At 46.8% G+C, this 70,089-nt stretch overlaps 3 protein-coding genes, 1 long non-coding RNA gene and 2 other non-coding genes across 12 annotated transcripts in view; 3 read left to right on the top strand and 3 right to left on the bottom strand.

Annotated features, from left to right (window-relative positions):
- The window catches only part of LOC118377585 (pleckstrin homology-like domain family B member 2), a 73,213-nt gene extending 71,907 nt beyond the window's left edge, over positions 1-1,306 (top strand). The window contains 1 exon segment of the mRNA XM_052498247.1: positions 1-1,306. This exon segment is cut by the window's left edge and continues 1,012 nt beyond it. The gene's annotated coding sequence lies outside the window, so the exon portion shown is untranslated.
- A 20,308-nt stretch (positions 1,307-21,614) lies between these two features.
- LOC118381361 (T-complex protein 1 subunit epsilon-like) lies at positions 21,615-27,600 on the bottom strand. The gene is made up of 11 exons (XM_035768310.1): positions 27,351-27,600; positions 26,663-26,723; positions 26,338-26,502; positions 25,674-25,872; positions 25,258-25,450; positions 24,656-24,805; positions 24,333-24,452; positions 24,047-24,232; positions 23,706-23,843; positions 22,387-22,567; positions 21,615-22,038 (listed from the first exon to the last, which is right to left on the bottom strand). The coding sequence occupies exons 1-11, from the start codon at positions 27,453-27,455 to the stop codon at positions 21,911-21,913; spliced, it is 1,626 nt and encodes a 541-aa protein (XP_035624203.1). The 5' UTR covers positions 27,456-27,600; the 3' UTR covers positions 21,615-21,910.
- LOC118381364 (small nucleolar RNA SNORA49) lies at positions 25,024-25,154 on the bottom strand. Its single transcript, XR_004825072.1, has one exon. It is a non-coding gene; the product is annotated as a small nucleolar RNA SNORA49 (small nucleolar RNA).
- LOC118381363 (small nucleolar RNA SNORA49) lies at positions 25,974-26,106 on the bottom strand. The gene has a single exon (XR_004825071.1). It is a non-coding gene; the product is annotated as a small nucleolar RNA SNORA49 (small nucleolar RNA).
- Positions 27,601-27,774: 174 nt separating the features above from the next.
- Positions 27,775-59,934, top strand: LOC118381360 (methionine synthase reductase-like). Of its 5 annotated transcripts, XM_052500444.1 has the most exons (15): positions 27,776-28,451; positions 28,694-28,841; positions 29,057-29,210; positions 29,334-29,451; positions 30,180-30,699; positions 30,772-30,885; positions 30,995-31,148; positions 31,289-31,377; positions 31,960-32,140; positions 36,061-36,103; positions 38,737-38,917; positions 40,346-40,464; positions 55,014-55,106; positions 58,538-58,729; positions 58,846-59,934. In XM_052500444.1, exons 2-15 carry the CDS (start codon positions 28,698-28,700, stop codon positions 58,988-58,990), a joined length of 2,247 nt encoding a protein of 748 aa, XP_052356404.1. In that variant the 5' UTR covers positions 27,776-28,451; positions 28,694-28,697; the 3' UTR covers positions 58,991-59,934. The 5 variants fall into 5 exon arrangements, with proteins under 5 accessions (XP_052356402.1, XP_052356400.1, XP_052356392.1 ...); XM_052500442.1 differs by having other exon boundaries at positions 27,775-28,447; positions 28,697-28,841; positions 30,180-30,885; XM_052500440.1 differs by having other exon boundaries at positions 27,775-28,447; positions 30,180-30,885.
- On the top strand, positions 45,078-48,865 carry LOC127916990 (uncharacterized). 3 transcript variants are annotated; one of them, XR_008096890.1, is made up of 3 exons: positions 45,078-46,999; positions 47,249-47,836; positions 48,347-48,865. It is a non-coding gene; the product is annotated as an uncharacterized LOC127916990 (long non-coding RNA). The 3 variants fall into 3 exon arrangements; XR_008096883.1 differs by lacking the exon at positions 48,347-48,865 and having other exon boundaries at positions 45,078-46,859; positions 46,944-46,999; positions 47,249-48,149; XR_008096897.1 differs by lacking the exon at positions 48,347-48,865 and having other exon boundaries at positions 47,249-47,416; positions 47,809-48,149.
- Positions 59,935-70,089: the final 10,155 nt, after the last annotated feature.

The raw sequence follows: 70,089 nt of genomic DNA, 5'->3' as shown, positions 1-70,089 counted from the left end.
TGCCTTACCTTTGACGAGCTTCTTCTGTTGGCACTCCAATATGTCCCATAAACATCACAAATGGGCCTTTTGTTCAATTAATTCCGTCGATATATATCCAAAATGTCAATTTATTTGGCGCGTTTGATCCAGAAAAACACTGGTTCCAACTTGCACAACGTCACTACAAAATATCTCAAAAGTTACTTGTAAACTTTGCCAAAACATTTCAAACTACTTTTTTAATACAACTATAGGTATTTTTTTAAAGTAAATAATTTATAAAATTGAAGACGGGATGATCTGTGTTCAATACAGGAAGAAAACAAACTGTAGCTTTCTGGTCACGCACCTCTATCTAACAGTACACTTCAAGTTACCCTCGTTCAAGATGGCCGTACTTCTTCATTACACAAAGGAATAACCTCAACCAATTTCTAAAGACTGTTGACATCCAATGGAAGCGATAGGAACTGCAAGAAGGACCCTTAGAAATCTGGATTCCCAATGAAAACCCATTGAAAATAGTGACCTAAAAAAAAAAAAAATGTAAAAAAAAATGTTTTGTCCTCTGGGTTTTGCCTACTAAATAAGTTCTGTTATACTCAGACATGATTCAAACAGTTTTAGAAACTTCAGAGTGTTTTCTACCCAATGATACTAATAATATGCATATCTTATCTTCTGGGGATGAGTAGCAGGCAGTTGAATTTGGGCATGCATTTCATCCGGAAGTGAAAATACTGCCCCCTGTCACCAAGAAGTTACTGTGCTTTTTAACCATTCAAAAAAAAAAAAAAAAGAAGAAAAAAAACATTTGAATGATATCATTGGCTGATTTTATCATGCATCATTATTTCTGCATACAGAAAAAAAAAGCAAGAACATATTGTGCCTTAAAGTGTTTGGTCCTTTTTCTTGAAAAGAGAATTATCATATGGTATTGATTTGTTTTGATTTGATTTACCTTCAACAGAGGAGCCATGTGCTCAGAACCAGCAGTATCACATGAGAACCACTAGAGGGTGATCTTGTCCTGGATTCAGACTGAATCCTGGTCCTTTTCTCCAGACACGGTGTAATATATGCCATTTAAAGGCACATTGTGTGTGACAGTGTTCACACAGTTACTTCGGGAATTAGAGACCTTCAACTAAAGTGGTCTGAGAGAGCCTCAGATATAAGACACCTGCTATGAGAATATCAAATATAAGACACCTGCTATGACATCTTTGGCACTGTTTGCTGTTTTAGTTGGCATTAGCAAGTTCTTGATGATTTTGTTTTTTCATGTGCGTAACACACATTAAAGTATCATGCAATGATGGCTCACAATTCTTACTGTATATGAAGAAGGGAATGTGCCACATGGAATCTCTTCAGAAATGATGTCTATTTCAGAATGAGGGGTGCTGTAACTCTGCTAGTGTTTGTTCTGTCTGGGGCAGGGGCTCAGGGAGAGCGTGTGTGTGTGTGTGTGTGTGTGTGTGTGTGTGTGCGGTGGAGGTCAGAGAATCAGTGGTGGAAATAGTATTGAATTGTCAGACTTGAGTAAAAGTAAAGATACCTTAATAGACAATGACTCAAGTGAAAGTCACCCAGTAAAATACTAGAGTAAAAGTCTCTGTTTAGTGAGTCCTCCAGATCAGAGGCAGTAGGGATGACCAGGGATGTTCTCTGTTTAGTGAGTCCTCCAGATCAGAGGCAGTAGGGATGACCAGGGATGTTCTCTGTTTAGTGAGTCTCCAGACCAGAGGCAGTAGGGATGACCAGGGATGTTCTCTGTTGTTCTCTGTTTAGTGAGTCTGCCAGATCAGAGGCAGTAGGGATGACCAGGGATGTTCTCTGTTTAGTGAGTCCTCCAGATCAGAGGCAGTAGGGATGACCAGGGATGTTCTCTGTTTAGTGAGTCCTCCAGATCAGAGGGATGTTCTCTGTTTAGTGAGTCCTCCAGACCAGAGGGATGACCAGGGATGTTCTCTGTTTAGTGAGTCTGCCAGATCAGAGGCAGTAGGGATGACCAGGGATGTTCTCTGTTTAGTGAGTCTGCCAGATCAGAGGCAGTAGGGATGACCAGGGATGTTCTCTGTTTAGTGAGTCTGCCAGACCAGAGGCAGTAGGGATGACCAGGGATGTTCTCTGTTTAGTGAGTCTGCCAGACCAGAGGCAGTAGGGATGACCAGGGATGTTCTCTGTTTAGTGAGTCTGCCAGACCAGAGGCAGTAGGGATGACCAGGGATGTTCTCTGTTTAGTGAGTCTGCCAGACCAGAGGCAGTAGGGATGACCAGGGATGTTCTCTGTTTAGTGAGTCTGCCAGACCAGAGGCAGTAGGGATGACCAGGGATGTTCTCTGTTTAGTGAGTCTGCCAGACCAGAGGCAGTAGGGATGACCAGGGATGTTCTCTGTTTAGTGAGTCTGCCAGACCAGAGGCAGTAGGGATGACCAGGGATGTTCTCTGTTTAGTGAGTCCTCCAGACCAGAGGCAGTAGGGATGACCAGGGATGTTCTCTGTTTAGTGAGTCTGCCAGACCAGAGGCAGTAGGGATGACCAGGGATGTTCTCTGTTTAGTGAGTCCTCCAGATCAGAGGCAGTAGGGATGACCAGGGATGTTCTCTGTTTAGTGAGTCCTCCAGATCAGAGGCAGTAGGGATGACCAGGGATGTTCTCTGTTTAGTGAGTCTGCCAGACCAGAGGCAGTAGGGATGACCAGGGATGTTCTCTGTTTAGTGAGTCTGCCAGACCAGAGGCAGTAGGGATGACCAGGGATGTTCTCTGTTTAGTGAGTCCTCCAGATCAGAGGCAGTAGGGATGACCAGGGATGTTCTCTGTTTAGTGAGTCTGCCAGACCAGAGGCAGTAGGGATGACCAGGGATGTTCTCTGTTTAGTGAGTCCTCCAGATCAGAGGCAGTAGGGATGACCAGGGATGTTCTCTGTTTAGTGAGTCTGCCAGACCAGAGGCAGTAGGGATGACCAGGGATGTTCTCTGTTTAGTGAGTCTGCCAGATCAGAGGCAGTAGGGATGACCAGGGATGTTCTCTGTTTAGTGAGTCCTCCAGACCAGAGGCAGTAGGGATGACCAGGGATGTTCTCTGTTTAGTGAGTCTGTTTAGGGATGACCAGGGATGTTCTCTGTTTAGTGCCAGACCAGAGGCAGTAGGGATGACCAGGGATGTTCTCTGTTTAGTGAGTCTCCAGACCAGAGGCAGTAGGGATGACCAGGGATGTTCTCTGTTTAGTGAGTCCTCCAGACCAGAGGCAGTAGGGATGACCAGGGATGTTCTCTGTTTAGTGAGTCCTCCAGACCAGAGGCAGTAGGGATGACCAGGGATGTTCTCTGTTTAGTGAGTCTGCCAGACCAGAGGCAGTAGGGATGACCAGGGATGTTCTCTGTTTAGTGAGTCCTCCAGACCAGAGGCAGTAGGGATGACCAGGGATGTTCTCTGTTTAGTGAGTCTGCCAGACCAGAGGCAGTAGGGATGACCAGGGATGTTCTCTGTTTAGTGAGTCCTCCAGATCAGAGGCAGTAGGGATGACCAGGGATGTTCTCTGTTTAGTGAGTCCTCCAGATCAGAGGCAGTAGGGATGACCAGGGATGTTCTCTGTTTAGTGAGTCTGCCAGACCAGAGGCAGTAGGGATGACCAGGGATGTTCTCTGTTTAGTGAGTCTGCCAGACCAGAGGCAGTAGGGATGACCAGGGATGTTCTCTGTTTAGTGAGTCTGCCAGACCAGAGGCAGTAGGGATGACCAGGGATGTTCTCTGTTTAGTGAGTCTGCCAGACCAGAGGCAGTAGGGATGACCAGGGATGTTCTCTGTTTAGTGAGTCCTCCAGATCAGAGGCAGTAGGGATGACCAGGGATGTTCTCTGTTTAGTGAGTCTGCCAGATCAGAGGCAGTAGGGATGACCAGGGATGTTCTCTGTTTAGTGAGTCTGCCAGACCAGAGGCAGTAGGGATGACCAGGGATGTTCTCTGTTTAGTGAGTCTGCCAGACCAGAGGCAGTAGGGATGACCAGGGATGTTCTCTGTTTAGTGAGTCCTCCAGACCAGAGGCAGTAGGGATGACCAGGGATGTTCTCTGTTTAGTGAGTCCTCCAGACCAGAGGCAGTAGGGATGACCAGGGATGTTCTCTGTTTAGTGAGTCTGCCAGACCAGAGGCAGTAGGGATGACCAGGGATGTTCTCTGTTTAGTGAGTCCTCCAGATCAGAGGCAGTAGGGATGACCAGGGATGTTCTCTGTTTAGTGAGTCCTCCAGACCAGAGGCAGTAGGGATGACCAGGGATGTTCTCTGTTTAGTGAGTCCTCCAGACCAGAGGCAGTAGGGATGACCAGGGATGTTCTCTGTTTAGTGAGTCTGCCAGACCAGAGGCAGTAGGGATGACCAGGGATGTTCTCTGTTTAGTGAGTCCTCCAGATCAGAGGCAGTAGGGATGACCAGGGATGTTCTCTGTTTAGTGAGTCTGCCAGACCAGAGGCAGTAGGGATGACCAGGGATGTTCTCTGTTTAGTGAGTCTGCCAGACCAGAGGCAGTAGGGATGACCAGTGATGTTCTCTGTTTAGTGAGTCTGCCAGACCAGAGGCAGTAGGGATGACCAGGGATGTTCTCTGTTTAGTGAGTCCTCCAGACCAGAGGCAGTAGGGATGACCAGGGATGTTCTCTGTTTAGTGAGTCCTCCAGACCAGAGGCAGTAGGGATGACCAGGGATGTTCTCTGTTTAGTGAGTCTGCCAGACCAGAGGCAGTAGGGATGACCAGGGATGTTCTCTGTTTAGTGAGTCTGCCAGACCAGAGGCAGTAGGGATGACCAGGGATGTTCTCTGTTTAGTGAGTCTGCCAGACCAGAGGCAGTAGGGATGACCAGGGATGTTCTCTGTTTAGTGAGTCTGCCAGATCAGAGGCAGTAGGGATGACCAGGGATGTTCTCTGTTTAGTGAGTCTGCCAGACCAGAGGCAGTAGGGATGACCAGGGATGTTCTCTGTTTAGTGAGTCTGCCAGACCAGAGGCAGTAGGGATGACCAGGGATGTTCTCTGTTTAGTGAGTCCTCCAGATCAGAGGCAGTAGGGATGACCAGGGATGTTCTCTGTTTAGTGAGTCTGCCAGACCAGAGGCAGTAGGGATGACCAGGGATGTTCTCTGTTTAGTGAGTCTGCCAGATCAGAGGCAGTAGGGATGACCAGGGATGTTCTCTGTTTAGTGAGTCTCCAGACCAGAGGCAGTAGGGATGACCAGGGATGTTCTCTGTTTAGTGAGTCTGCCAGACCAGAGGCAGTAGGGATGACCAGGGATGTTCTCTGTTTAGTGAGTCTGCCAGACCAGAGGCAGTAGGGATGACCAGGGATGTTCTCTGTTTAGTGAGTCTGCCAGACCAGAGGCAGTAGGGATGACCAGGGATGTTCTCTGTTTAGTGAGTCTGCCAGACCAGAGGCAGTAGGGATGACCAGGGATGTTCTCTGTTTAGTGAGTCCTCCAGATCAGAGGCAGTAGGGATGACCAGGGATGTTCTCTGTTTAGTGAGTCTGCCAGACCAGAGGCAGTAGGGATGACCAGGGATGTTCTCTGTTTAGTGAGTCCTCCAGATCAGAGGCAGTAGGGATGACCAGGGATGTTCTCTGTTTAGTGAGTCCTCCAGATCAGAGGCAGTAGGGATGACCAGGGATGTTCTCTGTTTAGTGAGTCTGCCAGACCAGAGGCAGTAGGGATGACCAGGGATGTTCTCTGTTTAGTGAGTCTGCCAGACCAGAGGCAGTAGGGATGACCAGGGATGTTCTCTGTTTAGTGAGTCCTCCAGATCAGAGGCAGTAGGGATGACCAGGGATGGATGTTCAGGGATGTTCTCTGTTTAGTGAGTCTGCCAGACCAGAGGCAGTAGGGATGACCAGGGATGTTCTCTGTTTAGTGAGTCTGCCAGACCAGAGGCAGTAGGGATGACCAGGGATGTTCTCTGTTTAGTGAGTCCTCCAGACCAGAGGCAGTAGGGATGACCAGGGATGTTCTCTGTTTAGTGAGTCCTCCAGATCAGAGGCAGTAGGGATGACCAGGGATGTTCTCTGTTTAGTGAGTCTGCCAGACCAGAGGCAGTAGGGATGACCAGGGATGTTCTCTGTTTAGTGAGTCTCCAGACCAGAGGCAGTAGGGATGACCAGGGATGTTCTCTGTTTAGTGAGTCCTCCAGACCAGAGGCAGTAGGGATGACCAGGGATGTTCTCTGTTTAGTGAGTCTGCCAGACCAGAGGCAGTAGGGATGACCAGGGATGTTCTCTGTTTAGTGAGTCTGCCAGATCAGAGGCAGTAGGGATGACCAGGGATGTTCTCTGTTTAGTGAGTCCTGCCAGATCAGAGGCAGTAGGGATGACCAGGGATGTTCTCTGTTTAGTGAGTCTGCCAGATCAGAGGCAGTAGGGATGACCAGGGATGTTCTCTGTTTAGTGAGTCCTCCAGATCAGAGGCAGTAGGGATGACCAGGGATGTTCTCTGTTTAGTGAGTCTGCCAGACCAGAGGCAGTAGGGATGACCAGGGATGTTCTCTGTTTAGTGAGTCCTCCAGACCAGAGGCAGTAGGGATGACCAGGGATGTTCTCTGTTTAGTGAGTCCTCCAGATCAGAGGCAGTAGGGATGACCAGGGATGTTCTCTGTTTAGTGAGTCTCCAGATCAGAGGCAGTAGGGATGACCAGGGATGTTCTCTGTTTAGTGAGTCTGCCAGACCAGAGGCAGTAGGGATGACCAGGGATGTTCTCTGTTTAGTGAGTCCTCCAGACCAGAGGCAGTAGGGATGACCAGGGATGTTCTCTGTTTAGTGAGTCCTCCAGACCAGAGGCAGTAGGGATGACCAGGGATGTTCTCTGTTTAGTGAGTCCTCCAGACCAGAGGCAGTAGGGATGACCAGGGATGTTCTCTGTTTAGTGAGTCCTCCAGACCAGAGGCAGTAGGGATGACCAGGGATGTTCTCTGTTTAGTGAGTCCTCCAGACCAGAGGCAGTAGGGATGACCAGGGATGTTCTCTGTTTAGTGAGTCTGCCAGACCAGAGGCAGTAGGGATGACCAGGGATGTTCTCTGTTTAGTGAGTCCTCCAGACCAGAGGCAGTAGGGATGACCAGGGATGTTCTCTGTTTAGTGAGTCCTCCAGACCAGAGGCAGTAGGGATGACCAGGGATGTTCTCTGTTTAGTGAGTCTGCCAGACCAGAGGCAGTAGGGATGACCAGGGATGTTCTCTGTTTAGTGAGTCCTCCAGATCAGAGGCAGTAGGGATGACCAGGGATGTTCTCTGTTTAGTGAGTCTGCCAGACCAGAGGCAGTAGGGATGACCAGGGATGTTCTCTGTTTAGTGAGTCCTCCAGATCAGAGGCAGTAGGGATGACCAGGGATGTTCTCTGTTTAGTGAGTCTGCCAGACCAGAGGCAGTAGGGATGACCAGGGATGTTCTCTGTTTAGTGAGTCCTCCAGATCAGAGGCAGTAGGGATGACCAGGGATGTTCTCTGTTTAGTGAGTCCTCCAGACCAGAGGCAGTAGGGATGACCAGGGATGTTCTCTGTTTAGTGAGTCCTCCAGACCAGAGGCAGTAGGGATGACCAGGGATGTTCTCTGTTTAGTGAGTCCTCCAGATCAGAGGCAGTAGGGATGACCAGGGATGTTCTCTGTTTAGTGAGTCCTCCAGACCAGAGGCAGTAGGGATGACCAGGGATGTTCTCTGTTTAGTGAGTCCTCCAGATCAGAGGCAGTAGGGATGACCAGGGATGTTCTCTGTTTAGTGAGTCCTCCAGATCAGAGGCAGTAGGGATGACCAGGGATGTTCTCTGTTTAGTGAGTCCTCCAGATCAGAGGCAGTAGGGATGACCAGAGATGTTCTCTGTTTAGTGAGTCCTCCAGATCAGAGGCAGTAGGGATGACCAGAGATGTTCTCTGTTTAGTGAGTCCTCCAGATCAGAGGCAGTAGGGATGACCAGGGATGTTCTCTGTTTAGTGAGTCTGCCAGATCAGAGGCAGTAGGGATGACCAGGGATGTTCTCTGTTTAGTGAGTCCTCCAGACCAGAGGCAGTAGGGGTGACCAGGGATGTTCTCTGTTTAGTGAGTCTGCCAGACCAGATGCAGTAGGGATGACCAGGGATGTTCTCTGTTTAGTGAGTCTGCCAGACCAGATGCAGTAGGGGTGACCAGGGATGTTCTCTGTTTAGTGAGTCTGCCAGACCAGATGCAGTAGGGGTGACCAGGGATGTTCTCTGTTTAGTGAGTCCTCCAGATCAGAGGCAGTAGGGATGACCAGGGATGTTCTCTGTTTAGTGAGTCCTCCAGATCAGAGGCAGTAGGGATGACCAGGGATGTTCTCTGTTTAGTGAGTCTGCCAGACCAGATGCAGTAGGGGTGACCAGGGATGTTCTCTGTTTAGTGAGTCCTCCAGATCAGAGGCAGTAGGGATGACCAGGGATGTTCTCTGTTTAGTGAGTCCTCCAGATCAGATGCAGTAGGGATGACCAGGGATGTTCTCTGTTTAGTGAGTCTGCCAGACCAGATGCAGTAGGGGTGACCAGGGATGTTCTCTGTTTAGTGAGTCCTCCAGATCAGAGGCAGTAGGGATGACCAGGGATGTTCTCTGTTTAGTGAGTCCTCCAGATCAGAGGCAGTAGGGATGACCAGGGATGTTCTCTGTTTAGTGAGTCTGCCAGACCAGAGGCAGTAGGGGTGACCAGGGATGTTCTCTGTTTAGTGAGTCCTCCAGATCAGAGGCAGTAGGGATGACCAGGGATGTTCTCTGTTTAGTGAGTCTGCCAGATCAGAGGCAGTAGGGATGACCAGGGATGTTCTCTGTTTAGTGAGTCCTCCAGATCAGAGGCAGTAGGGGTGACCAGGGATGTTCTCTGTTTAGTGAGTCCTCCAGATCAGAGGCAGTAGGGATGACCAGGGATGTTCTCTGTTTAGTGAGTCCTCCAGATCAGAGGCAGTAGGGATGACCAGGGATGTTCTCTGTTTAGTGAGTCTGCCAGACCAGAGGCAGTAGGGATGACCAGGGATGTTCTCTGTTTAGTGAGTGACCAGGATGTTCCTCCAGACCAGAGGCAGTAGGGATGACCAGGGATGTTCTCTGTTTAGTGAGTCCTCCAGACCAGAGGCAGTAGGGATGACCAGGGATGTTCTCTGTTTAGTGAGTCTGCCAGACCAGAGGCAGTAGGGATGACCAGGGATGTTCTCTGTTTGTGAGTCTGCCAGATCAGAGGCAGTAGGGATGACCAGGGATGTTCTCTGTTTAGTGAGTCCTCCAGACCAGAGGCAGTAGGGATGACCAGGGATGTTCTCTGTTTAGTGAGTCTGCCAGACCAGAGGCAGTAGGGATGACCAGGGATGTTCTCTGTTTAGTGAGTCCTGCCAGACCAGAGGCAGTAGGGATGACCAGGGATGTTCTCTGTTTAGTGAGTCTGCCAGACCAGAGGCAGTAGGGATGACCAGGGATGTTCTCTGTTTAGTGAGTCCTCCAGACCAGAGGCAGTAGGGATGACCAGGGATGTTCTCTGTTTAGTGAGTCTGCCAGACCAGAGGCAGTAGGGATGACCAGGGATGTTCTCTGTTTAGTGAGTCCTCCAGACCAGAGGCAGTAGGGATGACCAGGGATGTTCTCTGTTTTAGTGAGTGACCTGCCAGACCAGAGGCAGTAGGGATGACCAGGGATGTTCTCTGTTTAGTGAGTCTCCAGACCAGAGGCAGTAGGGATGACCAGGGATGTTCTCTGTTTAGTGAGTCTGCCAGACCAGAGGCAGTAGGGATGACCAGGGATGTTCTCTGTTTAGTGAGTCCTCCAGATCAGAGGCAGTAGGGATGACCAGGGATGTTCTCTGTTTAGTGAGTCCTCCAGACCAGAGGCAGTAGGGATGACCAGGGATGTTCTCTGTTTAGTGAGTCCTGCCAGACCAGAGGCAGTAGGGATGACCAGGGATGTTCAGGGATGACCAGGGATGTTCTCTGTTTAGTGAGTCTGCCAGACCAGAGGCAGTAGGGATGACCAGGGATGTTCTCTGTTTAGTGAGTCCTCCAGATCAGAGGCAGTAGGGATGACCAGGGATGTTCTCTGTTTAGTGAGTCTGCCAGACCAGAGGCAGTAGGGATGACCAGGGATGTTCTCTGTTTAGTGAGTCTCCAGACCAGAGGCAGTAGGGATGACCAGGGATGTTCTCTGTTTAGTGAGTCTGCCAGATCAGAGGCAGTAGGGATGACCAGGGATGTTCTCTGTTTAGTGAGTCTGCCAGACCAGAGGCAGTAGGGATGACCAGGGATGTTCTCTGTTTAGTGAGTCCTCCAGACCAGAGGCAGTAGGGATGACCAGGGATGTTCTCTGTTTAGTGAGTCTGCCAGACCAGAGGCAGTAGGGATGACCAGGGATGTTCTCTGTTTAGTGAGTCTGCCAGACCAGAGGCAGTAGGGATGACCAGGGATGTTCTCTGTTTAGTGAGTCTGCCAGACCAGAGGCAGTAGGGATGACCAGGGATGTTCTCTGTTTAGTGAGTCCTCCAGATCAGAGGCAGTAGGGATGACCAGGGATGTTCTCTGTTTAGTGAGTCCTCCAGACCAGAGGCAGTAGGGATGACCAGGGATGTTCTCTGTTTAGTGAGTCTCCAGACCAGAGGCAGTAGGGATGACCAGGGATGTTCTCTGTTTAGTGAGTCTCCAGACCAGAGGCAGTAGGGATGACCAGGGATGTTCTCTGTTTAGTGAGTCCTGCCAGACCAGAGGCAGTAGGGATGACCAGGGATGTTCTCTGTTTAGTGAGTCTGCCAGATCAGAGGCAGTAGGGATGACCAGGGATGTTCTCTGTTTAGTGAGTCCTCCAGACCAGAGGCAGTAGGGATGACCAGGGATGTTCTCTGTTTAGTGAGTCTGCCAGACCAGAGGCAGTAGGGATGACCAGGGATGTTCTCTGTTTAGTGAGTCCTCCAGACCAGAGGCAGTAGGGATGACCAGGGATGTTCTCTGTTTAGTGAGTCCTCCAGACCAGAGGCAGTAGGGATGACCAGGGATGTTCTCTGTTTAGTGAGTCCTCCAGACCAGAGGCAGTAGGGATGACCAGGGATGTTCTCTGTTTAGTGAGTCCTCCAGACCAGAGGCAGTAGGGATGACCAGGGATGTTCTCTGTTTAGTGAGTCCTCCAGATCAGAGGCAGTAGGGATGACCAGGGATGTTCTCTGTTTAGTGAGTCCTCCAGACCAGAGGCAGTAGGGATGACCAGGGATGTTCTCTGTTTAGTGAGTCCTCCAGACCAGAGGCAGTAGGGATGACCAGGGATGTTCTCTGTTTAGTGAGTCTGCCAGACCAGAGGCAGTAGGGATGACCAGGGATGTTCTCTGTTTAGTGAGTCTGCCAGACCAGAGGCAGTAGGGATGACCAGGGATGTTCTCTGTTTAGTGAGTCTGCCAGACCAGATGCAGTAGGGATGACCAGGGATGTTCTCTGTTTAGTGAGTCTGCCAGACCAGAGGCAGTAGGGATGACCAGGGATGTTCTCTGTTTAGTGAGTCTGCCAGACCAGAGGCAGTAGGGATGACCAGGGATGTTCTCTGTTTAGTGAGTCCTCCAGACCAGAGGCAGTAGGGATGACCAGGGATGTTCTCTGTTTAGTGAGTCCTCCAGACCAGAGGCAGTAGGGATGACCAGGGATGTTCTCTGTTTAGTGAGTCTGCCAGACCAGATGCAGTAGGGATGACCAGGGATGTTCTGTGTTTAGTGAGTCTGCCAGACCAGAGGCAGTAGGGATGACCAGGGATGTTCTCTGTTTAGTGAGTCTGCCAGACCAGAGGCAGTAGGGATGACCAGGGATGTTCTGTGTTTAGTGAGTCTGCCAGATCAGAGGCAGTAGGGATGACCAGGGATGTTCTCTGTTTAGTGAGTCTGCCAGACCAGAGGCAGTAGGGATGACCAGGGATGTTCTCTGTTTAGTGAGTCTGCCAGACCAGAGGCAGTAGGGATGACCAGGGATGTTCTCTGTTTAGTGAGTCCTCCAGACCAGAGGCAGTAGGGATGACCAGGGATGTTCTCTGTTTAGTGAGTCTGCCAGACCAGATGCAGTAGGGATGACCAGGGATGTTCTGTGTTTAGTGAGTCTGCCAGACCAGAGGCAGTAGGGATGACCAGGGATGTTCTCTGTTTAGTGAGTCTGCCAGACCAGAGGCAGTAGGGATGACCAGGGATGTTCTCTGTTTAGTGAGTCTGCCAGACCAGAGGCAGTAGGGATGACCAGGGATGTTCTCTGTTTAGTGAGTCTGCCAGACCAGAGGCAGTAGGGATGACCAGGGATGTTCTCTGTTTAGTGAGTCTGCCAGACCAGAGGCAGTAGGGATGACCAGGGATGTTCTGTGTTTAGTGAGTCTGCCAGACCAGAGGCAGTAGGGATGACCAGGGATGTTCTCTGTTTAGTGAGTCCTCCAGATCAGAGGCAGTAGGGATGACCAGGGATGTTCTCTGTTTAGTGAGTCTGCCAGACCAGAGGCAGTAGGGATGACCAGGGATGTTCTCTGTTTAGTGAGTCTGCCAGATCAGAGGCAGTAGGGATGACCAGGGATGTTCTCTGTTTAGTGAGTCTCCAGACCAGAGGCAGTAGGGATGACCAGGGATGTTCTCTGTTTAGTGAGTCTGCCAGACCAGAGGCAGTAGGGATGACCAGGGATGTTCTCTGTTTAGTGAGTCTGCCAGACCAGAGGCAGTAGGGATGACCAGGGATGTTCTCTGTTTAGTGAGTCTGCCAGATCAGAGGCAGTAGGGATGACCAGGGATGTTCTCTGTTTAGTGAGTCTGCCAGACCAGAGGCAGTAGGGATGACCAGGGATGTTCTCTGTTTAGTGAGTCCTCCAGATCAGAGGCAGTAGGGATGACCAGGGATGTTCTCTGTTTAGTGAGTCTGCCAGACCAGAGGCAGTAGGGATGACCAGGGATGTTCTCTGTTTAGTGAGTCCTCCAGATCAGAGGCAGTAGGGATGACCAGGGATGTTCTCTGTTTAGTGAGTCCTCCAGACCAGAGGCAGTAGGGATGACCAGGGATGTTCTCTGTTTAGTGAGTCCTCCAGACCAGAGGCAGTAGGGATGACCAGGGATGTTCTCTGTTTAGTGAGTCCTCCAGACCAGAGGCAGTAGGGATGACCAGGGATGTTCTCTGTTTAGTGAGTCCTCCAGACCAGAGGCAGTAGGGATGACCAGGGATGTTCTCTGTTTAGTGAGTCTGCCAGATCAGAGGCAGTAGGGATGACCAGGGATGTTCTCTGTTTAGTGAGTCCTGCCAGATCAGAGGCAGTAGGGATGACCAGGGATGTTCTCTGTTTAGTGAGTCTGGCAGATCAGAGGCAGTAGGGATGACCAGGGATGTTCTCTGTTTAGTGAGTCTGCCAGATCAGAGGCAGTAGGGATGACCAGGGATGTTCTCTGTTTAGTGAGTCCTCCAGATCAGAGGCAGTAGGGATGACCAGGGATGTTCTCTGTTTAGTGAGTCTGCCAGACCAGAGGCAGTAGGGATGACCAGGGATGTTCTCTGTTTAGTGAGTCCTCCAGATCAGAGGCAGTAGGGATGACCAGGGATGTTCTCTGTTTAGTGAGTCTGCCAGACCAGAGGCAGTAGGGATGACCAGGGATGTTCTCTGTTTAGTGAGTCCTCCAGATCAGAGGCAGTAGGGATGACCAGGGATGTTCTCTGTTTAGTGAGTCCTCCAGACCAGAGGCAGTAGGGATGACCAGGGATGTTCTCTGTTTAGTGAGTCCTCCAGACCAGAGGCAGTAGGGATGACCAGGGATGTTCTCTGTTTAGTGAGTCCTCCAGACCAGAGGCAGTAGGGATGACCAGGGATGTTCTCTGTTTAGTGAGTCCTCCAGACCAGAGGCAGTAGGGATGACCAGGGATGTTCTCTGTTTAGTGAGTCTGCCAGACCAGAGGCAGTAGGGATGACCAGGGATGTTCTCTGTTTAGTGAGTCCTCCAGATCAGAGGCAGTAGGGATGACCAGGGATGTTCTCTGTTTAGTGAGTCTGCCAGACCAGAGGCAGTAGGGATGACCAGGGATGTTCTCTGTTTAGTGAGTCCTCCAGACCAGAGGCAGTAGGGATGACCAGGGATGTTCTCTGTTTAGTGAGTCTCCAGACCAGAGGCAGTAGGGATGACCAGGGATGTTCTCTGTTTAGTGAGTCCTCCAGACCAGAGGCAGTAGGGATGACCAGGGATGTTCTCTGTTTAGTGAGTCCTCCAGACCAGAGGCAGTAGGGATGACCAGGGATGTTCTCTGTTTAGTGAGTCCTCCAGATCAGAGGCAGTAGGGATGACCAGGGATGTTCTCTGTTTAGTGAGTCCTCCAGACCAGAGGCAGTAGGGATGACCAGGGATGTTCTCTGTTTAGTGAGTCTGCCAGACCAGAGGCAGTAGGGATGACCAGGGATGTTCTCTGTTTAGTGAGTCTGCCAGACCAGAGGCAGTAGGGATGACCAGGGATGTTCTCTGTTTAGTGAGTCTGCCAGACCAGAGGCAGTAGGGATGACCAGGGATGTTCTCTGTTTAGTGAGTCCTCCAGACCAGAGGCAGTAGGGATGACCAGGGATGTTCTCTGTTTAGTGAGTCTGCCAGACCAGAGGCAGTAGGGATGACCAGGGATGTTCTCTGTTTAGTGAGTCCTGCCAGACCAGAGGCAGTAGGGATGACCAGGGATGTTCTCTGTTTAGTGAGTCTCCAGACCAGAGGCAGTAGGGATGACCAGGGATGTTCTCTGTTTAGTGAGTCTGCCAGACCAGATGCAGTAGGGATGACCAGGGATGTTCTCTGTTTAGTGAGTCTGCCAGACCAGAGGCAGTAGGGATGACCAGGGATGTTCTCTGTTTAGTGAGTCTGCCAGACCAGAGGCAGTAGGGATGACCAGGGATGTTCTCTGTTTAGTGAGTCTGCCAGACCAGAGGCAGTAGGGATGACCAGGGATGTTCTCTGTTTAGTGAGTCTGCCAGACCAGAGGCAGTAGGGATGACCAGGGATGTTCTCTGTTTAGTGAGTCTGCCAGACCAGAGGCAGTAGGGATGACCAGGGATGTTCTCTGTTTAGTGAGTCTGCCAGACCAGAGGCAGTAGGGATGACCAGGGATGTTCTCTGTTTAGTGAGTCTGCCAGACCAGAGGCAGTAGGGATGACCAGGGATGTTCTCTGTTTAGTGAGTCTGCCAGACCAGAGGCAGTAGGGATGACCAGGGATGTTCTCTGTTTAGTGAGTCTGCCAGATCAGAGGCAGTAGGGATGACCAGGGATGTTCTCTGTTTAGTGAGTCTGCCAGACCAGAGGCAGTAGGGATGACCAGGGATGTTCTCTGTTTAGTGAGTCTGCCAGACCAGAGGCAGTAGGGATGACCAGGGATGTTCTCTGTTTAGTGAGTCTGCCAGACCAGAGGCAGTAGGGATGACCAGGGATGTTCTGTGTTTAGTGAGTCTGCCAGACCAGAGGCAGTAGGGATGACCAGGGATGTTCTCTGTTTAGTGAGTCTGCCAGATCAGAGGCAGTAGGGATGACCAGGGATGTTCTCTGTTTAGTGAGTCCTCCAGATCAGAGGCAGTAGGGATGACCAGGGATGTTCTCTGTTTAGTGAGTCTGCCAGATCAGAGGCAGTAGGGATGACCAGGGATGTTCTCTGTTTAGTGAGTCCTCCAGACCAGAGGCAGTAGGGATGACCAGGGATGTTCTCTGTTTAGTGAGTCTGCCAGACCATCAGAGGCAGTAGGGATGACCAGGGATGTTCTCTGTTTAGTGAGTCTGCCAGACCAGAGGCAGTAGGGATGACCAGGGATGTTCTCTGTTTAGTGAGTCTGCCAGATCAGAGGCAGTAGGGATGACCAGGGATGTTCTCTGTTTAGTGAGTCTGCCAGATCAGAGGCAGTAGGGATGACCAGGGATGTTCTCTGTTTAGTGAGTCTGCCAGACCAGAGGCAGTAGGGATGACCAGGGATGTTCTCTGTTTAGTGAGTCTGCCAGATCAGAGGCAGTAGGGATGACCAGGGATGTTCTGTGTTTAGTGAGTCCTCCAGACCAGAGGCAGTAGGGATGACCAGGGATGTTCTCTGTTTAGTGAGTCTGCCAGATCAGAGGCAGTAGGGATGACCAGGGATGTTCTCTGTTTAGTGAGTCTGCCAGACCAGAGGCAGTAGGGATGACCAGGGATGTTCTCTGTTTAGTGAGTCTGCCAGATCAGAGGCAGTAGGGATGACCAGGGATGTTCTCTGTTTAGTGAGTCTGCCAGACCAGAGGCAGTAGGGATGACCAGGGATGTTCTCTGTTTAGTGAGTCTGCCAGACCAGAGGCAGTAGGGATGACCAGGGATGTTCTCTGTTTAGTGAGTCTGCCAGACCAGAGGCAGTAGGGATGACCAGGGATGTTCTCTGTTTAGTGAGTCCTCCAGACCAGAGGCAGTAGGGATGACCAGGGATGTTCTCTGTTTAGTGAGTCTGCCAGATCAGAGGCAGTAGGGATGACCAGGGATGTTCTCTGTTTAGTGAGTCTGCCAGACCAGAGGCAGTAGGGATGACCAGGGATGTTCTCTGTTTAGTGAGTCTGCCAGACCAGAGGCAGTAGGGATGACCAGGGATGTTCTCTGTTTAGTGAGTCTGCCAGACCAGAGGCAGTAGGGATGACCAGGGATGTTCTCTGTTTAGTGAGTCTGCCAGACCAGAGGCAGTAGGGATGACCAGGGATGTTCTCTGTTTAGTGAGTCTACCAGATCAGAGGCAGTAGGGATGACCACGGATGTTCTCTGTTTAGTGAGTCCTCCAGATCAGAGGCAGTAGGGATGACCAGGGATGTTCTCTGTTTAGTGAGTCTGCCAGACCAGAGGCAGTAGGGATGACCAGGGATGTTCTCTGTTTAGTGAGTCTGCCAGACCAGAGGCAGTAGGGATGACCAGGGATGTTCTCTGTTTAGTGAGTCTGCCAGATCAGAGGCAGTAGGGATGACCAGGGATGTTCTCTGTTTAGTGAGTCTGCCAGACCAGAGGCAGTAGGGATGACCAGGGATGTTCTCTGTTTAGTGAGTCTGCCAGACCAGAGGCAGTAGGGATGACCAGGGATGTTCTCTGTTTAGTGAGTCTGCCAGACCAGAGGCAGTAGGGATGACCAGGGATGTTCTCTGTTTAGTGAGTCTGCCAGACCAGAGGCAGTAGGGATGACCAGGGATGTTCTCTGTTTAGTGAGTCCTGCCAGACCAGAGGCAGTAGGGATGACCAGGGATGTTCTCTGTTTAGTGAGTCTGCCAGACCAGAGGCAGTAGGGATGACCAGGGATGTTCTCTGTTTAGTGAGTCTGCCAGACCAGAGGCAGTAGGGATGACCAGGGATGTTCTCTGTTTAGTGAGTCTGCCAGACCAGAGGCAGTAGGGATGACCAGGGATGTTCTCTGTTTAGTGAGTCTGCCAGACCAGAGGCAGTAGGGATGACCAGGGATGTTCTCTGTTTAGTGAGTCTGCCAGATCAGAGGCAGTAGGGATGACCAGGGATGTTCTCTGTTTAGTGAGTCTGCCAGACCAGAGGCAGTAGGGATGACCAGGGATGTTCTCTGTTTAGTGAGTCTGCCAGACCAGAGGCAGTAGGGATGACCAGGGATGTTCTCTGTTTAGTGAGTCTGCCAGACCAGAGGCAGTAGGGATGACCAGGGATGTTCTCTGTTTAGTGAGTCTGCCAGACCAGAGGCAGTAGGGATGACCAGGGATGTTCTCTGTTTAGTGAGTCTGCCAGACCAGAGGCAGTAGGGATGACCAGGGATGTTCTCTGTTTAGTGAGTCCTCCAGATCAGAGGCAGTAGGGATGACCAGGGATGTTCTCTGTTTAGTGAGTCTGCCAGACCAGAGGCAGTAGGGATGACCAGGGATGTTCTCTGTTTAGTGAGTCTGCCAGAGTCCTCCCAGAGGCAGTAGGGATGACCAGGGATGTTCTCTGTTTAGTGAGTCTGCCAGACCAGAGGCAGTAGGGATGACCAGGGATGTTCTCTGTTTAGTGAGTCTGCCAGACCAGAGGCAGTAGGGATGACCAGGGATGTTCTCTGTTTAGTGAGTCTCCAGACCAGAGGCAGTAGGGATGACCAGGGATGTTCTCTGTTTAGTGAGTCTCCAGATCAGAGGCAGTAGGGATGACCAGGGATGTTCTCTGTTTAGTGAGTCTGCCAGACCAGAGGCAGTAGGGATGACCAGGGATGTTCTCTGTTTAGTGAGTCCTCCAGACCAGAGGCAGTAGGGATGACCAGGGATGTTCTCTGTTTAGTGAGTCCTCCAGATCAGAGGCAGTAGGGATGACCAGGGATGTTCTCTGTTTAGTGTCTACCAGTCCTGACCAGGGAGACCAGAGGCAGTAGGGATGACCAGGGATGTTCTCTGTTTAGTGAGTCCTCCAGACCAGAGGCAGTAGGGATGACCAGGGATGTTCTCTGTTTAGTGAGTCTGCCAGACCAGCAGAGGCAGTAGGGATGACCAGGGATGTTCTCTGTTTAGTGACCAGGGAGTTCACCAGATCAGAGGCAGTAGGGATGACCAGGGATGTTCTCTGTTTAGTGAGTTCACCAGATCAGAGGCAGTAGGGATGACCAGGGATGTTCTCTGTTTAGTGAGTCCTCCAGACCAGAGGCAGTAGGGATGACCAGGGATGTTCTCTGTTTAGTGAGTCCTCCAGACCAGAGGCAGTAGGGATGACCAGGGATGTTCTCTGTTTAGTGAGTCCTCCAGATCAGAGGCAGTAGGGATGACCAGGGATGTTCGTTTGATAAGTGCATGAATTTGAATATTTCCCTGTCCTGCTCAGCATTAAAATGTAACGAGCTCTTTTGGGTTTCAGAGAAAATGTAGGGAGTAAAAAGTACATTGTTTTTAGGAATGTAGTAAAGTAAAAGTTGTCAAAAATATAAAGAGTAAAATAAAGTACAGATACCCTAAAAAAAACAACTTAAGTAAAAATGATTTAAAGTACACAGTCTACTAGCCTTGCTGCTGAACCTGACATCTGGGCTGAGCTGAGCTGAGAGTCGTGGTGGAACAGAGGCCAGACAGCGACAGCGGAGCTGAGTTGAGAGTCGTGGTGGAACAGAGGCCAGACAGCGACAGCGGAGCTGATTTGAGAGTCGTGGTGGAACAGAGGCCAGACAGCGACAGCGGAGCTGATCTGAGAGTCGTGGTGGAACAGAGAGGCCAGACAGCGACAGCGGAGCTGAGAGTCGTGGTGGAACAGAGAGGCCAGACAGCCACAGCGGAGCTGAGCTGAGAGTCGTGGTGGAACAGAGGCCAGACAGCCACAGCGGAGCTGAGCTGAGAGTCGTGGTGGAACAGAGGCCAGACAGCGACAGCGGAGCTGAGCTGAGAGTCGTGGTGGAACAGAGGCCAGACAGCCATAGCGGAGCTGAGCTGAGAGTGGTGGAACAGAGAGGCCAGACAGCCACAGCGGAGCTGAGCTGAGAGTCGTGGTGGAACAGAGGCCAGACAGCGAGGGGAAGAATGCAGGTAATTGGCATGTTCTAAATGTGGAAGTCGATTTTTAGGTCATTATAAGGTCAGTATACTTAAGCAATAAAGCCCGAGGAGGTGTAGTATATGGCCAATATGCCACGGATAAGGCTGTTTTTATGCGCAATGCGGAGTGCCTGGATACAGCCCTTAGCCGTGGTATATTATGGCTTAAACCACCCAGTTTAGAATGGAAAAATAAGCACAAGGAGCTTAATTGTCAGCCATGGGTGCCAGAGAACAAGGTAGAGTAGCTGGAGAGATAGAATGCAGGTACATTTCACAGAAATATCAGTTTAAATTATACATTTATTTGAGTAATGTTTGATATAGTTTAACGTTGTTCAGTACTAACTTTTAACTAATATTTTCTTTTATGTTATGTGCAATGTAACCTAAAAATATCTACAGCACTGAGAAAATGTATACAACATGTCCACATGTGGCAAACCGGCTGTGCGTTTGCCAAACTGAAACAACGCAGCCGGTTTGCGTTCCATGGAAACAGCGCCGCTCAAAGTGAATGGCACAGATCCATATATGGCAATGGCTATTTGCATACAGGGCTACTGCAGCTCTGATTGGTTATGGCAGTTCGTGCCTGTGAAAGCTACAGTCCTACTCTAATGCGCTCTGCCGACAAGAACATATCTTGCTCTGTTAGTTTTGCATACTGAAACAAACTTTGCATCGTTTTGTTTCGGGATATTACATTGAAAATGTCTAATATTGCGTTGATTCGATCACAGTTCCCACAGTAAAGCGAAACCTCGATAGGGTTAACTAAAAGGGAAAACGGTAGAAAGGTAAGTGAAGTTCAATCTTGTGGTTCTCTGCTTGGGCTCATAAGCACATGCGGAAGTTTAGAGGGAGCATTGGTGATGTCAGCCCTGGAAGCTAGGGACAGCCAATGAGAGTGAAAACACAGCTAGTAGAACACATCTTAAAGAAGAGAAAAGGATAACTCAATTCAAGTTTGCTTTTACATCTGTTTAAAACCACAAGGCTTAAGAGTCCAGACTGAGTTCCAGCTACAGGAGGTTGGTGGGTCCTTATTTGGGGAAGACAGGCTCATGATAATGGCATCAGTGGAATGGTATCACATACGGTTTCCAGGTGTTTGATGCTATTCCATTCGCTCCGTTTCAGACATTATGAGCCGTCCTCCACTGCGGTCAGGGAGAGGGAGCATGCAGGCAACCTTCCCCTCTGTTAGGGTTTCCAGATTTATATGAAATATGACCACTAATTAATTACAAGTGAAGTAGTTTTCCTTCCAAAAAGTGGTAATTCACATTTCGGTGTTGGACTGGTGTGGGCGTATACAGTTCATAAGAAAATATGAATGCAATTATACCACTGATTTACTGCAGGAGAGACTGGTGCACTTTACAAAATAGATGGCTTCATGAGGAAAGACAATTATGTGAATATATTGAAGATAATCTCAAGACATCAGTTGAGATGTCTCAAGACAGGGAGTTTTTCCCTAGCCACCGTGCTTTTACACCTGCATTGTTTGCTGTTTGGGGTTTTAGGCTGGGTTTCTGTACAGCACTTTGAGATATCAGCGGATGTACGAAGGGCTATATAAATAAATTTGATTTGATCAGTTAGGAAGTTAAAGCTTGGTCACCAATGGGGTCATGACCCCAAGCATACTTCCAAAGTTGTGGCAAAATGACTTAAGGACAACAAAGTCAAGGTATTGGTGTGGCCATCACAAAGCCCTGACCTCAATCCCATAGAAAGTGTGTGGGCAGAACTGGAAAAGCATGTGTGAGCAAGGCCTACAAACCTGACTCAGTTACACCAGCTCCGCCAGGAGGAATGGGTCAAAATTCACCTAACTTATTGTGGAAGGCTACCCAAAACTTTTGACCCAAGTTAAACAATTTAAAGGCAATACACTAAATTAGTATTTGGTAGCTTGTAAACTTCTGACCCACTGGGAATGTGATGAAATAAATCATTCTCTACTATTATTCTTAATGAAGACTGGGAATTTTTACTAGGGTTGAATGTCAGGAATTGTGATACACCTTCAACCAATATATTTAAAACTTCCGTCTTCAACTGTATATATATATATTTGTTTACCTACGAGACTGTACTAAACATAATCAATTAATAGTATTGTATCAAGGGGGTGCAATCCACAAGAAAGTAATTGCACAGACCAACATTTTATTGATGACTTCAGCATTACAAGAGCTGGTGTGTGTGTGTGTGTGGGGGGTTCAGTATCAAATGATAAATAACAGTACTCAGGGTTGGACACAGTGCTCAACAAGTGCCTAAAGGCTTTTCTCTAGATCACAGGAACATTATAGAACTCTGCATTTGAGTTCTAGAACATTCTATAAACACAGCCATTCTAGAATGCCTCTGTTCCGGAACATTCTAAATTAGAATAACACAGTTCCAGAAGACCAGGCCGAGCATGCGCTCAGTGGGAGGTCCCTAGTCTTCTGACTCTCCAGGGCTTCTGATGTCATCTATCTTCAGGATCATTTTGACTACCTGTGTGGCCAGAGAGATCTGCTGCTTCTTCCCATGAAGAGTCTCAATAACATGCTGCTGCTTCATGTCTGGGGGAGAGAAGAGGGTCAACATCCATAACAGATTTATTTAGGAAAAGATCTAATGCTTTATATCAAGGATGTCAAACTCATTTCATGAAGGGCCCAGTGCCTGCTGCTTTTTCCCTGTCAATTGAAAACCAGATGAGAGTTCCTTACTCACTAGTAACCTTAATTCATCAAGGTACAAGGGCTGGCAAAAACCCAGACACTTGGCCCTCTGTGGAATGATTTTGACACATGCTTTATATTAAGTGTTAGGTAACATTGGTATATTTACAATCTTTTGTATATCCAAATACATTTTATTTATCTACTTATTTTATTACATTTTCCACATTGTGATTCTGTCCTTACCGTTGGTGTTGAGGTGCAGACAGTCGATGCCCAGGGCTGGGTTGGACTCCGTGACCTGCCTGGCACGGACCTCAGTCATGGTCTGGATGGAGTTGAGCCCGCTGTTCTCTGCCAGGGCCATGGGGATCACCTCCAGGGCATCAGCAAACGCACGCATGGCATACTGCTCCAGAGATGGGCACTTCAGAAAGAATAGAGGGAGAGATGAACACATGGCTTTGTTTCAGATAACTGATCCGGCTATTACTGTTACCGAGTCACGCTACAATACAAGGTTTTACAGTACCTTCAGAAACTATACCCTTTGCATTTTACAACAACAACATTTTTTTACAGCCTGGATTTAAAATAGATTAAATGTAGACGTGTCACTGGCCTCGACCTAAAACTCCATAATGTCAAAGTGGAATTATATTTTTCTACATTTGTACAAATTAAATAGAAATGACAAGCTGAAATGTATTGAATCAATAAGTAGGCAAGCCTAAATAAGTTCAGGAGTAAAAATGTGTCCAAGTCACATAAGTGTGCAATAAGTGTTTTAACAAAATTTGAATGACTGACTATCTCATCCCAGATACCCCACACACACAATTATCTATAAAGACCCTCAGTCGAGCAGTGAATTTCAAACAGATTCACCCACAAAGACCAGGCATTTTCCAATGCCTTGCAAAGGGTACATATTGGTAGATGGGTAAACATAAAAACAGAATAACCCATTGAGCATGTTGAAGTAACACCATCCGAAGTTAATCAATACAATTTGCTCCAAACATACAACACCACCGAGAACCACTCTCCATATTTTCAAGCATAGTCGTGGCTGTGTCATGTTATGGGTATGCTTGTAATTGTTAAGGACTGGGAAGTTTTTCAGGATAAAAAAAAAATATTACTACGGGTTAGTTTTTGTTTGAAAATCTATGGGAAGATCTGAAAATGGCTGTCTAGCCATGAACAATATCTTCACAGAGCTTGAATATTTTATTTATTATGGGAAAATGTTGCACAATCCAAGTGTGCAAATCTCTTAAGACTTACCCAGAAAGACTCAACAGCTGTAATCGCTGCCAAAGGTGATTCTAACATGTATTGTCTCAGGGGTTTGAATACTTATCGAAATTAAGATTTTTCACTTTTTCTATTAAATGTAAAATGTTCCAAATGCGTAGATCACTGACAAACAAAAAACAAAAGACAAACCCATTTATTCCCACTTTGTAACAACAAAATGTGGAAAACGTTTAGGGCTGTGAATACTTTCTAAAAAAGGTACTGTAGATGTTTGACCGGTGTGTTAATGGTGTACACTGTACCTTGTCAGCGGCCTGGTTGACGGCGAGGGCACAGGCGATCTCAGAGGCTCCGCCCCCGTACACGATGCGGTTGTCCCTGACCAGGTTACGGATGACACACAGTGCGTCATGCAACGCGCGCTTAGCCTCCTCAATGATCTGACAGGGAAATAAATAAAAATATACAAAACAACGGGACAGTTAATGCTGGGCTGCAATTAAAGCACACCGACAGCTCTCCAGGACCAGAATTGTCCACCCGAAAGAGATACAATGATTGGGAATCTCTGAACCGTCTACATAAACCGATTATCAGTCCCCTTAGCATAGTCTCCAACAGTCAACACTAGCAGTCCACCCACCATCTTGTTTCCTCCGCGGATGAAGATGGTGACTGCCCTGGAGTTCTTGCACTCCTCGATGACCAGCATGCGGTCCTTGGTGGTGCCGAAGCAGATCTCCTTGACGATGCCGGCTGAACCCAGCTTCTCGGCGGTCAGCTCAGAGAACCGTGGCACGATGCGGCCTCCTGTCGCTATGGCAATCAGCTGAGGCAGGGTGAAACGGAGGTTAGCAACGCAGGAATACACGGGAGGGAAAATAAACAAACATTTCGCAGCTGAATGACATGATGTCCGCGTGTCTCACCTCGATCTCAGGTCCTCCGACCCAGCGGATGGCGGGCAGCTCATTCTGCAGCAGCAGGTGGTTAGCCTCGTCGTCGAAGCCCCACTGGCAGATGGCCAGGTTAGCGCCAGTATCCTTGATCTGAAAAAAAAAAAAAAGTTACAATGACATATTTTCACTTTTATTTATTTCATCACATGACATTCAGTTAGTTTAGATTATATTTAATTAAACGAGGGTCCTTCGTATACACATCTTCCAGTTAGTATGTTCCTGTCATTCAGTCAGCCTCTCTCTACAACACAGCTGCTAAAGGTAAGTTATAAAAAGGTTGTGTGACTGACCTGTTTGATCATCTCCAGGAACTTGTCCTTCTCGTACTTCTGCAGGGCCTTGTATTCCTCCACACAGGTCACGTCCAGCTTGTGCTTGGTCTTGGGCTTAGGGGGCTCAAACGGGCAGGTCAGGATGGCCATCTTTGTGTCTTTCAGGAGCTGAGGGGAGAAGGAGGAAAGGAGATGGTTGTAGCAGATAACTGGATGATTTACCTTGCTAAATACAATTTAAAAAGGGAGTGCTTTAGACTTGGATGGGCTAAAATAATCTTTAACCCACTGTTCCTAGGCAGTCATTGAAAATAAGAATTTGTTCTTAACTGACCTGCCTAGTTAAATAAAGGTAAAATAAAATGTAAAAAATTTAATCTACAGAAATTGTCAGCTCTCACAAGCCCCATGTAAGACGAAGATCCTAGATGAGAGGTGAGAGAGCCGTGGTGCTGTATCCCCTGTCAATGTCAGACCACCCCACTGGGGACAGAGTGTCTGGTGTAAGGAGGGGAAGAGGAGTAACATACACTGCATCCTAGGTTTACATCAGAGGTGACAGCATAGGCGTGCTAACACTATGGCTGAGGCACCGCTGCCGTCTGTGTGTGGTTGTGTACCTTGGGCATCTGAGGGTGGCTGAACTCCTTGTCTACGATGACTCCCTTGATGAGCTGGGTGTCCTCCAGCTTGCCTCCCACCTTGCCCTCCATCTTGATCAGCTCAAAGTCCACATCCTTACGGTTCATGTCCGCCACCGTCAGGACGGCGTTCACCGCGATCTCCGCCATCTGTCTGTGGCAGCGGTTGATCCTGAAAGAAGGAAGATGGGGAGAGAAATGTGTATGAGACCTAATGAAACCAACGGTCAGGTTCATAAATTATACACGTATGCCATCACATCTGGGCCAAACCAATTTGTGCAAAGAGCTCAAAACTCTACACCACGTTGTCATGCCAATAGCTAGCTGGACCATAACTGACAGTTGTCGTGAAAACCACACAAAAAAAAGCACCAACTACCAGTAAAACTCACACTTTGGAACCTAGTGTGGTCATGGCGGTCTGGATGAGCGGCTCTGTGTTGCTGGGGTCGTAAGGAAAAGTCTCGCTAATCTTGTCCAGCTGCGCGATGGCAATCTTGGCGGCCTGGTCGTAACCGTCAGAGATACGGATGGGGTGGATGCCCCTGTCCAGCAGCTGCTCTGCCTCCTCCAGGAGAGCACCAGCCAGCACTGGAGAGGGGGTTGTTTGGATGAGTGTACCAATATGATTCTGCATTGATTAACAATTGTATCATAGAAAGAATTGCAGGTAATGTGCATGGCTTTCAGAAATTGTCAGCTCTCTTACAAGCCCCATGTAAGACGAAGATCCTAGATGAGAGGTGAGAGAGCTGTGGTGCTGTATCCCCTGTCAATGTCAGAACACTCCACTGGGAACAGAGTGACTGGTGTAAGGAGGGGAAGAGGAGCACTCTGCAATTTTAGTCCAATGTCTGGATTGGCACAAAAAAAAGTAACCAGGAGTAGTCTACCATCCAATGTTTTTTTTTTTTTTTAAACTAGGCAAGTCAGTTAAGATCAAATTCTTATTTACAATGACAACCTACTAACAGGGTAGAGATGCAATAGACCCAAATTGTTTAATTAATAAGCTAATGAGTCAAAGATCAATCTGGGAGACTCAAATATACATACCAACGACTCCGGTGGTCCCGTCTCCGATCTCGTCGTCCTGAGACTTGGAGAGCTCCACCATGAGCTTGGCGATCTGGTGGTCCACATCCATCATGCTGAGGATGGTGGCTCCGTCGTTGGTGACAGTCACCTCCCCATCCCTGTCAACCATCATCTTGTCCAGGCCTAATGAAGTGAAGGTGGGAGGTTAAATGTACTTCCAAGATGAATATGTAGCTGTTACTGTGTTAAGTAACCAGAGGGGTAGAGCACACAAAAATACGAGCAGTGGCTTTATCACAGCGCTGTGAATGAATAAGCCTCAGTGTGGCTGTTTGGTGCTTACCGTTCGGTCCTAGTGACGTCCTCAGCGTCGAGGCAACCGCCTTTGCTGCCATGATGTGAGACTGCAAAACACAAAAGCAAACCTGGTGAATTTCTTCACTGCGGCTAAGGGAGGGATGCTGCGGGAATGATCAACTAGGTAGATGGCCCATGTCCGTGCAAATTAATGTTTGACAACTTGACGTCGGTCAAACTCTCAGTCAGGGACAAGAAGCAACTGACAAACCTTCTAGATTAGACCGCTAACTTTGGCTAAGCTACTTAGCTAGCGAACTAGTTAACGTTAGCTGCATGACAGCATACGCACGTTCAACAAAACCAAACTATGAATTACACTTTATTTATTATTCATCATAACTAAGTGAGAAAACACATAACGTATGATAACATTAACTAGTTAAATGATTCCATTGTTTATTTGACAACCAGCCGCGACTCACTGGCCTCTTCAGAAAATAAGCACATGGGCAGACTTAGCATGCCGTAGCTAATCGGCTAACTAGCCAACTTGTACAACATAAATGAAAGATAACATTCTGAGCCAATCAAATGGTAACTATAAATCCAGAATAACTCAAATTACTTGCTAGCCAACTAAACTAAGTGGGTCTGAAGTTGCAAAGTGTTTTGCAAATGTGCCATGAATGAAGTGCCGCGCTAGCTAACGGGACCTGCTAAATCCATTGTACCTTCAGTGCATCAAGGCCCGATAAGCGAGTCTTCTTATCCTGGTCTTTGATGATGATGAACGGCCGTCCATACTCATCGAACGCGAGCTGCCCCATAGCGGACATTTTTGGCTGAAAGACGGCGACACTTCAGAAGTGTCCAATGGCTGAAATTCAGACTGTTATCGGTGAAAAAGTGGAGTGTTGCTGAACACTTGGTCGCACGGGTCTGCCGGCGACTTCTGGAAGGATCTCAGGGCGGGGAGGGCGAGACAAAGTGGGGAGGGGGTGGTTGATTCGATTTTTTTTATATATATTTTTAACTATATTATGAACATAGATTTCAGTTGCCTTTTATACAATTAACGGTTTGAGAGAGATGTTGTGCATAAAATGTTTTCATTTACCAAATCCCTCCTATTATGCCGTTGCCAAATGAGTTCTTCCAGTCTCGCGATTCTATCACTCTAATCTCGCGGTGTAGTCGAGGCGTCTTTGCTGCTAAAGTTGAAAAGTGTACTGAAAATGTTGTATCAAGGAGTTTATAACTCCGTAACTGTATTTGTTTTATAATGTTTTGGGGTGAATACGTATATATTTTTAGCAAACTATCAGACAGCTCATTTAGCAGTTTTACTGGTATCGTCAAGCTCTTTCCCAGGCTTGAGTAAATTGTCCAGAAAAGTGAATTCAATATTTGGCTTGTGAGCTAACGTTAGTTAGTGCCATTTTTGTCTGTCAGTTCCACCAAATAAATGATATCGGACTCCACCACTGAGTTTAGTAGCTGGTCAGTGTCCAGAGCTGGAAGACTGGCACACATGCGTTTTAACCGCTATCTTGCCTGTCAGTCCTGATAAGCAGAGAGCTGTTCTCCAAAAGCATCCTCATATCAGAGAAAAGCAGTTCGTGTTATGTTAACCGTTAGATAAATAAATGGACACAAATCCACGTGCATTAGGACAGCCTGTTCCTTCCTGGTGTATGTCGTGCGTCACAAGTGACGTAACTTCTGGGTAGGATTTGTACAGTGCTGAACGTGTTCAAAGGTTTATTATATAATGTTACAAAAGGAATTCCACTGGGATCTGCTACGAGCTCTTCAACTTTCCGATCGTGTAGGTAAGATGCATGAAATGTACTCAGTCGTGGATGATCTAGTATGGAATTCAGTTTTATTTGGCTCTGTTTTTAATCTGTTATCGAGTTGAAATGGAAGGATCAGTGTCAGTACGGACAATGCTTCTCAGTTTCTGCACAATGTTCCATATTGTTATCAACAAAACAATGTTGCCACAACAATTTATAGATTTGCTTGCAATAACGTAAAGTTTCACTGACTTTTGTTGTTTCCGCTTGTCCAGCAGAATGCCTTGTGAGTTAAAGCCTCGGTTCCTGGTTCTGTACGGGTCTCAGAAAGGCCAGGCCCAGTCCATAGCCGAGGGGATAGCTGACGAGGCCGAGGAGAGGGGACTGTTTGCTGATATCTGCTGCCTGAGTGAAGGACACAAGGTAAAGTTATCAAAGACAAAAGAGTGTCAACCTGCCCTCCATGGCATGCATTCCAATGCAGGCACAACACCTACAATGGGAAACATTGACAACAATCAATCTGCTAAGGAAACTTAACTAGGCCTATGTATGAGTGTATTTGTGGTAGATGTTGTTACTGGCCTCCTCTATTCTCATGTGAATAGCTGATCCTGTTTTGTGTATCCCACCCTCAGTTTAACTTGGAGAAGGAGACTTCTCCTGTGGTGTTCGTTGTGTCGACCACAGGGGATGGGGACCCACCAGATACAGCCCAGAAGTTTGTCAAGAGAATCAAGAAAAAGACCCTGCCCCGTGACCTCTATGCACACCTCTGCTATGCTTTTTTAGGTAAAGAAGAATTGTGTGTCTCAGACGAAATGCCCAGTGCTGAGATAAATTGCTACTATGGCTTTAAAATCAGATTTATTGTGTTGATGGTCAATATCTAGTTTTTTTTCTTCTCTGCTCCAGCTCTGGGCGATACAAACTATGCAGATTTCTGCAAATGTGGGAAGACTATTGACAGCCGTCTACTGGATCTTGGTGCTAAACGTTTCTATGCAACAGGACATGCAGACGACGGTATAGGGTAAGGCCCAAGGTTTTTGAATTGGGAAAATAATACATATACTAAAATAATACTGCATGTCTACATGTTGATGTATGAGAACCACTTTAAATCCTGGCACTCGCCTAAGAATCTACATGTTAATGTATGAGAACCACTTTAAATCCTGGCACTCGCCTAAGAATCTACATGTTAATGTATGAGAACCACTTTAAATCCTGGCACTCGCCTAAGAATCTACATGTTAATGTATGAGAACCACTTTAAATCCTGGCACTCGCCTAAGAATCTACATGTTAATGTATGAGAACCACTTTAAATCCTACATGTTTATGTATGAGAACCACTTTAAATCCTGGCACTCACCTAAGAATCTAAACATAAGTACATGATGTATGAGAACCACTTTAAATCCTGGCACTCACCTAAGAAGCTTTAAAGTGAGAACCACTTTAAATCCTGGGAATCTACAATGAAGAACCACTTTAAATCCTGGCACTCACCTAAGAAGCTTTAAAGTAGGGGTACAATGAAAGTGGCATGAATAGAGACAGACTTTTAATGTACTTTACCCACGTACCTCCTGTCACCTCGTTTGTGTGACACGTTATCTTTCGGTTCCATCACACTGCTTATCTCTGAGTCTGAATAGTCTTTGCTTTCTGTCCAGGCTTCAGTTGGTAGTGGCCTCTTAGGGGCTGTCTCATGTTAATAGTTTAGCTCTTAATCCAAACCGTGTGTGTGTCCAGGCTCGAGTTGGTGTTGGACCCCTGGCTTGAAGGACTGTGGGAGGCGATCAGAGGAGCATTATCCAAGATGGCCGCCCCTCAGCCTGAGAGAGATGGCCATGTTAGGGACCAGAGAGTATCGTCGAACGAAACGCCGGAATCGTCAGCAACAGACATCAAACTCCACCTCCTGAGTCTCAACGAATCAGAATCCCAGATCACCAAATCCCTCACAACAGCAGCGAGAGCTAAGACTGATTCTTTGGCTGTTTTAGCATCAGAGACCGGGAGCTCAGTTACTGATCTCATAACGGTGTCAGCGACTGACAACACTGGGACTGCTCTTAAACTTCATAGTGTTGTCTCTGAACGCAAGTCAGTGTTGACGACACAGAGTGGACAGACTGGGGCTCCCCCTGCTGTTGTAGAGGCCTCTCTGACACGATCCTTGCCTCCGCTGTCTGAGTTGGCCCTCAACATCCCAGCTCTGCCTCCACCCTACCTGGATGTCATGCTTCAGGAAGCCACCATAGAAGAAGAGGTGGGTTGTTTCTCAACTCATATTTGTTTGAATTCTAACATCACTAGATCCTCATATCCTGTCCCTTCCCAGACCAATGCTCCGGTCAGTAAGGAGACTCTTCACGAGGTTCCCATCTCCAGGGCAGTCCAGCTGACCAGAGACGACTCAGTTAAAACAGCCCTTCTGATCGAGATGGACATCTCAGTGAGTGGCCGTCCCACTCTTACAACATGGTTTTTCCATATAGAGACCAATAGATCGAAATGGTGGTTAAAGTAGTTTCTTTACTCCATCCTCTCCTTTGTGTACCCAGTCCCACCCTATGGCCTACCAGCCTGGGGACTCGCTTGATGTGCTCTGCCCTAACAGAGCCTCCGAGGTGGGAGAGCTGCTCCGTAGACTGGGCCTAGAGGATCAGAAGAGCAACCGCATCCAGCTCTCACTACGAAAAGAAACCATGAAGAAAAGTATGCAGTGTTTTTTTTATAGTCTCTATATACTATATAGCTCTAGTGATGACATTGAAACAAATCTATTACAACTCTATGTAACTACACACAGTATATGTAATCGATGTAAAATGTGACCCAGTGTTGTTTCCCTCCAGCTGCTCAGATCCCCTCCTACATCCCAGAGAACAGCACTCTGCACTACCTGCTCACCTGGAGTCTGGAGATCAGGACTGTCCCTAAGAAGGTCCCTTCTCCTTTCACTTCCTATACCTGAACTAGCCAGTCCAGAACCTGTCTGTTAAAGTTTACTGCACTGCAGTAAGATAGACACTCTAGGTCCTTCTGAGTGTGTGTGGCAGACAGCTAAGGTTGCAGTGTTGGCAGGTACAGTATGGTGCAGGAATGTTGCCTGGGTGCCAAGTCTGTCTCTGCCTCAGCCAACTTGCCATTGTCTTGTTTGTCAATGTAACATTGTAACAATGTAACAAGTTCCAGCAGTCCAGAGGAAACTACAAATATGAACTATTTTTTTAGTTACATTTTTAATTTTTTAATTTAACTAGGCAAGTCAGTTAGGGACAAATTCTTATTTACAATGACGGCCAAAACCGGGCGACGCTGGGCAAATTGTGCACCGCCCAATGGGACTCCCAATCACGGCCGGTTGTGATACAGCCTGGATTCGAACCAGGGTGCCTGTAGTGATGCCTCAAGCACTGAGACGCAGTGCCTTAGACCGCTGCACACCTCGGGAGCCCAAACTATACTATCTGGGACAATAGGTTCTGTGCTATGTGGTGTGTAATGCTACTTAGTATTTTCTCAGGCGTTCCTCCGTTCCCTGGTGGAGTGTACAGGAGACAGTGGTGAGAAGAGGAGACTACAGGAGCTGTGTAGTAAACAGGGATCAGCCGACTACAACCTCTATGTCAGAGACCACAACCTCGGCCTATTGGACCTGCTCACGGCTTTCCCCGCCTGCCAGCCCCCTCTCAGCCTCCTCATAGGTCAGAGCACACTCCCTGTCCTGTCGGTCATAATGTATGAGCTAATCAGAGGGCATTGTATAGCTTTTACACGTCACAAAACATGTCTCTTGTTTCTAATGGTCAATACAGTGAGCGTATCTAAGTGGTGTACTGGTATTCCTCATCTAACCAGCAGAGGGCAGTATAGCCTCAGTGAATGCAGGTTCAATATACTTTTACATAGAGCGTTTTCCCTCAACTTACCTCTTTTTTTTATTTGATTTTTTTTTCCCCCCTTTTTTTTTGACCCAACTTGGATTTTTACAAACATTTTACTGAATCCTAAATTACCAAACCAATGTTCCTGCATGGCTTCAATCAAGTCTTGATCTATAGGACCACAAAAAGGAAATGGTTAAATTGCTAATTTTGCAACCCATCAGTGGTTCCATCCTGTCTCACCATTTGGTCACCCCTGACACACACAACTATTGGCTGTAGACAGTTAGACTCTATAGTGTCTCATGGCATAAAGCCTAGACTCGCGCTGAGGATGACTTATGAAGCCAGTTGGAAATGCCCTTTACATCAGATCAATACATATTGTACATAAAAGTAATCTAATACTCATAAAAAATACTTGGACTAGAACTGTTATGTGTCCCATTTGCACTAGTAAGTTGCAATGTCCTCCTACAAAGAGGCTGTGTCACGACTTAATGTCCAGTGTTGTGACACAGCCCTTATGGTAACATATAAGTCTTCAGCTTATATCTCCCTCACTAACTTTAAGCTTCTCCCTCACTAACTTTAAGCTTCTCCCTCACTAACTTTAAGCTTCTCCCTCACTAACTTTAAGCTTCTCCCTCACTAACTTTAAGCTTCTCCCTCACTAACTTTAAGCTTCTCCCTCACTAACTTTAAGCTTCTCCCTCACTAACTTTAAGCATCTCCCTCACTAACTTTAAGCATCTCCCTCACTAACTTTAAGCATCAGCTGTCAGAGCAGTTTACCGATCATTGCACCTGTACACAACCCATCTGTAAATAGCCCACCCAACTACCTCATCCCCATATTGTTGTTTATTTTTGCTCTTTTGCACCACAGTATCTCTACTTGCACATCAATGCTAAATTGTAGTTACTTCGCCACTATGGCATATTTATTGCCTACCTCCCTAAACGTACTTAATTTGCACACACTGTGTATAGACTTTTTCTATTGTGTTATTGACTGTACGTTTGTTTATTCCATGTGTAACGCTGTTGATTTTGTCGCACTGCTTTGCTTTATCTTGTAAAGGTGATATAAAAGACAGCAACACCTTTTCAGTAGAAGAACCGGGCGATGGGGACATACGTACCCTGGTGAAGAATGTGCTGGTGGAAGCGTTTTGGGTCCACTAGCTATTGCTGGGGTTCTGTCATAGACTATCCTACTATATTTCACAGGGGCATAGCTACGGAGCTGTGGAGGGCAGGGCAGGCCACAGGTTAACGATCGCTACATCTCTGACTGTCTGTGTTAAAACACATTTACTGGCCTCGTGGTGTCCCATTAGGTTTGACTGAGTTGAGTTTAAGGTGGAGTAACACTCTGTGCCTAATTATTATCTTTCCTGTGGCATTGAGTCTCCTAGCTACAGATGCTGTGGAATATAAACGGTGAAGAGGTGATTTGTCATTGTAATCCACTTTGTGGTTATTATTTTTCGTCTTGTAATTGTAATCCACTTTGTGGTTATTATTTTTCGTCTTTGTGTAATGGACAGAAATGAGATGTCACTCAGAGTGAAATATCTCCGACACTACTATAAAAGATGAAGGGCATATCTTGTGATATGCATCAGATTCCTTCTTCCAGTGATGTCATGTGACCCCCCCCCCCCAGAACTCGGAGGCCGGGCTGTAGACCATCAGGGAGGGAATGAGACGGTTAATGACCGTGTTAAACCTGTAGATGAGAATGGCAGGGGGAGATTACAGCAGTGCCTGGGGGAGATGGATACACCAGGTGTCAGTGATACATCCTGACCCGTTTCCTGTAGTAGAGCCAGTGATACATCCTGACCCGTTTCCTGTAGTAGAGTCAGTGATACATCCTGGACCGTTTCCTGTAGTAGAGTCAGTGATACATCCTGGACCGTTTCCTGTAGTAGAGTCAGTGATACATCCTGACCCGTTTCCTGTAGTAGAGCCAGTGATACATCCTGACCTGTTTCCTGTAGTAGAGCCAGTGATACATCCTGGCCCGTTTCCTGTAGTAGAGTCAGTGATACATCCTGGCCCGTTTCCTGTAGTAGAGTCAGTGATACATCCTGGCCCGTTTCCTGTAGTAGAGTCAGTGATACATCCTGGACCGTTTCCTGTAGTAGAGTCAGTGATACATCCTGACCCGTTTCCTGTAGTAGAGCCAGTGATACACCCTGACCTGTTTCCTGTAGTAGAGTCAGTGATACATCCTGGCCCGTTTCCTGTAGTAGAGCCAGTGATACATCCTGGACCGTTTCCTGTAGTAGAGCCAGTGATACATCCTGGACCGTTTCCTGTAGTAGAGTCAGTGATACATCCTGACCCGTTTCCTGTAGTAGAGCCAGTGATACATCCTGACCTGTTTCCTGTAGTAGAGTCAGTGATACATCCTGGCCCGTTTCCTGTAGTAGAGCCAGTGATACATCCTGACCTGTTTCCTGTAGTAGAGTCAGTGATACATCCTGGCCCGTTTCCTGTAGTAGAACCAGTGATACATCCTGACCTGTTTCCTGTAGTAGAGTCAGTGATACATCCTGGCCCGTTTCCTGTAGTAGAGCCAGTGATACACCCTGACCTGTTTCCTGTAGTAGAGTCAGTGATACATCCTGGCCCGTTTCCTGTAGTAGAGCCAGTGATACATCCTGACCTGTTTCCTGTAGTAGAGTCAGTGATACATCCTGGCCCGTTTCCTGTAGTAGAGCCAGTGATACATCCTGACCCGTTTCCTGTAGTAGAGCCAGTGATACATCCTGACCTGTTTCCTGTAGTAGAGTCAGTGATACATCCTGGCCCGTTTCCTGTAGTAGAGTCAGTGATACATCCTGGCCCGTTTCCTGTAGTAGAGTCAGTGATACATCCTGGCCCGTTTCCTGTAGTAGAGTCAGTGATACATCCTGGCCCGTTTCCTGTAGTAGGGTCAGTGATACATCCTGACCCGTTTCCTGTAGTAGAGTCAGTGATACATCCTGGCCCGTTTCCTGTAGTAGAGTCAGTGATACATCCTGACCCCCCCCCCCTGTAGTAGCGCCAGTGATACATCCTGTTTCCTATAGTAGAGCCCAGTTAGTCCAGCTGTTCTGGTTCTCTCTCCTCTCTAGTTGTATTGGTTACCTTTTTAGGGTTGAAGTGAATAATGGGTTGAGGGTATTTTATCACATAAAAACTGAGATTGTAGTAGATCTTCTTCACCCGCTCTAACCATTACATTTGACATATTTAGCAGACTCTTATCCAGAGCGGCTTTTCGTACTGGTCTCCATGGTATTTCAAGCACCGTGCTCTACCAACTGAGCCACACTGTGTACCTAACTATTATAACTCTTCCTGTACCATATTCCTCAGAGGCCTCATTCCCAGACTCCAAATTACCTCAAAAGAGGGCACCTTCAAATGCTGACATTGAAATATGGTGGACATGAACTATCTCCATCCTGCATGCACCACATCTACACTCTGGGGATATGAAAAAACTGCATTGATTTTATGAATACAGAAGTATGCCCTAAAATAAACGTGTGTGTGTGTGTGTGTGTGTGTGTGTGTGTGTGTGTGTAACAAGGAAATAGGACTTGGAGGTTGGTTGGGTGGGTGGATCTCAACTCTGCTCCTTTACGCCGTTGTCAGTGATCTACATAGAAAGGTGATAAGATGGATGCCTCCTTACGGTTATATCCTCTCACCTGACGCATTTTCCTTTTTTATTTCAGAACATTTGCCCAAACTGCAACCAAGACCGTACTCCGCGGCAAGGTAAGCTGTTGTACTAGAGCGGCAGGTATACTAGTGGTTAGAGCGTTGGGCTGGGAAGTGAAAGGTTGCTGGTTACACTACCCGAGCCTGCTATGGTTATGGTATACAGTCACATATTTAGCCTCTACGTACTGGAACAAGAGTCGGCTATGGTATACAGTCACATATTTAGCCTCTACGTACTGGAACAAGAGTCGGCTATGGTATACAGTCACATATTTAGCCTCTACGTACTGGAACAAGAGTCGGCTATGGTATACAGTCACATATTTAACCTCTACGTACTGGAACAAGAGTCGGCTATGATATACAGTCACATATTTAGCCTCTACGTACTGGTACAAGAGTCGGCTATGGTATACAGTCACATATTTAGCCTCTACGTACTGGAACAAGAGTCGGCTATGGTATACAGTCACATATTTAGCCTCTACGTACTGGAACAAGAGTCGGCTATGGTATACAGTCACATATTTAGCCTCTACGTACTGGAACAAGAGTCGGCTATGGTATACAGTCACATATTTAGCCTCTACGTACTGGAACAAGAGTCGGCTATGATATACAGTCACATATTTAGCCTCTACGTTCTGGAACAAGAGTCGGCTATGGTATACAGTCACATATTTAGCCTCTACGTACTGGAACAAGAGTCGGCTATGGTATACCGTCACATATTTAGCCTCTACGTACTGGTACAAGAGTCGGCTATGGTATACAGTCACATATTTAGCCTCTACGTACTGGAACAAGAGTCGGCTATGGTATACAGTCACTTATTTAGCCTCTACGTACTGGAACAAGAGTTGGCTATGGTATACAGTCACATATTTAGCCTCTACGTACTGGAACAAGAGTCGGCTATGGTATACAGTCACTTATTTAGCCTCTACGTACTGGAACAAGAGTCGGCTATGGTATACAGTCACTTATTTAGCCTCTACGTACTGGAACAAGAGTCGGCTATGGTATACAGTCACATATTTAGCCTCTACGTACTGGAACAAGAGTCGGCTATGGTATACAGTCACATATTTAGTCTCTACGTACTGGAACAAGAGTCGGCTATGGTATACAGTCACTTATTTAGCCTCTACGTACTGGAACAAGAGTCGGCTATGGTATACAGTCACATATTTAGCCTCTACGTACTGGAACAAGAGTCGGCTATGGTATACAGTCACATATTTAGCCTCTACGTACTGGAACAAGAGTCGGCTATGGTATACAGTCACATATTTAGCCTCTACGTACTGGAACAAGAGTCGGCTATGGTATACAGTCACATATTTAGCCTCTACGTACTGGAACAAGAGTCGGCTATGGTATACAGTCACTTATTTAGCCTCTACGTACTGGAACAAGAGTCGGCTATGATATACAGTCACATATTTAGCCTCTACGTACTGGAACAAGAGTCGGCTATGGTATACAGTCACATATTTAGCCTCTACGTACTGGAACAAGAGTCGGCTATGGTATACCGTCACATATTTAGCCTCTACGTACTGGAACAAGAGTCGGCTATGGTATACAGTGGTGGAAAAAGTACTCAATTGTCATACTTGAGTAAAAGTAAAGATACCTTAATAGAAAATGACTCAAGTAAAATTTTACTTGAGTTCGTCTAAAAGTATTTGGTCTAAAATATAGTTAAGTATCAAAAGTAAATGTCATTGCTTATTGAGTATTAAAACTATAAATCTTTTCAAATTCCTTATTTTAAGCAAACCAGGTCAGAGGCAGTAGGGATGACCAGGGATGTTCTGTGTTTCATGAGTCCTCCAGATCAGAGGCAGTAGGGATGACCAGGGATGTTCTCTGTTTAGTGAGTCCTCCAGATCAGAGGCAGTAGGGATGACCAGGGATGTTCTGTGTTTAGTGAGTCCTCCAGATCAGAGGCATGTCATTGCTTAGGGATGACTAGGGATGTTTTCTGTTTAGTGAGTCCTCCAGATCAGAGGCAGTAGGGATGACCAGGGATGTTCTCTGTTTAGTGAGTCCTCCAGATCAGAGGCAGTAGGGATGACCAGGGATGTTCTCTGTTTAGTGAGTCCTCCAGATCAGAGGCAGTAGGGATGACCAGGGATGTTCTCTGTTTAGTGAGTCCTCCAGATCAGAGGCAGTAGGGATGACCAGGGATGTTCTGTGTTTCGTGAGTCCTCCAGATCAGAGGCAGTAGGGATGACCAGGGATGTTTGGTTGATGAGTGCATCAATTGGACCATTTTCCTGTCCTGCTAAGCTTTCCAAATGTAACTAGTACTTTTGGGTGTCAAGGAAAATGTATGGATTAAAAAGTACAATATTTTCTCAAGGAATGTAGTAAAGTAAAAGTAGTCAAATATATAAATGGTAAAGTACAGATACCCCCAAAAACGACTTAAGTAGTACTTAAAAGTATTTTTACTTCAGTACTTCACTGATGGTATACAGTCACTTATTTACCCTCTACGTACTGGAACAAGATAGTGACTTCATCTATATTCTCCACTATATATATTCTCCACTATGTCTCCTAATCTGTTACTCTATCTCTTCTTCTTCTTCTTTCTTTTCTTCTTTCTTTTAATTTTTGTTCTTATTTCTTTTATTTTTTTCATCTTTTTTCTTTCTTTTTTCTTCTTCCTCCAGCTCCAGTTTAAGACATCCAGGTCGGCTGCACTTTGTTTTCAACATCATAGAGTTCCCAGCATGCGCTGGGAGACCCGTGGGGAGGCGTGGCCTGTGTACTGGTTGGCTCTCTGACCTAGTTGATCCCATCCTGGTGCACCCTGGGAAGGCTCAGTCCTCCAGCACCCCAGCCCTCCCTAAGGTGAGTAGAGGAGTCACCTGTGTCTAGGCGTGTGTGTGCATACAAACTTAACATGTAAAGTGTTGGTCCCATGTTTCAAGAACTGAAATAAATGTTATTTCTCTCATTTTGTGCACCAATTAGTTTACATCCCTGTTAGTGAGTATTCCTCCTTTTACAAGATAATGCATATGTGGCATATCAAGATGCTGATTAAACAGCATGATTATTACACATTATTATGTCCTGGGGACATTGAAGGCCCCTCTAAAATGTGCAGTTTTGTCACACAACACAAAGCCACAGGTGTCTCCAGTATTGAAGGAGTGTGTAAGTGGCATGCTGACTGCAGGAATTTCTCTACCATAAACTGCCTCCAACATTGTTTTAGAGAATTTGTCAGTACGTCCAACCAGCCTCACAACCGCAGACCACGTGTAACCACGTCAGCCCAGTACATCCACATCCGGCTTCTTCACCTGAGGGATTGTCTGAGACCAGACACCCAGACAGCTGATGAAACTGTGGGTTTGCACAACCGAAAGATTTCTGTACAAATTGTCAGAAACCCGTCTCGGGGAAGCTCTTCTGCAAGCTCGTCGTCCTCACCAGGGTCTTGACCTGACTGCAGTTCAGCATCGTAATCGACTTCAGTGGGAAAATGCTCACCTTTTATGCCACTGCTCTTTATGGATGAATTCCGGTTTCAACTTTACCTGGCAGATGGCAGACAGCATGTATGGCGTTGTGTGGGCGAGCGGTTTGCTGATGTCAGTGTTTTGAACAGAGTGCCCCATGGTGGCGGTGGGGTTATGGTATAGGCAGGCATAAGCTATGGACAACGAACTCAATTTAATTTTATCGATGGTAATTTGAATGCACAGAGGTACCGTGATGAGATCCTGAGGCCCGTTCTCGTGCCGTTAATTCACCGCCACCACCTCCGGTTTCAGCATGATAATGCACGGCCCCACGTCGCAAGGATCCTGGAAGCTGAAAACGTCCCAGTTCTTCCATGGCCTGCATACTCACCAGACATGTCACCCATTGAGCATGTTTGGGATGCTCTGGCTCTATGTGTGCGACAGTGTGTTCCAATATCCAGCAATTTCGCACAGCCATTGAAGAAGAGTGGGACAACATTCCACAGGCCACAATCAACAGCCTGATCAACTCTATGCGAAGGAGATGTGCTGCGCTGCACAAGGCAAATGGTGGTCACACCAGATACTGACTGGTTTTCTGACCCACACCCCTACCTTTTTTACAGCTATCTGTGACCAACAGGATCTGTATTCCCAGTCCATGTGACATCCATAGAATAGGGCCTAATGAATTTATTTCAATTTACTGATTTCCATATGAACTGTAGCTCAGTAAAAGCTTTTGAAATTATACGAGTGTATAGGTGTGACACACCCATAAACACGTTTTGACCTTTGACCTCAGGTCCATGTGTGTGTGCGTCAGAACTGCTCCTTCCGCCTGCCCTCTGACCTCTCCAAACCCTTCATCATGATTGGACCAGGCACCGGGGTTGCACCCTTCATTGGATTCCTACAACAAAGGTACAGCCCACAAATATTGAGGATTCGTACTAAGCATGCTACTGTTGTGTTTTAAGTGATGCTTGTTTATCTGAGTTGTGTTTGAGTTGTGAAGGCCAACTCTGTGTGAAGTTTTCTCTATGGCTCAAGAACAACGACATGAAATCACCAGGCTGCTATAACAACCATGATGCAACAGGAGTGTGTTAAATGTTTACTGTTCAAGTACACCATCAATTTAATATTAACAATTCTTAAGCGATGTCATGTGTAAGTAACGCAAAAACGTGTGTGTCCAATAAGTCTGGTGGTAATTAGAGGTCGATCGATAATGTTGTTTCAACACCGATACCGATTTATTGGAGCACCAAAAAAAACATTATTTTTAATTTTTAAATATATATATATATATATACTTGTAATGATGACAATTACAACAATATTGAATGAATAATGAAATATAATACATAAATAAAATCTAGTTAGTCTCAAATAAATAATGAAACATGTTCAAATTGGTTTAAATAATGCAAAAACACAGTGTTGGAGAAGAAATTAAAGTGCAATATGTGCCATGTAAGAAAGCTAACATTTAAGTTCCTTGCTCAGAACATGAGAACATATGAAAGCTGGTGGTTCCATTTTCCCAGTTCTTTAATATTCCCTGTTAAGAAGTTTTAGGTTGTAGTTATTATAGGAATTATGACTCGTCGACTATTTCTCTCTATACCATTTTGTATTTAATACAGTTGAAGTTGAACGTTTACATACACTTAGGTTGGAGTCATTAAAACTTGTTTTTCAACCACTCCACAAATGTCTTGTTAACTGACTTTTGGCAAGTCAGCTAGGACATCTACTTGGTGCGTGACACAAGTAATTGTTTACAGACAGATTATTTCACTTATAATTCACTGTATCACAATTCCAGTGGGTCAGAAATTTACATACACTAAGTTGACTATTCCTTTAAACAGCTTGGAAACATACAGAAAATGATGTCATGGCTTTAGAAGCTTCTGATAGGCTAATTGACATCATTTTCATCAATTGGAGGTGTACCTGTGGATGTATTTCAAGGCCTACCTTTAAACTCAGTGCCTCTTTGCTTGACATCATGGGAAGAATCTAAATAAATCAGCCAAGACCTCAGAAAAAAAATGTAGTCCTCCACGAGTCTGGTTCATCCTTGGGAGAAATGTCCTCTGGTCTGATGAAACAAAATAGAACTGTTTGGCCATAATGACCATTGTTATGTTTGGAGGAAAAAGGGGGATGCTTGCAAGCCGAAGAACACCATCCCAACCATGAAGCATGGGGGTGGCAGCATCATGTTGTGGGAGTGCTTTACTGCAGGAGGGACTGGTGCACTTCACAAAATAGATGGCATCATGAAGATGGAAAATCATTTGGATATATTGAAGCAACATCTCAAGACATAGTCAGGAAGTTAAATCTTGGTCACAAATGGGTCTTCCAAATGGACAATGACCCCAAGCATACTTCCAAAGTTGTGGCAAAATGGCTTAAGTCAAGGTATTGGAGTGTCCATCGCAAAGCCCCGACCTCATTTCTATAGAAACTTGTGGGCAGAACTGAAAAAGTGTGTGCGAGCAAGGAGGCTTACAAACCTGACTCAGTTACACCTGCTCAGTAAGGAAGAATGGGTCAAAATTCACCCAATTTATTGTGGGAAGCTTGTGGAAGGCTACTTGAAACGTTTGACCCAATTTAAAGACCATGCTACCAAATACTAATTGAGTGTGTAAACTTCTGACCCACTGGGAATGTGCTGAAGTAACTCATTCTCTCTACTATTATTTTGACTTTTCACGATCTTAAAATAAAGTGCTGATCTTAAGACAGATTTTTTTTTTTTTACTAGGATTAAATGTCAGGAATTGTGAAAAACTGAGTTTAAATGTATTTGGCTACGGTGTATGTAAACTTCCGACTTCAACTGTATACCTTTGACTAATGCATGTTCTTATAGGCACTTTAGTATTACCAGCCTAATCCAGGGAGTTGATAGGCTTGAAGTCATAAACAGCGCTGTGTTTCAAGCATTGCTAAGAGCTTCTCGCAAACGCAGAGTGCTGTTAGAATGAATGCTTATGAGCCTGCTGCTGCCTACCACCACTCAGTCAGACTGCTCTATCAAACATCAAATCATAGACTTAATTATAATAAACACACAGAAATGCCAGCCTTTGGTCATTTAATATGGTCAAATCCGGAAACTATAATTTCGAAAACAAAATGTTTATTCTTTCAGTGAAATACGGAACCATTCCGTATTTTGTCGAACAGGTGGCAACCCTAAGTCTAAATATTGCTGTTACATTGCACAACCTTCAATGTTATGTTATAATTATGTAAAATTCTGGCAAATGAATTATGGTCTTTGTTAGGAAGAAACCCAGTTCACAACGAGCCAGGTGGCCCACACTGCTGCATAAACCCAGACTCTGCTCGCACTGATCGCAAGAGATGTGACACAATTTCCCTAGTTAATATTGCCTGCTAACATGCGTTTATTGTAACTGAATATGCAGGTTTAAAAAAATATATATACTTCTGCGTATTGATTTTAAGAAAGGATGTTTATGGTTAGGTACATTTGTGCAATGAATGTGCTTCTTTTTTTTTTGCAAATGCGCTTTTGCTAAATCATCAGCCATTTGGCGAAGTTGAAGTAGGCTGTGATTCGATGATAAATTAACAGGCACCGCATTGATTATATAGAATGCAGGACAAGCTAACAGGTGGTTAACGTGGAGTAACACATGGTTGATGCCTGCCACCCAGTCTCAACTCGTGGTCATATTACTAGGTTAACTGGTAACAGGATTATGTGAGGATTGATTTGCCACCCAGTCTTTTTTTATAAGATAAGTTTAATGCTAGCTAGCAACAGGTTGCCACCCACCTTGGCTCCTTGCAGCCACAAGGTCCTTAACAGGTGGTCAGCCTGCCACCCACGTGGAGCTGGTCAGCCTCAGCGTGGAGTAACAGGTGGTCAGGCTGCCACCCATTCTCCTCGTGGAGTAACAGGTGGTCAGCCTGCCACCCAGTCTCCTCGTGGAGTAACAGGTGGTCTCCTCGTGGAATAACAGGTGGTCAGGCTGCCACCCAGTCTCCTCGTGGAGTAACAGGTGGTGCCACCCAGCCTGGAGTAACAGGTGGTCAGCCGCCACCCAGTCTCCTCGTGGAGGTGGTAACAGGTGGTCAGCCTGCCACGCAGTCTCCTCGTGGAGTAACAGGTGGTCAGCCTGCCACGCAGTCTCCTCGTGGAGTAACAGGTGGTCAGCCTGCCACCCAGTCTCCTCGTGGAGTAACAGGTGGTCAGCCTGCCACCCACCCAGCGTGGAGTCTCCTCGTGGAGTAACAGGTGGTCAGCCTGCCAGTCTCCTCGTGGAGTAACGCAGTCTCTTCGTGGAGTAACAGGTGGTCAGCCTGCCACCCAGTCTCCTAACGTGGCCACCCAGTAACAGGTGGTCAGCCTGCCACCCAGTCTCCTCGTGGAGTAACAGGTGGTCAGCCTGCCACCCAGTCTCTCCTCGTGGAGTAACAGGTGGTCAGCCTGCCACCCAGTCTCCTCGTGGAGTAACAGGTGGTCAGCCTGCCACCCAGTCTCCTCGTGGAGTAACAGGTGGTCAGCCTGCCACCCAGTCTCCTCGTGGAGTAACAGGTGGTCAGCCTGCCACCCAGCCTGCCACCCAGTCTCCTCGTGGTAACAGTCAACAGGTGGTAACGGCCTGCCACCCAGTCTCCTCGTGGAGTAACAGGTGGTCGGCCTGCCACCCAGTCTCCTCGTGGGAGTAACAGGTGGTCGGCCTGCCACCCAGTCTCCTCGTGTAACAGGTGGTCAACCCAGGTGGTAACAGGTGGTCAGCCTGCCACCCAGTCTCCTCGTGGAGTAACAGGTGGTCGGCCTGCCACCCAGTCTCCTCGTGGAGTAACAGGTGGTCGGCCTGCCACCCAGTCTCCTCGTGGAGTAACAGGTGGTCAGCCTGCCACCCAGTCTCCCTCGTGGAGTAACAGGTGGTCAGCCTGCCACCCAGTCTCCTCGTGGAGTAACAGGTGGTCGGCCTGCCACCCACCAGGTGGTCAGTCTCCTCGTGGAGTAACAGGTGGTCGCCACCCAGCCTGCAACAGGTGGTCACCCAGTCTCTCCTCGTGGAGTAACAGGTGGTCAGCCTGCCACCCAGTCTCCTCGTGGTAACAGGTGGTCAACAGGTGGTAACAGGTGGTCAGCCTGCCACCCAGTCTCCTCGTGGAGTAACAGGTGGTCAGCCTGCCACCCACCCAGTCTCAGCCTGCCACCCAGTGGAGTAACAGGTGGTCGGCCTGCCACCCAGTCTCCTCGTGGAGTAACAGGTGGTCGGCCTGCCACCCAGTCTCCTCGTGAGTAACAGGTGGTCAACAGGTGGTCAGCCTGCCACCCAGTCTCCTCGTGGAGTAACAGGTGGTCAGCCTGCCACCCAGTCTCTCCTGGAGTAACAGGTGGTCAGTAACAGGTGGTCAGCCTGCCACCCAGTCTCCTCGTGGAGTAACAGGTGGTCACTGTCTCCAAAAAGGCCTATTACAGATTGTCAGCCACCCACCCACTGATTAATCAGGGCCGATTTCAAGTTAACTCTAGTGGTAATGTGCCAAACAGAGCTGGGATTAACACTAGTTCTTCAATGAAACTACGTGTAAGAGGAAATGAGCTCTAAACGCCAATCGAAGGTCCATTGTGTGTTCTACCTCCTAATGGTTAAAGGAGTAATCTGCAGGTACCACATCCATGTGTTTGCTTATAAATTGATGATATGTCAAATTGATTTAAACTTAAATTGTTTTAATTTTTTACAAATGGCTTTGTTCAACTGTCGTACCCCATCAGAACCCAAAATATAAGCTTGTTTTATTTACTCCAATGTTTGTAAACGATGCAAATATAAATTGGTACTTAATAGCCCCATAACATGGTTAAAACTATAATGTTGATGTCGTGGATGGTACTTAATAGCCCCATAACATGGTTAAAACTATAATGTTGATGTCGTGGATGGTACTTAATAGCCCCATAACATGGTTAAAACTATAATGTTGATGTCGTGGATGGTACTTAATAGCCCCATAACATGGTTAAAACTATAATGTTGATGTCGTGGATGGTACTTAATAGCCCCATAACATGGTTAAAACTATAATGTTGATGTCGTGGATGGTACTTAATAGCCCCATAACATGGTTAAAACTATAATGTTGATGTCGTGGATGGTACTTAATAGCCCCATAACATGGTTAAAACTATAATGTTGATGTCGTGGATGGTCAGTCCTTGCATCCATAGCCTGGTGGTTAGAGCGTTGGACTAGTAACCGGAAGGTACAAATCTGTCGTTCTGCCCCTGAACAGGCAGTTAACCCACTGTTCCCAGGCCGTCATTGAAAATAAGAATGTGTTCTTAACTGACTTGCCTGGTTAAATAAAGGTAAAATAAAATAAATTAAAACCTGTCTCTAGCCGCATCCCTCAGCTTTTTACAGAAACTATTTATTGTTTCAACTGCGGATTGCCCCTTTTTTAATGTCAGTATTTGGAGCGAGTATAGCTGATCCTAGATCTGAGCCTGAGGGCAACTTCCTCACCTGAGGTAATAAGTCAAGCGTTTCCAGAGATGTTGTCTGTCTGTCTGGTGTTTATGACTTCGGGAATACGGAGACGTATTGATTTGAATGTGAAGAGGTCTGTAGACCGTCTGTGTCAATGTAAATCATAGCTGGTCATTACTGGGAAGTGCACCGCGGCTCAGACACGGTCACGCCACCTGCCAACTATGAGTGTGCGTGGTTGATGAATGGCTCATGTTGCTAGGTTCAGCTACACCGACCTGTCAGCGTCGCCATGGTGCATGTTCTCCCCTGACATCACTACACAGTTGTGCCCTCCTTTTCAGGGCACGTTAGTTGACATAGTTTTCAAGCTTTTATATTTTCTTGTTACCTATCAACTAAAGGAATCCATGTTTCTTGGCACAACTCAAGCTTTAGCCTGGACCCAGAGTGGTGGCTCTCTTTTAGTTAAGTAGAAATCAGTGCAGTCAGGATTGTCAGTTCTTGTATGGAGTCCCATGTATCCATCACGATTGATTTACATGAGGTGTCCTCTTGCATGTGAAACGTTCATCAGATTAGCGATGACATATCGGTCACGTTCCTTTCAAACCTGATTTGATATAACGGGGAATTTCCACTTTATAGCGTTCAGAAATGTTTTCATGTCTACAATAACAGCCTTCAGTAACATGTAGGTATATAGCAGCCTTCAGTAACATGTAGGTATATAGCAGCCTTCAGTAACATGTAGGTATATAGCAGCCTTCAGTAACATGTAGGTATATAGCAGCCTTCAGTAACATGTAGGTATATAGCAGCCTTCAGTAACATGCAGGTATATAGCAGCCTTCAGTAACATGTAGGTATATAGCAGCCTTCAGTAACATGCAGGTATATAGCAGCCTTCAGTAACATGTAGGTATATAGCAGCCTTCAGTAACATGCAGGTATATAGCAGCCTTCAGTAACATGTAGGTATAAATGTAGGTATGTAGCAGCCTTCAGTAACATGCAGGTATATAGCAGCCTTCAGTAACATGCAGGTATATAGCAGCCTTCAGTAACATGCAGGTATATAGCAGCCTTCAGTAACATGCAGGTATATAGCAGCCTTCAGTAACATGCAGGTATATAGCAGCCTTCAGTAACATGCAGGTATATAGCAGCAGTAACATGCAGGTATCAGTAACATACAGGTATATAGCAGCCTTCAGTAACATGCAGGTATATAGCAGCCTTCAGTAACATGCAGGTATATAGCAGCCTTCAGTAACATGTAGGTATATAGCAGCCTTCAGTAACATGCAGGTATATAGCAGCCTTCAGTAACATGCAGGTATATAGCAGCCTTCAGTAACATGCAGGTATATAGCAGCCTTCAGTAACATGCAGGTATATAGCAGCCTTCAGTAACATGCAGGTATATAGCAGCCTTCAGTAACATGCAGGTATATAGCAGCCTTCAGTAACATGCAGGTATATAGCAGCCTTCAGTAACATGCAGGTATATAGCAGCCTTCAGTAACATGCAGGTATATAGCAGCCTTCAGTAACATGCAGGTATATAGCAGCCTTCAGTAACATGCAGGTATATAGCAGCCTTCAGTAACATGCAGGTATATAGCAGCCTTCAGTAACATGCAGGTATATAGCAGCCTTCAGTAACATGCAGGTATATAGCAGCCTTCAGTAACATGCAGGTATATAGCAGCCTTCAGTAACATGCAGGTATATAGCAGCCTTCAGTAACATGCAGGTATATAGCAGCCTTCAGTAACATGTAGGTATATAGCAGCCTTCAGTAACATGCAGGTATATAGCAGCCTTCAGTAACATGCAGGTATATAGCAGCCTTCAGTAACATGCAGGTATATAGCAGCCTTCAGTAACATGCAGGTATATAGCAGCCTTCAGTAACATGCAGGTATATAGCAGCCTTCAGTAACATGCAGGTATATAGCAGCCTTCAGTAACATGCAGGTATATAGCAGCCTTCAGTAACATGCAGGTATATAGCAGCCTTCAGTAACATGCAGGTATATAGCAGCCTTCAGTAACATGCAGGTATATAGCAGCCTTCAGTAACATGCAGGTATATAGCAGCCTTCAGTAACATGCAGCCTTCAGTATATAGCAGCCTTCAGTAACATGCAGGTATATAGCAGCCTTCAGTAACATGCAGGTATATAGCAGCCTTCAGTAACATGCAGGTATATAGCAGCCTTCAGTAACATGCAGGTATATAGCAGCCTTCAGTAACATGTAGGTATATAGCAGCTTTCAGTAACATGCAGGTATATAGCAGCCTTCAGTAAGCCCCGGTGATTGGCTGTGGAAAGGCAGCTTCTCGTTTTCTAAGTGCTTTTCAACATAGACAGTCATTTTCTCTGCATAAAGCTTTTCGCTGTAGGAAGAAGTTGGGTGAAACGATCTGTTAGTGTACCTTTTGTCTCTCGCTCTCGGTCTCTCTGTCAGATCGTAAAACCTGTCACGAAGCTTTGTACAGTACCTGATTTTAAGATTCCAAACAAGGTGTCTACCCCTGATGTCGTGCTTTGATAAGAGATAACAACGTCCAATTTGACAACAGGACACTGTATCACCAACAGCCATTTTGAAAGCAGGTCGCCAACAAAGCCTGAATGCCCTCTTTTTTTAGCAACAAAGCAGCATTGGGACATTTAACTTCTTCTCCCTCTCCCCTCACTCTTTCCTCTTCGCTCCCTCTCCCCTCACTCTTTCCTCATTGCTCCCTCTCCCCTCACTCTTTCCTCATTGCTCCCTCTCCCCTCACTCTTTCCTCATTGCTCCCTCTCTCCCCTCAGTAACTCTTTCCTCATTGCTCCCTCTCCCCTCACTCTTTCCTCAGTAACATGCTCCCTCACTCTTTCCTCATGCAGGTATATAGCCCTCAGTAACATCTTTAGCAGCCTCAGTAACATGCTAGCCCTCACTCTTTCCTCATAACGCTCCCCTCACTCTTTCCTCAGTCGCTCCCCTCACTCTTTCCTCATAGACAGTCTCCCCTCACGATCTGTTAGTTACCTTTGTCGCTCCCTCGGTCTCTCTGTCAGATCTCATCTTTGCTACCTGATTTTAAGATTCCAAACAACTCTTTCCTCATAAGAGATAACAACCCTCAACAGGACACTGTATCACCAACAGCCATTTTGAAAGCAGGTCGCAACCCTCATTGGGACATTTAACTCTCCCTCTCTCCTTTCCTTTCGCTCCCTCTCCCTCCCTCATTGCTCCCCTCACTCTTTCCTCATCGCTCCCCTCACTCTTTCCTCATCGCTCCCCTCACTCTTTCCTCATTCCCCTCACTCTTCTCCCCCCACTCTTTCCTCATCGCTCCCCTCACTCTTTCCTCATTCGCTCCCTCACTCTTTCCTCATCGCTCCCTCACTCTTTCCTCATCGCTCCCTCACTCTTTCCTCATCCCTCACTCTTTCCTCATCGCTCCCTCACTCTTTCCTCATCGCTCCCTCACTCTTTCCTCATCGCTCCCCTCACTCTTTCCTCATCGCTCCCCTCACTCTTTCCTCATCGCTCCCCTCACTCTTTCCTCATCGCTCCCCTCACTCTTTCCTCATCGCTCCCTCACTCTTTCCTCATCGCTCCCCTCACTCTTTCCTCATCGCTCCCCTCACTCTTTCCTCATCGCTCCCCTCACTCTTTCCTCATCGCTCCCCTCACTCTTTCCTCATCGCTCCGCTCACTCTTTCCTCATCGCTCCCTCTCCCCTCACTCTTTCCTCATCGCTCCCTCACTCTTTCCTCATCGCTCCATCTCCCCCTTCTGGCATCCTGTCTTCCTTTGTCAATCGATGGATGTTTTGAAAATTACTTTGTTCCACTTTGTAGAACAGAAGAGATGGAGCGAAGGAGCTATGGAGAGAGGGAACAAAGGAGAGAGGGAATGAGAGGGAACGGTTGAAATATCAGAACTCTGTGGGATCTGGCGACCTCTGGCGGTCTGACATTGATTAGTCTTCTGAGCTTAAGGAGGAGTAATTCATTGAGGTTGTTCACCGGATGAACGGTAGTTGTATTTGGTTATTGTAAACGACTCTCTCTAGTTTCTCCACATTCGGCTGAATGCATTCAAAATCAGGCATGCTAATGTCATTGTAATTCGGCATACAGGTTCAGTGATCATAGCTCAGTGGCACTTCCTGGAATTGTCACGTACAGGCACATATTATCACAGTCTCCTAAAACTCTCATAACTACACTCACACAGAGCATCAAAACCCATTCAGCATGAACAAGGTCAGAGGAAATAAAACAAATACTGAGTTTACCAAGACTTCATTCCTGCTGAATCACAGTTTCTTCTGCTCCTTGTTCATTACATTTACATTTAAGTCATTTAGCAGACGCTCTTATCCAGAGCGACTTACAAATTGGTGCATTCACCTTATGACATCCAGTGGAACAGTCACTTTACAATAGTGCATCTAAATCTTAAAAGGGGGGGAGGGGGGTGAGAAGGATTACTTATCCTATCCTATGTATTCCTTAAAGAGGTGGGGTTTCAGGTGTCTCCGGAAGGTGGTGATTGACTCCGCTGTCCTGGCGTCGTGAGGGAGTTTGTTCCACCATTGGGGGGCCAGAGCAGCGAACAGTTTTGACTGGGCTGAGCGGGAACTGTACTTCCTCAGTGGTAGGGAGGCGAGCAGGCCAGAGGTGGATGAACGCAGTGCCCTTGTTTGGGTGTAGGGCCTGGTCAGAGCCTGGAGGTACTGAGGTGCCGTTCCCCTCACAGCTCCGTAGGCAAGCACCATGGTCTTGTAGCGGATGCGAGCTTCAACTGGAAGCCAGTGGAGAGAGCGGAGGAGCGGGGTGACGTGAGAGAACTTGGGAAGGTTGAACACCAGACGGGCTGCGGCGTTCTGGATGAGTTGTAGGGGTTTAATGGCACAGGCAGGGAGCCCAGCCAACAGCGAGTTGCAGTAATCCAGACGGGAGATGACAAGTGCCTGGATTAGGACCTGCGCCGCTTCCTGTGTGAGGCAGGGTCGTACTCTGCGGATGTTGTAGAGCATGAACCTACAGGAACAGGCCACCGCCTTGATGTTAGTTGAGAACGACAGGGTGTTGTCCAGGATCACGCCAAGGTTCTTAGCGCTCTGGGAGGAGGACACAATGGAGTTGTCAACCGTGATGGCGAGATCATGGAACGGGCAGTCCTTCCCCGGGAGGAAGAGCAGCTCCGTCTTGCCGAGGTTCAGCTTGAGGTGGTGATCCGTCATCCACACTGATATGTCTGCCAGACATGCAGAGATGCGATTCGCCACCTGGTCATCAGAAGGGGGAAAGGAGAAGATTAATTGTGTGTCGTCTGCATAGCAATGATAGGAGAGACCATGTGAGGTTATGACGGAGCCAAGTGACTTGGTGTATAGCGAGAATAGGAGAGGGCCTAGAACAGAGCCCTGGGGGACACCAGTGGTGAGAGCGCGTGGTGAGGAGACAGATTCTCGCCACGCCACCTAGTAGGAGCGACCTGTCAGGTAGGACGCAATCCAAGCGTGGGCCGCGCCGGAGATGCCCAACTCGGAGAGGGTGGAGAGGAGGATCTGATGGTTCACAGTATCGAAGGCAGCCGATAGGTCTAGAAGGATGAGAGCAGAGGAGAGAGCTTTAGCGGTGCGGAGCGCCTCCGTGATACAGAGAAGAGCAGTCTCAGTTGAATGACTAGTCTTGAAACCTGACTGATTTGGATCAAGAAGGTCATTCTGAGAGAGATAGCGGGAGAGCTGGCCAAGGACGGCACGTTCAAGAGTTTTGGAGATAAAAGAAAGAAGGGATACTGGTCTGTAGTTGTTGACATCGGAGGGATCGAGTGTAGGTTTTTTCAGAAGGGGTGCAACTCTCTCGCTCTCTTGAAGACGGAAGGGACGTAGCCAGCGGTCAGGGATGAGTTGATGAGCGAGGTGAGGTAAGGGAGAAGGTCTCCGGAAATGGTCTGGAGAAGAGAGGAGGGGATAGGGTCAAGCGGGCAGGTTGTTGGGCGGCCGGCCGTCACAAGACGCGAGATTTCATCTGGAGAGAGAGGGGAGAAAGAGGTCCGAGCACAGGGTAGGGCAGTGTGAGCAGAACCAGCGGTGTCGTTTGACTTAGCAAACGAGGATCGGATGTCGTCAATGCTTCTCATCAGAGAAGCATTGAGAGGCAACCGCCTCCTTTGCACCCAGAATGGAGTGATAGGTTCTGATGCTGTGGCACGACTTCCTGTCGTCTGGGCAGAGATGTGATTTTGGATTTAGAGGGATGAACCGTGTGGTCTGGGCAGAGATGTGATTTGTATTCAGAGGGAGTGGTAGTGTGGTCTGGGCAGAGATGTGATTTGTATTCAGAGGAAGTGGTAGTGTGGTCTGTGTGGCGCAGTAAAAGCCAGGCTATTGATATTGATCCCTGTGGGTTGAGGAGGAGAGGGGAGGGTTGAGGAGGGTTGCCATGAGGAGGGGAGGGTTGGGTTGGGGAAAGAGGAGCCCAGTTAAATATGTTTACAGATTAATTTTTTTAATCAGAAAATGTAAATGGTGGATGATGTCATTTGATTGGTCTGCTCTCTGCTTACCTAATGTATTCATCAATGAGACTGGAATGTTCAGGGTCTTCATCAATGAGACTGGAATGTTCAGGGTCTTCTTCTATGAGACTGGAATGTTCAGGGTCTTCATCAATGAGACTGGAATGTTCAGGGTCTTCATCAATGAGACTGGAATGTTGAGGGTCTTCATCAATGAGACTGAATGTTCAGGGTCTTCATCAATGAGACTGGGTTCAGGGTATTCATCAATGAGACTGGAAAGGGTATTCTTCAATGAGACTGGAATGTTCAGGGTATTCTTCAATGAGACTGGAATGTTCAGGGTCTTCTTCAATGAGACTGGAATGTTCAGGGTCTTCTTCAATGAGACTGGAATTTAGGGTCTTCTTCAATGAGACTGGAATGTTCAGGGTCTTCTTTGAGACTGGAAAGGGTCTTCTTCAATGAGACTGGAATGTTAGGGTCTTCTTCAATGAGACTGGAATGAGGGTCTTCTTCAATGAGACTGGAATGTTGGTCTTCTTCAATGAGACTGGAATGTTAGGGTCTTCTTCAATGAGACTGGAATGTAGGGTCTTCTTCAATGAGACTGGAATGTTCAGGGTCTTCTTCAATGAGACTGGAATGTTCAGGGTCTTCTTCAATGAGACTGGAATGTTCAGGGTCTTCATCAATGAGACTGGAATGTTCAGGGTCTTCTTCAATGAGACTGGAATGTTCAGGGTCTTCATCAATGAGACTGGAATGTTCAGGGTCTTCTTCTATGAGACTGGAATGTTCAGGGTCTTCATCAATGAGACTGGAATGTTCAGGGTCTTCATCAATGAGACTGGAATGTTCAGGGTCTTCTTCAATGAGACTGGAATGTTCAGGGTCTTCTTCAATGAGACTGGAATGTTCAGGGTCTTCTTCAATGAGACTGGAATGTTCAGGGTCTTCTTCAATGAGACTGGAATGTTCAGGGTCTTCAATGAGACTGGAATGTTCAGGGTCTTCTTCGATGAGACTGGAATGTTCAGGGTCTTCATCGATGAGACTGGAATGTTCAGGGTCTTCATCGATGAGACTGGAATGTTCAGGGTCTTCATCGATGAGACTGGAATGTTCAGGGTCTTCATCGATGAGACTGGAATGTTCAGGGTCTTCTTCAATGAGACTGGAATGTTCAGGGTCTTCAGAAACCTTATCCAGTCAAGGTTCTCCAGCATCATCTGGCGGGGTGTAGATGGTGGCGGGGGCTGTAGATGGCGGGGGTGTAGATGGTGGGGGTGTAGATGGCGGGGGGTGGGGGTGTAGATGGTGGGGGTGTAGATGGTGGGGGTGTAGATGGCGGGGTGTAGATGGCAGCGGTGTAGATGGTGGGGGTGTAGATGGTGGGGGTGTAGATGGTGGGGGTGTAGATGGCAGCGGTGGGGGTGTAGATGGCAGCGGTGGGGGTGTAGATGGCGGGGGGTGTAGATGGCGGGGGTGTAGATGGCAGCGGTGGGGGTGGATGGGCGGTGGGGGTGTAGATGGCAGCGGTGGGGGTGTAGATGGCGGGGTGTAGATGGCGGGGTGTAGATGGTGGGGGTGTAGATGGCGGGGGTGTAGATGGCAGCAGTGGGGGTGTAGATGGCGGGGGGTGTAGATGGCGGGGGTGTAGATGGCGGGGGTGTAGATGGCAGCAGTGGGGGTGTAGATGGCGGGGGGGTGTAGATGGCGGGGGTGTAGATGGCGGGGGTGTAGATGGCAGCAGTGGGGGTGTAGATGGCGGGGGTGTAGATGGCGGGGGGGGTGTAGATGTAGATGGCGGGGGTGTAGATGGCGGGGGTGTAGATGGCGGGGTGTAGATGGCGGGGGTGTAGATGGCAGCGGTGGGGGTGTAGATGGTGGGGGTGTAGATGGCGGGGGTGTAGATGGCGGGGGTGTCGGTGGCAGCGCACTGGCTCAGCGTTTTGTGTCTTTGTGCCACCTCTGTGCAAAGGATTCTGGGATCCCTGACAGACTTGTTGGCCACAGGAGGAATCACTTTTATAAGTGGGGCTGACGTGGGGAGGGAGATGTGTACACACGCACATACACGACAATGAGCTTAACTCCTTGTTTTAGTTGTACTCTACGGTGTAGTGTGATCCATCTCTTTAGGAGCATGTTAACTTCCTGTCCCTTCCCCATCATAATTGTGGCTCTGTACTGTATAGATGTTATAGGGCGATACAACAGTGTCACTGCTCCTTTTTAATGTCTGTTGTGACAAGGACTCTGTCCATTCTGTGTTTTTATAGATTGGGCTTTGAGGTCTCCTCGTGTGTGTGTATGTATGTATGTATGTGTGTGTGTGTGTGTGTGTGTGTGTGTGTGTGTGTGTGTATGTATGTCATTTTTATCATTTTTTTTCTCCTTTTTGTTTTTCTCTTTCAGGGAGAAGGAGAGGGAGGAAAACCCAGAGGCGGAGTTCAGTGAGACCTGGCTATTCTTCGGTTGTCGCCATAGAGACCGAGACTTCCTGTTTAGGTGAGTGTCATTTTGACCAAAACGTTGGGTCTTTCCAAAATGGCACCCCATTCCCTATGTTGTACCTGACCTGGGCCTGCATAGGGTTTCTGGTCGTAGTCCACTGTATAAGGAGTATGATGCCATTTCGGAAGCAGCCATGTATTCCCAAAGTGAAGCACCCAAATGGGTGATCTCAGACTTTTCCTCCAATCAGAGTGCAAAGTGAGCATAGTGTCGAAGGCGTTCCACAGGGACGCTGGCCCATGTTGACTCCAATGCTTCCCACAGTTGTGTCACGTTGGCTGGATGTTCTTTGGGTGGTGGACCGTTCTTGATACACACGAGAACCCGTTGAGTGTGAAAAACCAGTGTTGCGGTTCTCGACACAAACCAATGCACCTGGCACCAACTACTATACCCTGTTCAAAGGCACTTAAACCCTTTGTCTTGCTCATTCACCCTCGGAATGGAGCGCATATACACAATACATGTCTCAAGGCTTAAAACATCCTTCTTTAACCCGTCTCCTCCCCTTCATCTACACTGATTTGAAGTGGATTTAACAGGTGACATCAATAAGGGGTCATAGCTTTCACCTGCATAATTTAAAAAAATTGTATTTATTTAACCTTTATTTAATTAGGCAAGTCCGTTAAGAACAAATTCTTATTTACAATGACGGCCTGCCCCGGCCAAAACCGGATGACACTGGGCCAATTATGCGCCGCCCTATGGGACTCCCAATCACGGCCTGGAATCGAGCCAGGGTCTGTAGTGACTCCTCTAGCACTGAGATGCAGTGCCTTAAACCGCTACACCACTCGGTAGCGCAAGTTCACCTGGTCAGTCTGTCATGGAAAGAGCAGGTGTTCTTAATGTTTTGTCCGCTCAGTGTCGATATGCCAGTCAGCAATTCCAGTACAGAAGACTTGAAAACATTTGTATTTCAAATAAAACTGAACTTACTGAGAGGAATGCAGAACGTCCAAACTATCACCTTAAATGACTTGTAAGCACTACAAGGCCAGTACACCATTCAAAGCACTGCATTCTTAGTAGATGAATTTGTCCCGGAAATCATGAAAGAACAGATCAAAGAAATATCCGCCTGTATTTGTTTATTTGGGTCCATCTCTTTGTTAAATACATCCTCACAGCCAGGTATCCTGATGGTTGTTTGTTCACAGTGTAGATCTCTCCATCTGCGGGAGTTCAACCTAACCCGTCTTTGTCCGGGGGTCTGAAACGTGAACTGATAGAAAAAAGAATGCATTCCCTTTGATGCTAAATATATTCTGTGGTCCGAGGCTAAACCCTGGTATCCCAGGTGTGACATTAACATTGCTATACAATGTTCTCCTTCAAAAGCCCTAATCAACCCCATAACTTAACATGTGTGTTAGAGGGTGACACCAATCTCACCTACAGTCAGATACTCAGACCCCCTAATATTTGCCGTTTTCCACCTGTTTTCTCCCTTACCCTCCTTATGGTTCCCTACCTTTTTTCTCTCTCTCGTCTCTCTTTTCATGGATTGTGATTTCGGTGCAGAGGGAAAGGGGGTTTGCTCAGCTCTTGTTAAGGACCAGATTGGCACCACCAGACCAGGGCTGTTTTCTCTGTCAATACACACCAGGGTTTGACTGAGAGCTGAGGCCAGACAGAAGAGCTCAGCTCAGTGGGGTCTGAGTGGACCCCTGGGACCAGGATGTTAACCTTTCAAACAGAAATCAAAGTCTCATTGTATTGGCTGACATTCAACAGAGAAGGGAGGGAAGGACAGAAAAGAGAGAAAGGAGGAGAAATGGGAAATGGCAATATGAAAGTCTCTTATCCAGAGAGAATATGTTTTCTCTGTTAGTTAGCATCTTTCCCCTGGACGTTTCTGTTAGACGTGACATCTTTCCCCTGGACGTTTCTGCTAGACGTGACATCTTTCCCCTGGACGTTTCTGCTAGACATCTTTCCCCTGGACGTTTCTGCTAGACATCTTTCCCCTGGACGTTTCTGCTAGACATCTTTCCCCTGGACGTTTCTGTTAGACGTCTTTCCCCTGGACGTTTCTGCTCGTGACATCTTTCCCCTACGTTTCTGTTAGCATCTTTCCCCTGGACGTTTCTGTTAGACGTCTTTCCCCTGGACGTTTCTGTTGACATCTTTCCCCTGGGCGGACGTCTTTCCCCTGGGCGTTTCTGTTAGCGTGGCGTCTTTCCCTGGGCGTTTCTGACGTCTTTCCCTGGACGTTTCTGTTAGACGTCTTTCCCTGGACGTTTCATCTTTCCCCCCTGGACGTCTTTCCCCTGGGCGTTTCTGTTAGACGTCTTTCCCTGGGCGTTTCTGTTAGCGTCTTTCCCCTGGACGTTTCTGTTAGACATCTTTCCCCTGGACGTTTCTGACGTTTCTGTTCGTGGCGTCTTTCCCCTAGACATCTTTCCCCGTTTCTGGACGTCTTTCCCTGGACGTTTCTGACACGTCTTTTCCCTGAGCGTTTCTGTTTTCCCTGGGCGTTTCTGCTACGTTTCTGTTAGACGTCTTTCCCCTGGACGTTTCTGTTAGACATGACACCTTTTAAGGGGGTGTGTTATTCATGTTGTTCTTTGATCACCAGGAAGTGAACCCTCGTCGCTGCTCTTGTTGATTCTGTCTGTGACCTCTTCCTCCCCTCTTCCTGTTTTCTCTCTTGTTTTTCTGGTGTTTAACATGGTCGGTAAACTAGGGATTTGTTTGCAGCTGTCAGAGGTAAAAGAGAATTGTTCATACTGAGTCATCCAGATGAATAAATGTCATAAGATAAACATGGTGATGTTGTTGCATCAATGTGTGACATTCAACCCAGTGAAGGACAAAAAGAGAGAGAGAGAAATGTACAGTAAACACAATGTCTCCTTCGCTCACCTCCCCTGCAGTATTTACTGCATTTATTCTCATTCCTGTCATGGCCTTCATATTTTATTAAAACTAGTTCTAAAAAGTCTCCCTGCTACTGCAAAACATTATGTGAATACCTTCACCCAAGTTCCCTGTGTTTCCAGACAACATCCCATATGTCTCTGTCTGTCTGTCCGCCGGTCCATCCTGTCAACCTTGGGTAAGGTTCTTCACTGGCCCAGAAAACAGTCAACTTTATCGTGCTGTTCCTATATACACAAGGCCCTGTTAAACATTGAGGCGGAATACACAAACAAGCAAGTAATGGACACAGACACACAGACAAGGTTGCAGCAAGGCTAGGTGGATTGATTGTACAAAAAAATATGGTTATCAGAGGGACTCAACCTTATGAAGTCTATATGAGTCAGGTGCATCGACTAGCTTGTGTGTTTATGCGTAGGCTTCTACACCGCTTGGATGGATATTAAAAACAGTGAAATATATGTGTAAAATAACTCTCATTAAAGCTACAGTGTGTAAAATAACTCATCGTCTCTCTCGCTCTGTCTTTCTCTCAGAGAGGAGCTGCAGGGGTTTGTGGCCAGTGGAACCCTCACCCATCTGAAAGTGTCTTTCTCACGGGACACTGAGGAGGGAACAGAAACACAGACCGACACGGGACCCAGATACGTCCAACACAACCTGCTCAGCCATGCCAAAGACATCGTCAACCTCCTCCTCAAGGAGAACGGGTATCTCTATGTCTGCGGGTGAGCTCAGCTTTGATGATGTCCATAGGGAAACAATGGAACAGTATGGTAGATAGAGATCATTATGTTAGTAGATGTGGATCACTGGTTTTACTCTCTGTCTTTTGCTCCCACAGTGATGCTAAGAACATGGCTAAAGATGTAAACGACACCCTGATAGAGATGCTATCAGCAGAGCTTCAGCTGGATAAACTGGACGCCATGAAAAGACTGGCCGGACTCAGGGAGGAGAAACGTTATCTTCAGGACATCTGGAGCTGAAAGTATTCACACCCCTTGACCTTTTCTACATTTGATTTTTTGTGTTACAAGTTGGGATTGAAATGTATATAATTGTCAGGCCAGCATCCCGGAGTCGCCTCTTCACTGTTGACGTTGAGACTGGTGTTTTGCAGGTACTATTTAATGAAGCTGCCAGCTGAGGACTTGTGAGGCGTTTGTTTCTAAAACTAGACACTCTAATGTACTTGTCCTCTTGCTCAGTAGTGCTCCGGGGACTCCCACTCCTCTTTCAATTCTGGTTAGCGCCAGTTTGCGCTGTTCTGTGAAGGGAGTAGGACACAGTGTTGGACGAGATCATCAGTTTCTTGGCAATTTCTCACATGGAATAGTCCTCATTTCTCAGAACAAGAATAGACTGACAAGTTACAGAAGAAATGTATTTGTTTTCTGGCCAGTTTGAGCCTGTAATCGAACCCACAAATGCTGATTCTCCATATACTCAGCTAGTCTAAAGAAGGCCAGTTGTATTGCTTCTTTAAGCAGAACAACAGTTTTCAGCTGTGCTAACATAATTGCAAAAGGGTTTTCTAATGATCAATTAGGCTTTTTAAAATTATAATCTTGGATTAGCTAACACAACGTGCCATTGGAACACAGGAGTGATGGTTGCTGATAATGGGCCTCTGTACGCCTATGTAGATATTCCATAAAAAATATGCCGTTTCCAGCTACAATAGTAATTTACAAAATGAACAATGTCTACACTGTATTTCTGATCAATTTGATGTTATTTTAATGGATGAAAATTGTTTTTCTTTCAAAAACAAGGACATTTCCAAGTGAATTAATTTTCAATACATTACCAAACATTTCTAAAAACATGTTTTCACTTTGTCATTATGGGGTATTGTGTGTAGATGGGTGAGAAGAAAAATATATTGAATCCATTTTGAATTAAAGCTAACAACAACAATGTGGAATAAGTCAAAGGTTATGAATACTTTCTGAAGGCTCTGTATTTTATGTCTTAGACAGAAAAGTTCCATGTCATTTTACTTGGCCATTAATTTCCATTCAGCAACACCTAAACTGACATTACGGATTGGGTTGCATGCTGTTCGTCTTCCCTCACAGGACCATAAACTGACTGCAGAAGATTTGATTTTCAAACTTTCAAGTACTATAGTTGTTTTTAATTGTAGTTTTATGCAAGACTAACAACGCTGCCTGTTATACTACTCACACACCTCTGTTTGACTCTGGAGTCCTGCCGCGTATTCACACCATGAGATCAGTACTGTCGCTGGAAGTCTTCTTGTCGACTTGAGATTATGGAAGAACGCCAAGGTACACCAGAGACCATACTTTGTCTGTTCAAGCTAAATGAAAGCTAGGTGAAACTGCCTTCAATCATGAGTTAACAAATGTTACACATTTCACATGCTTGTCTTACTGTGTACAAAATCCCAAAATACACTCACTCAAAAAGCTTGTATTTTATTATGGATTAACTGCTGCCAAGGCAGAAGCTACTCTTCCTGAGGTCCAGCAACATTAAGGCAGTTCAAATTAAAGGCATTACATTCCATAACACTTTTCACAACACATTAAGCGTGATTCCTCAGGCCACAAAATCTGTTTGTGTGTAGTGCGTATGTTCTCGTGTGTGCTCGTGTCTGCCTGTGTCTTCACATTTCCCGCAGTTCAATAAGGTGTACTTTTATAATAAAAAATACAACATTTGATTCTACTGCTTGCATCAGTTGTGAGTAGAGTTACATGTAGTCATGGCTCTATGTAGTACTGAGTGCCTCCCACAGTCCGATTTTGACTTGGGGATTGTGAAGAGACCTTTGGTAGCATGTCTGGGTGTTAGAGCTGTGTGCATTCAGCATGTCTATACCTCTCACAAATACAAGTATTGATGAAGTCCATCTCTCCTCCACTTTGAGCCAGGAGAGATTGACATGCATATTATTAATGTTAGAAGCCGTGCTGCCCTGTTCGGAGCCAATTGTAATTTTTCCGAGGTCCCTCTTTCTGGCACCTGACCACACTACTTAACAGTAGTTGAGGTGCAACAAAACTATGGCCTGCAGAGCAGCACTTTATTATAGACCGACTTTTCCCTATCTTAGCTACTGTTTTATCAACATGTTTTGACCATGACAATTGGTCACCTAAACCTGCTCAATTTCTACATAATTTATTACAAGATTTAGTTGAGGTTTAGGGTTCAGTGAAGAATTTGTACCATATACGATGCTTTTAGTTTTCTTTTTTATATTCAGGATGATCTTATTCCACCCGTTCTGAAACGAACCGCACCTCTTTAAGTTTTGCAGTGATTTCACTCGCTGTAGTAGCTGGCGTGTATAGTGTTGAGTCATCCACATACATACAGTCGTGGCCAAAAGTTTTGAGAATGACACAAATATTAATTTTCACAAAGTATGCTGCCTCAGTTTGCATGATGTCAATTTGCATATACTCCAGAATGTTATGAAGATTTATCAGATGAATTGCAATTAATTGCAAAGTCCCTCTTTGCCATGCAAATGAACTGAATCCCCCAAAAACATTTCCACTGCATTTCAGCCCTGCCACAAAAGTACCAGCAGACATCATGTCAGTGATTCTCTCGTTAACACAGGTGTGAGTGTTGACAAGGCTGGAGCTCACTCTGTCATGCTGATTGAGTTTGAAATAACAGACTGGAAGCTTCAAAAGGAGGCTGGTGTTTGGAATCATTGTTCTTCCTCTGTCAGCCATGGTTACCTGCAAGGAAACACGTGCCGTCATCATTGCTTTGCACAAAAAGGGCTTCACAGGCAAGGATATTGCTGCCAGTAAGATTGCACCTAAATCAACCATTTATCGGATCATCAAGGACTTCAAGGAGAGCGGTTCAATTGTTGTGAAGAAGGCTTCAGTGTGCCCAAGAAAGTCCAGCAAGCGCCAGGACCGTCTCCTAAAGTTGATTCAGCTGCAGGATCGGGGCACCACCAGTACAGAGCTTGCTCAGGAATGGCAGCAGGCAAGAGTTTTGGAGGGTGGCCTGGTGTCAAGAAGGGCAGCAATGAAGCCACTTCTCTCCAGAAAAAAACATCAGGAACAGACTGATATTCTGCAAAAGGTACAGGGATTGGACTGCTCAGGACTGGGGTAAACTCATTTTCTCTAAGGAATCCCCTTTCCGATTGTTTGGGGCATCCGGAAAAAAGCTTGTCCGGAGAAGACAAGGTGAGCGCTACCATCAGACCTGTGTCATGCCTACAGTAAAGCATCCTGAGACCATTCATGTGTGGGGTTGCATCTCAGCCAAGGGAGTGGGTTCACTCACAATTTTGCCCAAGAACACAGCCATGAATAAAGAATGGCATCAACACATCCTTCGAGAGCAACTTCTCCCAACCACCCAGGAACAGTTTGGTGACGAAAAATGCCTTTTCCAGCATGATGGAGCACCTTGCCATAAGGCAAAAGTGATAACTATGTGGCTCTGGGAACAAAACATCGATATTTTGGGTCTATAGCCAGGAAACTCTCCAGACCTTAATCTCATTGAGAACTTGTGGTCAATCCTCAAGAGGCGGGTGGACAAACAAAAACCCACAAATTCTGACAAACTCCAAGCATTGATTATGCAAGAATAGGCTGCCATCAGTCAGGATATGGCCCAGAAGGTAATTGACAGCATGTCAGGGCGGATTGCAGAGGTCTTGAAAAAGAAGGGTCAACACCGCAAATTTTGACTCTTTGCATCAACTTCATGTAATTGTCAATAAATGCCGTTGACACTTATGAAATGCTTTTAATTATACTTCAGTATTCCATAGTAACATCTGAAAAAAATATGTAAAGGCACTGAAGCAGCAAACTTTGAAAATTAATATTTGTGTCATTCTCAAAACTTTTGGCAATCAAGTTAGTAAAAATTGAGAAAAGTAAGGGGCCTAGACAGCTGCCCTGGGGAATTCCTGATTCTTCCTGGATTATGTTGGAGAGGCTTCCATTAAAGAACACTCTCTGTGTTCTGTTAGACTGGCAACTATTTATTCACAATATAGCAGGGGTGTAAAGCCATAACACGTACGTTTTTCCATCAGGAGACATCAATTTCTCTCAGCCAATCATCAGTCATTTGTGTAGGTGCTGTGCTTGTTGAATGTCCTTCCCTATAAGCGTGTTGAAAGTCTGTTGTCAATTTGTTTACAGTAAAATAGCATTGTATGTGGTCAAACACAATTTTTGTTTACTAAGGTTTGTTAACAATGTGATTGGTTGTCTATTCGAGCCAGTAAAGGGGGGCTTTGCTATTCTTCACTAGCGGAATTACTTTGGTTTCCCTCCATGCCTGAGGGCACACACTTTCTAGCAGGCTTAGATTGAAGATATGGCAAATAGCAGTGGCAATATCATCTGCTATTATCCTCAGTAATTTTCCATCCAAGTTGCCTGCTTGAAAGGTCTGATGTATTTCTGATGCTCACTGTATGATGATAATATTGTATGAAGTTCTGGTGGGTGAAACTAATCTTGGCACGGGTACAAGACCAGATGAAACCTATTCAGAGAGAACAATCAAAGATAATGAGTTTTGATTGATTAGGGATGATTGTGTTTTAATTCAAGAATCATTTAATCGTTCAAGGTGACTTTCCTCACTAGATGAAGCTGTAGTAGGCGGTTAGTTAATTGAAGGATTTCCGCTATGGGCCTCCACCCAAGTTTCAAGTTTTATGAGTTGTACGTATGGGATAAGCATGGTATACATCCAACGAAATGTTTACTGCAAGTTCCTTCTCGACAATGCAACAACAATAAGAAATAGTCCACAAAAAAATCATGATTAATCTTTATTTTAAAATGGTGTCATATTGAGACCGTCTCTTTTTCAAACGAGCAAAACATGACAATAAAAAAAACAATCTTCACTTGGATCGTTCTCCACTGTTTTAAATTCCCCAAAATGTAGACATTCAACCCTGAGCCTCTCCTGCAACACATTCAACCCTGAGCCTCTCCTGCAACACATTCAACCCTGAGCCTCTCCTGCTACACATTCAACCCTGAGCCTCTCCTGCTACACATTCAACCCTGAGCCTCTCCTGCAACACATTCAACCCTGAGCCTCTCCTGCTACACATTCAACCCTGAGCCTCTCCTGCTACACATTCAACCCTGAGCCTCTCCTGCTACACATTCAACCCTGAGCCTCTCCTGCTACACATTCAACCCTGAGCCTCTCATGCTACACATTCAACCCTGAGCCTCTCCTGCTACACATTCAACCCTGAGCCTCTCCTGCAACACATTCAACCCTGAACCTCTCCTGCTACACATTCAACCCTGAACCTCTCCTGCTACACATTCAACCCTGAGCCTCTCCTGCTACACATTCAACCCTGAGCCTCCCCTGCAACACATTCAACCCTGAGCCTCTCCTGCTACACATTCAACCCTGAGCCTCTCCTGCTACACATTCAACCCTGAGCCTCTCCTGCTACACATTCAACCCTGAGCCTCCCCTGCAACACATTCAACCCTGAGCCTCTCCTGCTACACATTCAACCCTGAGCCTCTCATGCTACACATTCAACCCTGAGCCTCTAATGCTACACATTCAACCCTGAGCCTCTCCTGCTACACATTCAACCCTGAGCCTCTCCTGCTACACATTCAACCCCTGCTACACATTCAACCCTGAGCCTCTCCTCTACACATTCAACCCTGAGCCTCTCCTGCTACACATTCAACCCTGAGCCTCTCCTGCTACACATTCAACCCTGAGCCTCTCCTGCTACACATTCAACCCTGAGCCTCTCCTGCTACATTCATTCAACCCTGAGCCTCTCCTGCAACACATTCAACCCTGAGCCTCTCCTGCTACACATTCAACCCTGAGCCTCTCCTGCTACACATTCAACCCTGAGCCTCTCCTGCTACACATTCAACCCTGAGCCTCTCCTGCTACACATTCAACCCTGAGCCTCCTGCCTGAGCCTTTCATGCAACACATTCAACCCTGAGCCTTTCATGCAACACATTCAACCCTGAGCCTCTCATGCTACACATTCAACCCTGAGCCTCTCATGCTACACATTCAAGCCTGAGCCTCTCATGCAACCCTTTTTTTCCCTCCCCAATTTCGTGGTTTCCAATTGATAGTTACCGTCTTGTCTCATCACTGCAACTCCAATATGGACTCAGGAGAGGCGAAGGTGTCCTCCGGAACACAACCACTCTACTTCTTGACACAATGTCCACTTAACTCGGAACCCAGCTACACCAATGTGTTGGAGGAAACACTGTGCACCTGGCAACCGTGTCAGCGTGCACTGTGCCCGGCCTGCCACACTAGTGCACGATGGGACAACGACATCCCTGCCGGCCAAACCCCCCCCTAACCCGGATGATGCTGTGCCAATTGTGCACCGCCCCATGGGCCTCCCAAGCCTGGATTCAAACCCAGAATCTCTAGTGGCACAGCTAGCACTGCGATGCAGTGCCTTAGACCATTGTGCCACTCGGGAGGCCCAACACATTCCAACCTGAGCCGCCCCTGCAACACATTCAAACCTGAACCTCTCCTGCTACACATTCAAACCTGAGCCTCTCCTGCTACACATTCAACCCTGAGCCTCTCCTGCTACACATTCAAACCTGAGCCTCTCCTGCTACACATTCAAACCTGAGCCTCTCCTGCTACACATTCAAACCTGAGCCTCTCCTGCTACACATTCAAACCTGAGCCTCTCCTGCAACACATTCAAACCTGAGCCGCCCCTGCAACACATTCAACCTTGAGCCTCTCCTGCAACACATTCCACCCTGAGCCTCTCTTGCAACACATTCCACCCTGAGCCTCCCCTGCAACACATTCCACCCTGAGCCTCCCCTGCAACACATTCCACCCTGAGCCTCTCCTGCAACACATTCCATCCTGAGCGTCCCCTGCAACACATTCCACCCTGAGCCTCCCCTGCAACACATTCCACCCTGAGCCTCCCCTGCAACATATTCGAGCCTGAACCTCCCTGCATCACATTCCACCCTGAACCTCCCTGCATCACATTCCACCCTGAACCTCCCTGCATCACATTCCACCCTGAACCTCCCTGCATCACATTCCACCCTGAACCTCCCTGCATCACATTCCACCCTGAACCTCCCCTGCAACAGATTCCAGCCTGATTCTCCCCTGCAACACATTCAAACCTGATTCTCCCCTGCAACACATTCAAACCTGATTCTCTCCTGCAACACATTCAAACCTGATTCTCTCCTGCTACACATTCAAACCTGAGCCTCTCCAGCAACACATTCAAGCCTGAGCCTCTCCAGCAACACATTCAAGCCTGAGCCTCTCCTGCAACACATTCAACCTTGAGCCTCCCCTGCAACACATTCCACCCTGAGCCTCCCCTGCAACACATTCCATCCTGAGCGTCCCCTGCAACACATTCCACCCTGAGCCTCCCCTGCAACACATTCCACCCTGAGCCTCCCCTGCAACACATTCCACCCTGAGCCTCTCCTGCATCACATTCCACCCTGAGCCTCCCCTGCAACACATTCCACCCTGAGCCTCTCCTGCATCACATTCCACCCTGAGCCTCCCCTGCAACACATTCCATCCTGAGCGTCCCCTGCATCACATTCCACCCTGAACCTCCCTGCATCACATTCCACCCTGAGCCTCCCCTGCATCACATTCCATCCTGAACCTCCCTGCAACAGATTCAAACCTGATTCTCCCCTGCAACACATTCAAACCTGATTCTCCCCTGCAACACATTCAAACCTGATTCTCCCCTGCAACACATTCAAACCTGATTCTCCCCTGCAACACATTCAAACCTGATCCTCTCCAGCAACACATTCCATCCTGAGCGTCCCCTGCAACACATTCCACCCTGAGCGTCCCCTGCAACACATTCAAGCCTGAGCCTCTCCTGCAACACATTCAACCTTGAGCCTCTCCTGCAACACATTCAACCTTGAGCCTCTCCTGCAACACATTCAACCTTGAGCCTCTCCTGCAACACATTCCATCCTGAGCGTCCCCTGCAACACATTCCATCCTGAGCGTCCCCTGCAACACATTCCACCCTGAGCGTCCCCTGCAACACATTCAAGCCTGAGCCTCTCCTGCAACATATTCAAGCCTGAGCCTCCCCTGCAACACATTCAACCCTGAGCCTCTCCTGCAACATATTCAAGCCTGAGCCTCTCCTGCAACATATTCAAGCCTGAGCCTCTCCTGCAACATATTCAAGCCTGAGCCTCTCCTGCAACACATTCAACCCTGAGCCTCTCCTGCAACATATTCAAGCCTGAGCCTCTCCTGCAACATATTCAAGCCTGAGCCTCTCCTGCAACATATTCAAGCCTGAGCCTCTCCTGCAACATATTCAAGCCTGAGCCTCTCCTGCAACATATTCAAGCCTGAGCCTCTCCTGCAACACATTCAAGCCTGAGCCTCTCCTGCAACACATTCAACCTTGAGCCTCTCCTGCAACACATTCAACCTTGAGCCTCTCCTGCAACACATTCAACCTTGAGCCTCTCCTGCAACACATTCCATCCTGAGCGTCCCCTGCAACACATTCCACCCTGAGCGTCCCCTGCAACACATTCAAGCCTGAGCCTCTCCTGCAACATATTCAAGCCTGAGCCTCCCCTGCAACACATTCAACCCTGAGCCTCTCCTGCAACATATTCAAGCCTGAGCCTCTCCTGCAACATATTCAAGCCTGAGCCTCTCCTGCAACATATTCAAGCCTGAGCCTCCCCTGCAACACATTCAACCCTGAGCCTCTCCTGCAACATATTCAAGCCTGAGCCTCTCCTGCAACATATTCAAGCCTGAGCCTCTCCTGCAACATATTCAAGCCTGAGCCTCTCCTGCAACACATTCCACATATGTATAAAGCATAAAAACCCAAAGCAGCTCTCCCTAAGTCAGAAGCCACCCTTGGAACCTCCAGCACTAACCAATGTTGTGCTCTTGTATTGTGTTCTATTGTTGTGACCTTGATGAGGGTTGTCAGATACGTCAGATGTTTCTACAGGAGTACTTTGTAAATAAACAAAAAGCAATGCTGCTCTCTTCTTACATACAGAGAGGCCCAACCCACCTTTTGATGCAATACAAAAGGGTGAGTTATAAAATGATCACGAGTAAGAATATATCTGCTATCTGCTATCTTAGCAGCTAACCGATCGCTGCAGCTGTACGTAGTCTATCGGTAAATAGCCCACTCATTTTTTACCTACCTCATCCCCATACTGTTTTTATTTATTTACTTTTCTGGTCTTTTGCACACCAATATCTCTACCTGTACATGACCATCTGATCATTTATCACTCCAGTGTTAATCTGCAAAATTGTAATTATTCGCCTACCTCCTCATGCCCTTTGCACACAATGTATATAGACTCCCTTTTTTCTACTGTATTATTGACTTGTTAATTGTTTACTCCATGTGTAACTCTGTGTTATCTGTTCACACTGCTATGCTTTATCTTGGCCAGGTCGCAGTTGCAAATGAGAACTTGTTCTCAACTAGCCTCCCTGGTTAAATAAAGGTGTTCTCAACTAGCCTACCTGGTTAAATAAAGGTGTTCTCAACTAGCCTACCTGGTTAAATAAAGGTGTTCTCAACTAGCCTACCTGGTTAAATAAAGGTGTTCTCAACTAGCCTACCTGGTTAAATAAAGGTGTTCTCAACTAGCCTACCTGGTTAAATAAAGGTGTTCTCAACTAGCCTACCTGGTTAAATAAAGGTGTTCTCAACTAGCCTACCTGGTTAAATAAAGGTGTTCTCAACTAGCCTACCTGGTTAAATAAAGGTGTTCTCAACTAGCCTACCTGGTTAAATAAAGGTGTTCTCAACTTGCCTACCTGGTTAAATAAAGGTGTTCTCAACTAGCCTACCTGGTTAAATAAAGGTGTTCTCAACTAGCCTACCTGGTTAAATAAAGGTGTTCTCAACTAGCCTACCTGGTTAAATAAAGGTGAAATAAATAATAAATAAACAACAACAGACAAACACAGTCTGCTTAAATTATACAATTATACATTGAACAATTTTGGACCATTCCTTTTTACAAAACTGTTCAGTTCAGCAATAGTCTTTGCATGTCTGGTGTGAACTGCTCTCTCGAGGTCATGCCACAGCATCGCAATCGGGTTGAGGTCAGGACTCTGACTGAGCCACTCCAAAAGGTGTATTTTCTTCTGCTGAAGCCATTCTGTTGTTGATTTACTTCTGTGTTTTGGGTCGTTGTCCTGTTGCATCATTGAACTTCTCTTGAGCTTCAATTGGCGGACAGATAGCCTAGCATTCTCCTGTAAAATGTCTTGATAAACTTGGGAATTAATTTTTCCGTCGATGATAGCAAGCTGTCCAGGCCCTGAGGCAGCAAAGCAGCCCCAAACCATGATGCTCCCTCCACCATACTTTACAGTGGGGATGAGGTTTTGATGTTGATGCTCTGTGCTCTTGCAGTCATCTTTGCAGGACGGCCACTCCTAGGGAGAGTAGCAACGGTGCTTAACGTTCTCCATTTATAGACAATTTGTCTTACTGTGGACTGATGAACATCAAGGCTTTTATAGATACTTTTGTAGCCCGTTCCAGCTTTATGCAAGTCAACCATTCTTAATCTTAGGTCTTCTGAGATCTCTTTTGTTTGAGGCATGGTTCACATCAGGCAATGCTTCTTGTGAATAGCAAACTTACATTTTGTGAGTATTTTTTATAGGGCAGGGCAGCTCTAACCAACATATCCAATTAGTGGACTCCAATTAGTTTTTGGAGAAGTCATTAGTCCAGGGGTTCACATACTTTTTCCAACCTACACTGTGAATGTTTAAATGATGCATTCAATATAGACAAGAAAAAGGCAATCATTTCTGTGTTATTAGTTTAAGCAGACTGTGTTTGTCTATTGTTGTGACTAAGAAGAAGATCAGATCAATGTTTGATTTATGCAGTAAACTATGCAATTTATGCCGAAATCCAGGTAATTCCAAAGGGTTCACAAACTTTTTCTTGACAATGTACAGTGCCTTGTATGTAAAATGTTTTCACAGTATTTCCATTGTTATTTATATACAGCATAATCAA

Source organism: Oncorhynchus keta, chromosome 4 (assembly GCF_023373465.1).
Source record: "Oncorhynchus keta strain PuntledgeMale-10-30-2019 chromosome 4, Oket_V2, whole genome shotgun sequence".
Lineage (NCBI taxonomy): Eukaryota > Metazoa > Chordata > Actinopteri > Salmoniformes > Salmonidae > Oncorhynchus > Oncorhynchus keta.
The sequence above is the reverse complement of the archived record's forward strand: the minus strand, read 5'-3'. Positions and strand labels throughout refer to the sequence as shown.

Coding starts and splice junctions, on each gene's coding strand:
- LOC118381360 (XM_052500442.1), top strand. CDS start 28,698: ATGCCTTGTGAGTTAAAGCCTCGGTTCCTGGTTCTGTACGGGTCTCAG. Junction 28,842..29,056: donor GCCTGAGTGAAGGACACAAG/GTAAAGTTATCA, acceptor TCCCACCCTCAG/TTTAACTTGGAGAAGGAGAC. Junction 31,378..31,959: donor TCAGGACTGTCCCTAAGAAG/GTCCCTTCTCCT, acceptor GTATTTTCTCAG/GCGTTCCTCCGTTCCCTGGT.
- LOC118381361 (XM_035768310.1), bottom strand. CDS start 27,455: ATGTCCGCTATGGGGCAGCTCGCGTTCGATGAGTATGGACGGCCGTTC. Junction 24,453..24,655: donor TCCTGGAGATGATCAAACAG/GTCAGTCACACA, acceptor TTTTTTTTTCAG/ATCAAGGATACTGGCGCTAA. Junction 22,039..22,386: donor TCTGCACCTCAACACCAACG/GTAAGGACAGAA, acceptor TCTCTCCCCCAG/ACATGAAGCAGCAGCATGTT.